Here is a 72,089-nt window from a genome sequence, read left to right as displayed (position 1 = left end):
TCTACGTGTAGTGGCAATCACGTTTCTACCTGCATCTACTATCATTTAGGGGGGGTTAGTATTATAATAATAATTTTTAAACAATGCCTTCCACATACTGTAGTTTCAGTTAAACATCAGTTAGTGATATTATTCTACACTAAACATAACTAGAGTTGTTTTTGTTTACGTGTTGGTTTTATTCATTGTTTATTAGTTACCGCTTTGTAATGCTTTAACCGAGAGACGCATCCCTGGTAATCACGTGATCGTGCTGTCGACGGCCGCGATTGGCCGATCGCTTGGTTACACCGCCACGCCTTAGTTTGTTTTTTTGCCTTTTTGATATAGAGTTTGTAACCTTAGTAACGGAGACAGTGCAGCGAAGGGTTACCTCAGCGAACCGTTTTGAGAAAAGTGAGTCGATTGGTAGCCTTTCCCTTGTTTTTGATTTATAGCCGTTGATATTTGTGACTTTATAACCAGTGTTTTTAGACTTTATAATCATTGTACTTAATCAGTGTGTTTTCTCTTTTGATTTATACCTCTTTTTATTCCTCAGCTCCTGAGAGCGAGGTTATTTGTAGATATGTTGGCGATCGCCGCTGTGTCTGCGGAAGTACTATGGGAGATTGCATGATGGGAGTGAAAAGCCTTTTGATCAGTAAGATAATTTTAGAAAAGTGAAAACTAGAGTGACTGTGAAATAAAGGTTGGTTTTAAATATAAAATATCATGGAATCTGGATGAAATAATGAAAGGAAATTAAACGGGTATGAAAGGGCAGTAAATGTGGTAAGAATGCAAGGTCATAATCCGAGGGTCAAAATACGTCACAATACATCCATCATCATCCATCGGCTGTCAACAACTATGGATGCGGTAAAAGTCTTGATTTGCAGTTTGCGTGAATGGCCGGGGTAAAAAAATTCATGCCAATTCTGTGCTCCAGTAACAGTATTTGCTGCTTTTTTTGTGCAATGGAAATTAATTCAAGAAATGCTATCAAAGGGCATTTCCTTCTAGTAAAGAAAACAACCCTTGGACGTTTATCTTGAGAAATTGAGAAGACGAAAATCTCTTGAGACAGTCGTTGTTGTGAAACAGTGGACATACTTCCCCAGGGGATCATTGGTAGTTTTGATTATTAAAAGAGGAAACTGCTGCTTTATGGAAGAGCAAATTTCAATGTCATTCGCCACAGTAATTCTAAATGATGTTGGTTTTAATTGGTGTTACCTGGTGTAGAAGTAATAACATTACGATGTCTTCGAGTTTAATAGTAAATTATTATTATTAAGAAATTAATCGTGAATGGTAGACTCCCCTTTGAATAACGTCAACCAGTCTAACCTGGTTGACAACAATGACATTCTAACAGCAAGGCAATTAGGGCAAATTAATAAAAATATACAAACATCATTTATATCAACTTGGAAAAGTGAATTACAAAACGACAATCAATCAAAACAAAATGAAATATAAATATATTAAGAACATACAGAGAATTTAAAAAAAAACAATTTTGCTTTTGAAACCTACCTTGTTACCCTGCAATATATTGAGATGCGCAAAAATTTAAATAATTCCGCCACAGTGACCATAACTTAAAAACTGAGACTGACAGACACAACGGAATACCCCTTGCTAATGGATTATGTAACCTTTGTGATCAGAATCAAGTAGAAGATGAGTATCACCTCATGATGTCATGCAAAAGTTATACCCCCGATAGAAATGTCTTATTTGAAATGGCAAAAACCGAAACTTTGTTACCAAAAATTTGTTACCAAAGACACAATTCATAGTCTTGCTAAACAACAGTGGTCTAACACTCCATGTAGCAAGGTACCTAAAGAAGTGTTTTAAAATAAGACAGCAACCCCAGTGACAATTTTCTTCCCCAGTTAAGTTTTGCATTTTTTCTATCTTTTTATTGTATAATAATTTAGTCTTAATATTTTCTTTCTCTGTTACAGTAATGTATTAGCTTAGTTTTTTGTATGTTTTTATTTTATTTTATTTATTTAATTATGTTAACCTTTTATTCTTTCTTAAACATTTGTAGCCATTGCCAACCCATCCGGGGAATGTGCAAGTGTTAATAAAATTAATATTATTTAATTAGTGCCCCTGCACATTAGTGATTGGCCTTGGATAGTTGAAGAGATTTTTAAATGGGCTACTCGATAGAAGTATTCGCCGTGACTCAAGACTTTTCATTTGGGTTTATACAACACTTACATGTTACTATCAAGAAGGTTTAGTGTCTTGTTTGTATTTGCACAATGTAAAAGAGGGGTTTATTGTCAAAATGTACTAGTATATGGGTGGTTTTATGCATATTGAACTATACAAAATTTGAATTATGTCACCAAACTGTACGTTTTGACGACTCATATGCAATTGTAAGATTATATTTCTGATATGCTCGAAGTGAATCTCAGCACTGTGCTTTTTATAAATGTTATTGTTCGGTTAATAATTTCATGGAAACAGTACAGAAAATCACAGACTTTCATTATGTTTTGTTCATAATTTTTCTAAATTTCAGTTTTTATTGTTCATAATTATTTACAGCAATAACACTTTTTTTTCTGTTGTGAAACCATTTCCAGTTATTATGATTGTGTACATGACAGCTTTGCCCCACACAATAAGACATGTATGGATATGTGCGAGTATGTTTCATGGGTTAATAGGTCACTTCTTTATATCCCACAATGTCTGGTAATTCTAACTAACTACTATTTCGCAAAATTTGCGTAGCCTTGCTTTTACTCCCAGGTATATTGTAAATTACACAGAGGTAACACTACAATACATTTCCCTTTACATTCCCTGGTATTACACAACGGCATTTGTGCTGAGGCAGTTATGGTTCACAACCATCACCAGTTCTCTTGTTAGTATTGTATTTAACCCCTATAACGCATGATGAGTAGATGATGGTATCTTTGATTTATGAACGTGCAATGCCGGGAGGCATGACTCAGTTTGAGTGAAGGGATGTGTCATGAATTTGTTTTGCGTATCTGTTGTCCGACTTATTTAGTTGATTATTAGCGAATTGCTGTGTTATGTCTGTCATCGTTTCAGCCCATTTGAGGTTCTGGACGGAACTTGGCTCAGTGATTTGGAACTAATTACGAGATAACCGTCGCTATTCGGACTGCTTTTCTGACAGTTTGGTATTTGCAGTTATTAATGTAGTGAACGATTAATCAAAAGAAATAACGTGTTCAGTACTTAGTATGATTGGCTTTATGATCGAAGGCCACGCCTTAGAGTCTTAATAGAGGGGGGGCAAGGGTTATTTTCGTTCAACGTAATTGCAATATTTTTTTGTTCGTACAACGTAAATAGAAAAAATAAATTCCGTAATTCTGTAATCACGGGCTGGACTTACAACGTAATCAATCAAATATTTTTTTCGTACACTGTAAAAATGTGTCATTTTTCTCGTACGTACAAAAATTCACATCCAAATAAAAAAAATCGTAAAGAATAATCCAGGGAAATTAAATTTTAGAAACTGTAAAACGACTAGATGACACAATTCACTACAAAATTGAATGTCAAGACGTAAAAGGCCCTCTAACCGAATGAAGAGCATTAGGAGGGTAATATGCGCATGCGTCTCTTCACGCGGCGCAGCAATGGCGGAGAACTTGAGTCGGAGAGCTCTTCGGACCATTCAATGTTCCATTTGTTAACACTGTAAACTGTAAAAACGTGTTTTTTTTCTTCGTAAATTGTGAAAAGCCCTTTTTATTTCCCGTAAAACTGTACCAGCTACCCCCCCTTGCCTCCCCTCTTAATACTGTTTTGTAATTGGTTGATGTTTTGAAAATGAATAAGGAGAGTTTGAGTTTGTCTTGGCGAGTACACCACGACAGACGTAGTCCAGTCCTGGAGAGCTTTGGGGCGAGCCTTGACGCAGTCTAGTCTTTGGCCAGCCTTGCGATAGTCTTGGGGACTTTTCCCCAGGACGCTGTGTCTTATAGAGTACTCGACTGACCGACTAAAGACTAGCTATTGAACCGTATTTCATTGTGTGCGTCTATTTGACTGTAAAGCTTAAGTGACTCTCCCGGTCCGGTACCTCAAGGGGACGCGATATAGAGACGAGACGAGTTTCCCCCCTGGCACGTGTGGAGACCCCAGAGAGAAGAGATTTTACCCCTGATACTACTATGAATGGTTTTCACCATAGTCATGCGATAATGTATCATATACGGTATGTTCATCTTCATGTTGGTAATAAGAGCATATGTTTCGAGTTTGCAGCTGAACTATGAACTTTGATTGTCAGTAATTACTGAGATTTGACATTAATCATATGTCTAAATCAGAACTGAGATTCAGTGTGATGCAACAGACTGTTGTTTTGGGGTTTCTTGTATTGTAATTTGTATTTTTGAATAAATCTTAAGTATATTGTCTTTGTATTTATTCTTAGTCAATACACCAATGATAGTCATTACTAACTAATTACGTACTGTAATTTTTAATAGATTTCAACTTCAATTTATTAGAAAAAACAACTCCTGCAAAGGAATTAAAACATAACAAATAAAACATAGAGCACAAGGTAATAATAACACTGTAATTTGGAATGAGACGTCGCCGTCTTTGAAGGAAACTGTTTTTAATAATTGTTATGAATATATGGATCATAGTGTTTTCCATACCAGTTAGATTTTTAAATTCATTTTTTAAACATCTTTGTTGGTTTTGAGACGTCACCTATAATTTTGTAATCTTTTTAAATGACACCACATGTATTCAAGTCACTCAACTAAACTATTTGTGTATGTTACATGGGTTTTGCCTTTAAATCCAGAGTCAAATCCACCCAACTGTGAGTAAAACCGGGGGGGGGGGATTCGGCATATATATGGCAGTGATCTGATTTCGAAATGGCAGAAATTCTTTAATGATGTTGCTGTTTCTTGCACACAAAAAATGCTACCATTCGATCATTTTGACTGAATTTGATTAAAATCTGGTGTATATATATATATATATATTTATTTATTTTACTTTTACTATTTTTTTCATTTATTTTTTATAGTTTTTGTTTTGTTTTTTGTTACGTACTTGTGATTCGGTAGTTAAAAAAATATCGCGTTGTGGGCTTTTGCGATTACCAAAACTCTTAAAAAACAGCCAGCAAATAAACAATAAACTATATGAAAATAAAGTTAAAAAAAAAGTATAATAAAAATAAATAATCAACCAACCACGAAAATAATGCAATCAACCACGTCTTACAAGATTTCTCTACAGGACGCTAACAATAGGTTGGTTCGAGGTTCTAGTAAACGTCCTCGGCCCTACTAGAACCATGATTTGGGCGGGCGTAATATGGTCGTCAGCTTCCAAGTTGCTATACTTGTGTAACTCCTTCTGTGTAGAAGGACAATAGGCCAAATGAATGACCTGTAGAAATCGTACACGATTCATGTACATTCACAGTATACAAGTATATAACTACATGTTGCATACAACTACCTGACTATGTCCTATTTTAAAATAGTGAGAAAGGATTGTATTCTCCACCTAGATTATGTGAAAACAGCCTTGCTTTTCGGTTTACACCCTCACAACACGCCGCTGTCCTTGTGGTTTTACCTCTCCTTATTTGGTCGTGAACATAATAAGAAATGTCAACAATGTCATCAAAGGACGACTTTTCCATTCCATACTATTTTACTTGTGACACCTGTAACAAAAACATGTAATACATGCCAATGGCATAGCTGGCGTCTTGGGGATGCATACAAAAGAGAATATTTTAAAGATATCAAATATGTAACAGGCCTAAAGCATATTGTATAGTAGCATTTGTATAGACAAAAGACTATTGACAGTTGGACAGATTTATTGAAACACAGTCATGGTAATTATTGACTTATATACATTCTGATTTCGGGTGAGAAGAGTATCAACGACATCGTTATCATTGGTCAATTAAGATGCGCTATCACTGGCTACTTATTACATTCGGTCATATGGGATTGGTTGCATAATTGAGATGTATCATTGGGTGAGAGGTTGAAGGTCATTGTCTGTAATTGGTCGTATCCGAAATTGTCACCATGCTCTGTGATTTTGATTTTCAACATTACTATAAACAAATATTTAAGATATCAAATAAGTTACATGCTTAAATCATCCTAAATAGTACTATTACACAACTAAAAATGTATGGTCGCACCATCTAATCCAAGTTAAGACATCAAAAAAAAACGTGTAAAAAAATATGTTTGAAAAATAAGATTTATCGCATAGTTTCAGTGCTGAAGCAACACTGTGGGATAATTTTTTGGCTGCAAAAAGCTCTTCAACAAATACAACTTGTGATGATAAATCTTCGTCATTTTTTTAAAGATGTTTCCAACCCTTAGCTGTACATTATATCCAATAACACAGGCTACACGTACTAATACAATAAGTTAACTACATTTGGCTGATACACTTAGAACAAAACAGTATACATGTATATGCCATCATTAACTTGAAGAATACAAAACTAATGAACCAATATGAAAGTATAGTGTCGTGTTGTCGTTTCAATACCGTTCGAATCCCACACTTTACTAACTGAGCGAACACTAGCACAAGACAAACGGACCTATTCAGGACCACCACATCCTTCAGAGAGTGACTACCATTACATTATTGTTTCAATGTTGCTTTAATATTTAACATCAGCTGCTTGAACGCGATCTTCATTACACCATCGCGGAATCACCGAATAAAAGCTTGCCCATTTATAACAACCTGGTTTGATTGGCTGCTGTTGAACTGAGACGGCGTAACTTGACGATTGACATTTAAAGCACGTTGCCATCTAAATGCTCATTACTATGCTATTTCGACCGATTCTGATAGTTACCTCACTGAGTCAAGTGATTTAAACGATGATAATTATTTCAATTAATACTGTTTGTTTTATTATGTTCTAATCTACGATCATAAATCTATTCACTTCCAAAATTTTGGGGGTTCGACCGAACCCCCCGAACCCCTCCCCCCCCCCCAAACTACGGGCCTGGGCGTTATTACAACTGTGATCCAAGTTGCTGAGCAAATCTACCTTTAGATTGTTAAAGAAGTGAAGATGAATAAGAAGCAATGTGAACGATTGAGTATGCGCATACAGGGTCTGGTTGAGCCTATTAAAAAGATATCATCCGGCGATAACACCTATAAAGTAGCCCTCCAGTCGCTCCAAAAGTGCTTGGAAGATACTCAAGAATTTATTGTACAGTTCAAGGATACACACGCTTTCAGGAAGGTTGTGAAATACAAGAGTATTCGCGATGGTTTTGATAATTGCAATTCACGATTGGACGAATTAATACCCGCCCTCACTATGGGACTGGCATGGGACTGGTATTAAAAAGATGTTTGGAAAGTATAAAAAACGAGAAGAAGACTTAGATGACATTAAGACTGATTCAGAGGAACTGAAAAGAGGTAACTTGTAAATATTTAATCACGTTTACAACAATAGGCAAGTAGCTATCACAATACATTATCACAATATATTAGTTGTGTATGCAATAATACATGATGGTCTATAACACTTGTTGTCATTATAAACAAACACTATTCTCACCGAACACATTTCATTCTGGTGCGTACCTCAAAACAACAAACCTGTTATTATTGTTATACTAACTAAAATGCTGTGTTCAAAATTTCAATTATTGCGTCTTTAAATAATATATACTATAATTCATATCTTATTATAGTGAGGTTCTTTCAACACTTATTTTACATGCGTACTACAGGTATATAGTGTTGCAGCTGAGTATATTAAACAGTTTGTAACAATATTTACATAATAAATACATTTCTGTGTTTTAACAAAAACAGGCCAAGAACTTACTAGGGAGCAGATCGATGATATTGATGCTGCACTGGCTGAATTATGCAAAGAATTGGGCGAAACTAAACAATTGTTGCAGCAGGTATGTACTAAAACCACAAAATGCTGAATTTTCCGCAACACATATTATACCATATTTGGGTAAATATTCGATCATTTGAATCATTAAGATATTTCACTAACCCCTCCAACCCCTCTACAAATAAAAACGGAAGAAAAATACAATAACTGTCACATGAAAAGGCATTGAATATGACTTTTTGTAAACATCAACAAATATTTTTTGTTGGCATTAAACCCAATATACGATGGTGTGTAACACAATTATTGATTGGACATTTGTGTAACTATGGAATCCATGTTAACTACTCACATAAAAATAAATAAGGACTATCAAAATGTTCTAATAATAATAATAATAATAATAATAATAATAACTTTATTCGTATTTAGACCTCTGACCCTTGTACGCAAATAATAAATCATTACATTTCTGTCATAGGTTTGAAAATAAAGTATAAAAGACTTAAATTACAATTTCTCTTTAATTTTAAATACATGAAAACAAAATAAAGCAACACTTTCAATATCAGTCGGGTTGTCTGATGTCATTATCTTGTGAAAATCATGCAAGGTGTTTGCTGCATGGTTCTGGAGAGACTGGGGGAGACATGTTTGCCTGAATGTGTTGAGTTTTGGGCATTTTAGAAGAAAATGGAACTCGTCTTCAATTTCAGACAAACATAGATCGCAAATTCTATACTCTGGCGATTCCTCTGTGTCTTGTCATGAATTTGTTTTCGCGTATCTGTTGACCGACTTAATTAGTTGATTACGAGCGAATTGCTGTGTTATGTCTGTCATCGTTTAGGTCTATTTGAAGTTTTGGACGGAACTTGGCTCAGTGATTTGGAACTAATTACCAGATAACCGCCGCTTTTTAGACTACTCATTTTGACAGTTTATATCCATAGTTATTAATGTAGTGAACGATTAATCAAAAGATATGACGTATTCAGTACTTAGTGTGATTGGCTTTATGATTGAAGGTTACGCCCTAGAGTCTTTTTACTGCTTTGTAATTGGTTAGAGTTGTGAAAATGAATAAAGAGAGTTTGAGTTGGTCTTGGGGAGCACAGACGATAGACGCAGTAGAGAGAGTGCAGTCCTGGGCAGTTGAGTCGAGTCGAGAGTCCAGTCCAGGGGCGAGCCTTGAGGCAGTCCAGTCTTTGGCGAGTCTTGGTTCAGCCTTGTGAGAGTCTTGGGGACTTTTCCCCAGGACGCTGTGTCTTATAGAGTGCTCCAAAAGATCGACTAAGACGAGAGCTGAAAGGTATTTCGTTGTGTGTGCCTTATTTGACTGTAAAGTATAAGTGACTTTCCCGATCCCGTACCTCAAGGGGACAAGATAGAGAGACGAGACGAGTTTCCCCCCTGGCAAGTTTGGAGACCCCGAGAGAAGAGATTTTCCCCCTGATAGTCTACTGACTTCTATAGCTAGGGGGTGATCTGATATGCTCTACGAAGTTTTGTGTTGACTGAAAGCTTTAAGTACATTTCTCTGGCAAAGTTAAATTTAAATTGTCAATAATGATCTGTTTTCTCCGCCGTACATATATCCGAGTACCAAATTCTTTTACCTTCATTTTTCGCACGGCTTTTGAACTCAAGTAGAAAATTTTCACTGTTTTCAACACCTTGATTTTCCCAGACTGTGCCAACACCTAAATTGTCTAATAGGAGCATTATTTCAGTAGCCCAAGTGCGTTTGCCTTGATAGTGCATATTTAAAAGCATTTTATAAGCTTTATTTGGCAGACGCTCGTCCCCTAATCTGGTAACCCTAAGCCAGTATTTAATGCAGCGTGTTGAGTAATAGCAAAATAATGGAAGTCGTCCGCAGTCTCCAAAAACCATACTTGAAGATGTGGTCCTTGCTAATCCTAAATATCTTTTACAATATTCTGTGTGGATACTTTCTAGGTGATCATATGTCTTGAAACCCCAAATTTCACTGCCATATGTAATTAACGGAAAGATCATAACATCAAATAATTTGAAATAAATATCAACTGGCAGAGCTTCGACATGATTGAAACATTTTCGAACGCAGATAATTTTTTTCTTGGCTTTTAGCGCCAATTGTTTTGTTGTGACTTCCCAAGAGCACTTGCAGGACATAATTAATTCAAAATATTCATATGAGCCCACGGTCTAAATAAGTTGGTTTCCAAAATACCACATTTCATTTTTGCTTGAATGCCCACCATTTCGGTGAACCACTATTTTTGTCTTCGACAGGTTCACCGCCATTTTCCACTTAATGGTAAATTCATGCAGAACATTGATAATACGTTTTAAATTTATAACAGTATTTGCCATAAAAACAATATCGTCAGCGTACAAAAGATTAAACTGTTCAAACATGACATTTGGCAACAACTGTATACCCCTGAGCCCCGAATCACATAAGCTTGATCCTATTTCATTTATAAAAAACGAAAATAAAATGGGACTAATTAGACACCCTTGTCGGACACCCCTCTCAAGTTGAAAGTAATCCGATGTAGACCCTCCAATCCTAACACAAGATTTAACATCGCTATATATACTTTGCAAAATATTGTACATTTTCCCATTGATACCGTCTAAACTCAGCCTATACATAAGGCAATTTCTTTCAACGGAGTCAAAGGCTTTTTGAAAGTCGACATATAAGCAATACAACCTCCCACCTCTTCGTGATAGGTACCTTTGAATAATTGCTGATAGAGTGGACACGTGATCAATAGTGCTGTAACCCTCCCTGAAACCCGCCTGTACCTCGGGAATTTTGTTATATTCATTTGCCCAAGCTTTTAGACGTTGATTTAGAATACCAGTGAATATTTTACTAAATACACTTAGGAGGCTGATTGCTCTGTAATTGTTTGGGTCACGAGTGTTAGAATCATGTAGAAACTGGCAGTACATTAAATAAGACTTGGAAGGTCTTTTTTTGCACTGAGGTTCAACCCTGCCCATGGGGACAAACGAACCACCAGCAATCAAAATTAGTGCACAGGCGATAGGAACAATTTGCACTCAGGAACCAAACTTCAGCTGTTGCCTTTGCCTTTCTTTAATTTGAACATTTTATAAAACTTTGTGTGTATATGATTATAAAGTTCTTTACCCATACCACAGTCCCTCTATCACGAACTGTGCCCATACCATTAGTTGTAGTACAGAAGGCGCATGAAAAACCAGAATCAAACAATAGACAAGCCAAGGTGAAAATAATTAATATAGAGATTTTTTTTCATGCAAGAATAGCCAGTTATTGTCATCCATTGTCTAATGTAGTATGTTTACACTATTCAATTGTGCTGTGTTGTGTTGCATTGATTAGTGACCATTTTGTTTTCTAGCTCAATTACATTTATTGAGTAATTGTATGTGAAATATAATTACAATTTATGGGTTATCAATTATAAGAACAATTTGCCATTTCAACTGAAATGAGTCGGCCATTTTGAATAGGAACATTAACAGACAAACAAATTACTGGACAGTCGCAATGTATCATGTTTTGTTTGGCCTGTATTATTGAAAGTTTCACCAATGATGTTAGTTCAATGTGGCTTTATCTTGACCATGTATCAAACACTAAAGGAGAATAATTTATATTCAAGTGTGTAATCAATTCAAAGTGTGTTATTAACTTTCATTCAGACAACATTCCACAGTATTCAAGAGTGTGGAGACTCCATTGACAGTGCCACCGCCCAAATGGCTAATGTTCAACTTGATGAACAATCTAGTAGTGAAGATTTCACCCCAAAATGTATGTACATCTATATCCTTTGTCTTTTACTAATATTAGGATTCCACTGCGTTTTGTGGGGCTCCTAGCCCAGGTATAAACATTTGGTCAGTACTGTTATTTCAATTTTACGACATACTGGTAATTGATAAAGCCTTAGGAAGGAAACATTCATGGTACAAGTATTTGTTTAGTCATAATTTTGGGCATGATTGTTTCAGTTTCGCAATAGGCATATTTCAGCTAAAGCATTATCATTATTAGAGTTGTTTTCAATTATTATTTTGAATTTATAACATGTTTAAAACATCTAGAGCTATCTGAAAATGAAATGTACCTCATGTTCAACAAATAAAGTGTTTTGATTTGATCCTACGGCAATTGTGGAAGAGGGATTACTGTTTGAGTTTTCGGGGAAAATACAAGGAGACTGGAAAACAGTATCGGGATATCTAGGAATACCAAAACATGAGATTAACGGGATTGAAATCAATAATGCTAGTTACGGCGTCCAGGAACAGGCATATAAGATGTTGAACAAATGGCGTCAGCGTAAAGGTAAAGGAGCCACACATAATGCTCTTGCCAAAGCCTTGAATAAAGCCGGAAGAAATGACATTGTTAAAATGCTGTAAATATACAGTAATGGTGTAATTATAAGAAGATTCTTCTCATTGTGTTGTCTGTTGTCATTTATTGCTTGTGAAACAGATTCAGATGATTCAGCAGACTGCTTTTTTTTACTTATTTGTATTCCTTGATTTAATCACAGAATTTATTCTAAGTCAATGCATCATGGAAAATTATTATTCATTAACAAAGAAAATTATTATTTGAATCAGTTTCTATGAATGAAACAAACCTAACTCATATGACCCCAAATCAATGATCAATAATGAAATGTGCAACATAGTTGCAAAAATCCTCAAAATTAGCCTAAATGTAAGACAAAAACCCTTCCAGACAACCTAACATTCTCTATTTACTTAAATTTGAAAGTAAATTTTTTTTTTGTGTTTTTTAAGCATGCTTTTTAGCCAAAAAACAATTTTTTTTTCACCTTTTCTCAAGAACAATTTTGATTTTCAAATTTTGTCAGCATTTTAGTGATTTCATCTTAGTTTATTATTTTGTTATTCTTTGTTACCATTTTAGTGATTTTATCTTAGTCAATAAAGTTGATATTGATAATATACTGTATCGTATACTAGAAGTACATGTATATGTGCTATCAACACGGTCTTGACTGAAAAAGCTTTGAATGTCATAACTATACCTTCCTAACATCTTCTTAATTGTTTTTTTTGTGTACATAGTATAGTTGAGCTTAGCTTACACAAAGCTGTAGTTGGAAATATTATGCGATGTACTGTTTAATAGGTTAATTTCAGTCATTCCTGGGCTTGAGACGTTACATACATAGATATGTATATAAGTTTTCTAAATGATTTGAATACATTAATGTGGTGTCATTCAACTCAAACATCTTGACAAATAAAAAAAACTATAACTATGAATATGTAAATCTGATATTTATTATTAGCTCATTTCTGCTGTATCTTTCTTTGTTTTCCATGGTGTTCCCTTGGGTCGTAGCCGACTCTTCTTCACATTTTCTTCTGTGATTTGAATTTCTTCTTGTTTTGCCGCATGTTCTTTTTTAGCTTGAACAAGTTCCCTTGCAAAGACATCAATTCGTTCCTGGATTGAAACACACAAGTAGTAACCACATCAAACCTTGTTAATTTTATAAACCAAGAATAATGTAATCTTGAGCAATAACTTGTCCTTGTAGAATTGAAGGTTTACAATGAATGCTAGTCAACACAATTCTAGTTGATCTCAAATATGATGTACATTTATGAATTCTTGCTGATAGATGTAAGGTGGGAGATGACACCTTGGAATTCTGCTCATCTGTGATACAAATGTTAACCCTGAATGTGTTATTTATGCTTGCTAACATCTCATGTACACTATTGTCCTCCTATAACATTTTCACCAGTTCCCTCTTTTCATCACAAATTCACAAAATAGTCCCAGTTATAGTCTGCAAATAGCCAAATATTTTGACTGATAACTGAAAATTGACTCAAATTTTGTCTATTGGTTGCAAAATTAAGGTTCATTACCAAGAATATTGAAAAAATATGAGAAAGAAAGTGCAGAAAAATTTGGAAAAATGTATTGTAACAAACACTTTGATATGAATAAACCTACGATTGAGTTAATTTGCATAAAACTATAATGATCATGATTGTATATGATAGGAAAATCAAGTACTTATTCATATTTGGATTTTTAACAATTGTTGATTTTGTGGAACACTCCAAGAACATGCAGCATTGCAGTGGAAGGCAATTAGCATCCTTAAATCTGGTCACCATTTTCTCATCTATCATTCAGATTAAATGAACAGAGATAATACAGAGCACATACCGCTATTTTCCTTCTTCTCTCTAGATTATAACGTTGACGTTCAGTCTGTGGTGCGGGTCTTCCATCTGTAAACAAGAATGTTTGAAAAAGTTTGAATGTGATCGGTCAAAGCATGTCTGAGAAATGACTCTGGAGGCAAACATGTGTAAATGGACAGACAGAGGGAAACCAAATTAATAGTCTCTGATTTCGGAATATGTTTGAAACATGTAAAAAGATAAACCTCCATAAACCATACAACTTTCTGAGTCACTTAACTTCACTCCAGATAGGTTTCAATGAACAGAAAACATCAACTGTTTCATGTGTCAAAACCCAACCTTTGACTTTTAGATTGGTATTATTTCACGTAACCGAACTGACAACTTATCACAACTTGTCAAAACCATCCACAACCTACCAAAACTAAGTAAGGGCAAGTTTTTCGACATACATAAAAGCTTCTTCTAAAATACATGTATGTATTAGCCCGCAATTGTGGCGAATCACCATCCGGCCTCGCATAAATAGCAACATGACATGTATGTTACCTTCATACGTCCAATCAGGAAGATCTACTAGTGGACCATAATCATGGGTTGGATTCCTTGCTAAACCATGCCTGCAAGGTCAAAACAACAACAAAGTTTAACTACAGTAGCTACATGTATAAATTGTCACAAAATAAGTTAATGACATTTGAAGCTATTTGACTGTGTGTGACATGCAAACAAGCATCTTTAACCCAACATGTATGAATATCTTATGTTTGAAAGAAACCCAGTCATCTCCGAGAAACAGTTGAAGACACTTCAAGATCAAACAAATTTGAACTGGAGCTGATAACCAGTCAGAATATAAATCACGTACTAAAACTGTTGCTATTATTTCACATTTGTATGTTTAAATTTTCCTGGACACTACCAAGACTAACAGAAGTTGTTGTTTTGTTTTGTTTGGGGGAATTCAGATAATTTCATAAAAAATAGATCAATATCATGTTTCGTAATGGTTTATAGCAAAAGTGAATTTTAATATTTATTGAATTATTCACAGTAAAATTGATAAACATAGTGTAACTATTAAAACCTTGTCCATTGAGAATCGAGATTAAACAAATGGATGTATATATATACAAACAATGCAATAACTTTTCTTTGCATGGGAAAAAGGGACTTACCCCAGGCTAGAGGTTGTAATGTTCCGCCCGTCCGGTAGGATAATGATACACAAACAACACTCCAGAGTGTGCCGTTCATAAAATAGATGTAGCGCTAATTGGGTGATGCGAGTGTCAATCAAAAGCCCATTCTCTTTTTAGCAAATCACTTGACTGGCGCCATTTTTAGTTCTCGTTGTCAGCGTGTGTCTCGGTTTAGACTGTTGTGTGTAACTGTTCATAACGTGAAAATTTGGCCATGATTGCTAAGGAAAAGCTAAAATTTTAGAAGACATTCCTGGTGTGCCATCTCTCAAAGATGAACAGTTTATGGCAATTGAAGGGATTGTAAACCACTGTGACACTGTTGCGTTTTTGACAAAATCGCCGACAATCCGCCGAAACCATGATTTTGTGTTTCTTCAAGATTATCACAAGAGCAAATTAATAATGATAAAAGCAAAATAATATCCAATGCACATGATTAATTATGCTGGTTCATAAAATAACTCCAGTCTGACACAAGAAACTTTGAACAAGTTTGTCGATGAACTAAATCCAGATCGTGGTAGAGAACTGAATGACACAAACTCCGACAAAAATAACTCTCAAATGAACTCAACCACTTAAGATCAACGACAGCACTGGAGAAATTGGGATAAAAACACCAACATGATCAACGTTGATTTTACCCGCCATCTCCCATATATGGTTAGTTAATATATTCAGTTGGTTATTAACAGCTACATCAAGAGTCGTGTGTGATTGGCTATCGTTCAAACTGCAAAGGTAGCATGCATTTAATTAGTGAGTGGGCGGAACTCAGTTCCAATAGCAGTCAGACTGGATTGTTGTTTGCGTAGCATTATCCTACCGGGCAGGTGGAACATTACAACCTTCAGCGCCTGGGGTAAAAGGGACTAGACAAATCCTGAAATATATTTGAACATTTTATGGGAAAAAGACTGTTCATCTTCACCAGCCTAGGTTAATTTATTCGGGGTCACCTCACCATTATTCCTTGGTAGTATTCCCACTATAAACCTGCATTCACTCTTGACAAAATCACAATGATGCATACTCTGGTGTGTTTACATGGGGAAATCAATGACATAATATAAGACGGCAAAATCTATTGGTTCAAATTTAAAATTGATGGGAGTTGTCATTGGCCAATCAAATCCTTTAATTTAGGTGAGGTCAAATACAGCTTTTTCTAACATGATCACGTAGGGGTTATGAAGTCATCATAATCACATCAAAAATTAATTAATATTCATGTTCCTCAAATAATACCTCAAGCACTGTTTTAACCTCTTACACCTTCTTGACAAGGTAATACAAGTGACCCGGTGGACAGAGTGGTTAATCAGTGTATTGAGTAGAAGCCATTCAGGATGGATGACCAGACAGCTGATAGACAATTGCACTATGTTAATAGCTTATCAAGTGTTCCATCGGGCTAAAAACAAAACTATATAATCTGATTAATATACTTTAATAGTAGATATAGCCATTGGAAGTAAATACTAAAACCTACCTTTCTCTCCACTTGCCTCCAGCAAATAGTGAGCAGTTAACACTTAAATATCTACGCTGTAAGAAACACCTTGTACAAACTGAAAGCAATGTTGTCCCTAAAAAATAAAAATTCATTCATAATATTTCTTATCTTATTTCATCTTGTTGATTTGATTAAGATTTGACACAATAACTCAAACCCAATAAAATCATATTTGTAGATATTTTTTTTATCAAGTTACAAATTTGGTGAATTTTTACCAACTACTGTGGAATGCTTTATTTTCGCTGGAATTAATTTTCGCTGAAAAGGTATTTTTGGCGTTTTGCTTGGAATTTATTTTCACTGATTTTTGATGAGATTAATGTAAAATATAGGAAAAAATGTATATTCGGTGGATTTTATTTTCACAGAAAATAGCGAAAATAAATTCCAAGCGAAAATAAAGTATTCTACAGTAGTCATTTTCACACCCAAATTTAGGGCTTAAAATTATAGAAGCCATCAATTATCAGAGGCAAGTTTTGAGTGGTTGAATCATAATAGTAAACGGGAAAAAAACAATGATTTCAAGAAGTGAATCGAAATAACAATGACCACTACATATTGTGATTTGTAAACAATGTCTCAGTTCATTTACACTCCGTGCACTGAAAAAAAAACATTTGTAATTTGCAAACCAAACTGAAACGTGGCTCTTTAAAATACTGTAGAATACTTTATTTTCGCTTGGAATTTATTTTCGCTGAGGGGATGATTCCGTGAAAATAAAATCCAGCGAATATACTTTTTTCCTATATTTTACAATAAACTCATCAGAAATCAGTAAAAATAAATTCCATACAAAAGGCCCAAAAAGCCTTTTCAGCGAAAATTAATTCCAGCGAAAATAAAGTATTCCACAGTAGTATGATTCAACTAAATAATTTGATAATTTAAATGACAGATGTTTTACTTTTTTCAAAAACTGATGACAAATATGATGTTCGAAGGCAAGCCTGGTCAACCATTTCTGGTCGCAGGTGATGTCTAGACAGTTTGACAATTTTGGAAAAAAAATTGTTTTCCCAAACTAAAAAGCACTAATGTTCTTGAAAATAGTATGATACAAGTGAAAATTACGATAATTTGAATGGCCCTGATTTGAACGTTCCGGCCAAAAACAGGTTGATCATTTCGGCCCTGGTATTATATATATTCGATATGTGTTCATATCTATCTATGTTAAGGATGTAGTAGAGGTTTTTTTCTTTGAAAATATCAAATTTACTTTTTTTCCATATTCTCTTATACAAATATAAGAAGCATGCGTTTAACTAGAAAAATCAATTGTAGAGATGGTTTAGGAGGGTAATATATTTTGAATAAATCTGAGATACAGTGTGTTTTATAATTTTTGTGATTTTTCACGCTTAAGTAAACATCGGTATTTGGGGTTAGTCTATAGTTAGACGAGGGTTCTCCGAAACCGCCTATTCACATAGTTCATACCCACCATAGACTCCGGTGAGTCAAAATGACTATTTTGAACTGTAGGCATTAATCAGCGATTCTGCCGGTGACAGAGAGATAGAATCCAGGTCAGGGGAATCCCCATGACCTCAAGATTCTTTTACGCCTTACGTCACAAACCCACGTGACCGAGGTCACCTGGCAGCGGCACAGGTAGCCGTCCATCACTCTGGTTCCTTTCTCTCCGCCTCGATGACTTAGACCAACGCGACGGAAAGAGTGGGGAGGTTGGGGGGGACCCGGAGTCTATGGTGGGTATGAACTATGTGAATAGGCGGGTTCGCCTAAATTCACTACGTTTAATTACCCACCATAGACTCCGGTCAGTCAAAATGACTATTTTGAACTGTAGGCAGAGTCAGACACCGATAGGTGGCGGGTTTTCCCGAGCAAAAAAAAAAAAAAAAAAAAAAAAAAAAAAGAATGAGAAAAGACTTTTCCCCAGTCCGGGAAGAAAACAAACCCAAAAACCCAAGTTAAAACCCAAGAAGGGTGGTGTCTTACCTTGCCTGTGCTGTCCCCGATAGGTCCCCGGGTGATAAGCTTGAAGTAGGACCGAAACAGTTCGCATGAGGGCGTAGGTCGACAGAAGCGAAACCTGGGAGCTTCCAGGAAGTGCTAGTGGAACAGACAATCTGCCTGCAAAAATGCCGAGACTGACTTATCGCCTATGCGCAGAGGCCCCTGCGGTCGTTCGGGCTGGGTCAGCAAACAAGGCCTGACTCGCTACGACGGGGCCTAACCTGAAGAGACCCTGCTCAATAGATTGGGTGTCTCTTAGGTAGTAGTTGATGAAGACGTTCTGCATTCTCCAGAAGCCTGCCCTCAGAATGTGTTTAAGGGGGGCACCTGACGCTAGCGCTAGTGAGTTAGCAATCGCACGGACCTCATGTTCTCATACTTGGTGTCTCTGCAAGGTCTGTGTTGAGGAGGATAGTGCATTATAGACCTCCAGTACACTCGCAGTAATCCACCTGGAGATGGAAGTCGGGGAAGCCGGCTTATCCTGTTTGCCAGGGCCGTAACACAAAAACATGTGTTTGGTTCCCAGTCTAGAAAACCTGGTACGGTTCTCGTAGCAACTCAGTGCTCGGACCGGGCAGAGAAGCAATTCCTCCTGATCCTCCGGACTGACAATATTTGCCAGCCGGGAGATGACGATCAGTTGAGGATCGTGTCCTGGGATTTGGTTCTTGGCGAGAAACCATATTCGTGTCTTTAGTACAACTTGATCGTCCATAAAAGCGGCACAACCGTCCGCGAAGGACAGTGCGCGCCTAGCTCTGACCGGTGCCTACCTGAGGCGAGGGCCAGTAGGAAGCCTATTTTCCACATCAAAAATTTGAGTGGTACTGATTGGAGAGGCTCAAAGGGCAGTCTGCTTAGAGCAGACAACACAGCCGACAAGTCCCAGTTGGGCGGCTCCCTTGTATGGGGTCTTGGCGTCTGGATAGCAGTAAATAGTCTCCTAATAATAGGACAATCAGCTAGTCTTGTTCCCGTACGTTCTGAGTGGTGGGGGACAAGACCGACCTGTAGCCAACGCTTGCTGTGTAGGACAAACCCACTTCATCAAACAGGTGGACGAAGGAGCCTGCTACCTGGCCAATAGAGGGATGGTCTGGATCAATCTCCCTTCCGCTACACCAATCAGTGTATGCTTGCAGCCTAGAAATGTAGGCCGCGTAAGTGGAATCCCTGTTCGCCCTGGCCAGGACGTTGGCAGCTCGCTCAGATAAGGCTTTCGTATGTGCGGGTTTACTGAGAGCCTCTATGCGTGTAAGTGATACCCGCTGGGCTCGTTGGTAGTGCGCCGTCTGGTTGGGATGGCAGGTCTGGTAAGTCCGGAAGCACTGCTGGCGCTTCGACTAGCATTTCCAACAGAAGTGGAAACTAGGCCTTGCTTGGGCAATTGGGTGCAACCCATGATAATATGCGGGTGTGCACCTGTCGAAGTTTTCTCCGGTGCCCAGTGAACTAGCGGGAAGGGAGGAAAGGCATACACACGGGGCTAGCAAAGCGACCCTGGCCCAGGCTCTTGGAGTCAGCAGGAGTGTTACGTACGGCGGGAGCTTGGCGTTCCGGGGTGCGGCAAAACGGTCCAACCTTGGACCGTCCCACGGCCGAAATAGCCTAGAGGCTACCCACTGGGGTATCAGCTACTCCGTGTTCTGGAGACTGAGCCGCCCTGAAACTGTTCCCTGTTAGACTGTTCCTCACCCCTGGAAGGTGGTGTGCGGTTAGCTCCACATTGTATTCCAGGCACCAAAGGAGAATTTTGCTTCGCTACGATGGGAAATGCGTCCCCCCTGCTTCTTGAAGGAGACCACCGCTGTGTTGCCTGTGCGGAGCAGGACTCTGTGGTCTCGAACTACGGGTAGAAAGCGTGGTAGTGCTACATGTAAGTACACTGCTCTCAGTTCGAGCCGGTTGAAATGGTAGTCCCGAAACTAATGCGGGGGCCATATTCTTGGACTTGTTGGCCCAATAGATGCGCTCCCCAACCCTAGGGGGAGGTATCTGTTACCAGAGTCATACCTGCGGCGAGCGGGCCCAAGGGGCTCCCCTGTCCGAGGTTGGCCAGTGACGACAACCAGGGCAGGGCTTCCTTCACTTGGTTCGAGATCGAAACCCGCCTATCTAGTTCCCATAGGAGAGCTCAGCGTTATAGCAAGCGTTATATCGGGCAGCTGCGTAGTGCGGCCTGGGGAACGACCCTTCGAACCGAGGTCATCATTTCGATGATCCGTATTAGTTCACAGAGGGACACCGAGGGAACGCTGACTAGGCATTCGGCTAGGCTGCTTAGCGCTAAGCAATACGCTTGAAATAGCTAAGCCAAGCTTACCTCTGTGTCAAAACTTCATGCCCAGGGATACCAACTGCACGTTGGGTCGAGGTGGGACTTGTCGATTTACTAATGAGCCCAACTGGTGAAGTAAATCCTGTGTTAGCCTGACACGTTTGGCTATTACCCCTTACCCGGGTTGTTGGTAACCGGAAGTCTGGGTACGGATTTAGATGTACCGACATCTGGTGAAGCAGCAGCACTACCTGTTTCATCACTCTGGTGAACACGAAGGGTGCTGTGCCTAACCCGAACGGGGGGCACCCGAAATTCGAATACTTGGCCCAGCTGGGCGATTCGAAGGAGATGGCAACTCGCTGGGTGCATCGGTACATGCAGGTAGGCCTCGCTTAAGTCTAGCAGGGCTAGCCATTCAAAACGGTGGATGGAGAGAAGAACCCTGAATGGTGTCTCCATGTGGAACTGATCGAAGAGCACGTACTGATTCAGTCTGCCTAGGTCCAAAACTGGACGCCTGCCACTTGTAGATTTGGTACTATGAACACATTTGGGTAGAAGCCTGGCCTTAGTTCCGGCTGATGTACCCTGTGTATGGCGTCTTTCCCCAGCAAACTGCTACTTCCTGTCTGATTGAGTCCCCTGGCAGTGCCCAACAGGGGAGACACTGACGGGGGGAAATGGAGATTTCAGCGGTATCCCGTAACAGGATGTTACCACCTGGAAAGGTCCCGGGATCAGTCACCTGCTCGCAATCACTACACCGGCGCAATCTGTGTACGACAGGGATATGTGGCCATGTGTTCGGCAGTTGCGAGGGGGGGGGGTGCTCCCTTCCCCCCATGAGGTGAGTTCCCCAAGACCTGAAGTAGTCACTAAGTTGTGACCTGGCCACTCACCGAACACGTGACTGGGAATGGGGGTTCCCCGGAAGAGACGTGTTTGAATGCAAACATGTTTTCGTGTCTCTTCCTGCTTGCCCACCGAGGGGACACAGTGGAGTCAGCTCGCTCCGACTGCGTCTGATCTACCCGGCCTGCCAGGGACACAATTGCCTTAACAGTCCTTCGACCAAAGCCCTCAACTCGGAGGCAAACCCGGCATCGTACGAGGAGGGGTCCACAAAGGGACTAGCAACGGGCCCCATAGGAGGAAAACCTTCAGGGTCACAGCCTCGCTGCAGCCGGTAAAATCAGGATAAACACCGCCTGAAAAAACACACTGTGAGGATGTCCTCCGATCAGTGGGGGAGACCGAGAAGTATATCGGTACCTCTACCGTCGGGCCTCTTACTCGACGTCCTGATACACGAAGTACCGGTAGCCGAGCGTGAGGACTTTCCACTCATGCAAAACACACAACTCACTTTAACCGATTTGTTTACTGGACGCACGACTTTGTTGTGACGGTGTCAGTGTCAGCGATTTTGATGGCTCTGAAAGAAAATCTCAGGCCTCAGAACTCCAGTGAAAAAAACACGCTTTCACGCAAAAAACCCAAAACCCGCACGAAGCCACGACAAAGTATCTCGGATGCAGGTTCTATGCTGGTAAATTCTGAATATAATAACCACTGCACGATCGGTTCGAAACACTCGAGGAGACCAGAAAGAAAAAGGTAGCGAGCCTTGGAGCTGTCATTACATCGATATATTGATAAATACATTGAAAATAAAAGGCGACATGCATGAGGGAAAACGAATTACAGTTGTAAAAGGTGTCGCCATGAAAACCAACTGGTTACGTAGTGGCGCCGGATTTTAATTTCTTTGTCGTGAAAAATACTACACACAAAGGGGAAAACGACATGAGGATAAAAATGACAAGGAAAACTTATCCTACCAGCTACAATGTCGGATGCCGTGCAGCGGCAACAACCCAAGCTATAAATCCGGACAGGAAAAAGCAGGCGATCCAGCAGAGCTCGCTAGATTTCATCTCCACTCGAGGCGGAGAGTAAATCAGAGTGATGGACGGCTACCTGTGGCGCTGCCAGGTGGCCTCGGTCACGTGGGTTCGTGACGTAAGGGGTAAAAGAATCTTGAGGTCATGGGACTTCCTCTGACCTGGATTCTATCTCTCCGTCACCGGCAGAATCGCTGATTAATGCCTACAGTTCAAAATAGTCATTTTGACTGACCGGAGTCTATGGTGGGTAATTGAACGTAGTGAATAGTTGATCTAGAGTCCCAGCTGCTCCACGATGGTGATTTTTAGCATAGGTATTCTCTGACTTCAGCATTTGAAAGTTTATAGTACACCCCATCAAATAATTGTTGTTTGTGTGCGTTCCAAAAAAAAAATAATATAAAATACTAGTATAGTCAACTGTGTAAAAATAAAATATCATACAATAGTGGGTTTGCTGAAGGCCGTCTCAAAATCATTCACGTATATTTGCTTGTTCTAACAGTGGCACTGAATTTTCACCGTGTGGACGGAGTGTATAATTGGTACATTGTATATCTATCAGTAATACAGTAGTTTTCTGTATCGTGTGCGATACAGTGACTCGGCTGAAGCTAGCAGACAGTCCCAGCAGACAGTGGAAGCTAGCAGACACACTAGCAGCCACAGTCTATAAGGCATAATAATGCTTTGAATCAAAGTTTATCACATCTTTTTGCATCACGTAATCATAGTTTGACATCAATATATTAATATAAATGGCTAATATTCATTTAAACAGAGAAATTCTAACAAATGTACTCACTCCCCCTGAAAGTGTATCTCTATGTGAGTGTATATAAACACTATTCCCAATATTTTTTGGGAAATATTGAGTGTGCACCTTATCCACATATATGGTATGAAACATACATGTATTGACTACAATTTGTGATAGGTGACATTTAATAATTAGCAGACAATTTTAAAATATGGAAATCATAATTATGGTAGAACTGCTCTTTTTGCTAGCAGACACTAATTAAATCACAAATTACAGTTAAAATATTGAGTGTGCACCTTAACCACCTATGTGGTATGAAACATACATGTATGGACTACAATTTGTAATAGGTGACATTTAATAATTAGCAGACAATTTTAAAATATGGAAATCATAATTGTGGTATAACTGCCCTATCTATATGCTAGCAGACACTAATTAAGTCACTAATTACAGTAAAAATATTGAGTGTGCACCTTAACCACCTATGTGGTGTGAAACATACATGTATGGACTACAATTTGTGATAGGTGACATTTAATAATTAGCAGACAATTTTAAAATATGGAAATCATAATTGTGGTAGAACTGCCCTATCTATTTGCTAGCAGACACTAATTAAGTCACTAATTACAGTAAAAATATTGAGTGTGCACCTTAACCACCTATGTGGTGTGAAACATACATGTATGGACTACAATTTGTGATAGGTGACATTTAATAATTAGCAGACAATTTTAAAATATGGAAATCATAATTGTGGTAGAACTGCCCTATCTATTTGCTAGCAGACACTAATTAAGTCACTAATTACAGTAAAAATATTGAGTGTGCACCTTAACCACCTATGTGGTGTGAAACATACATGTATGGACTACAATTTGTGATAGGTGACATTTAATAATTAGCAGACAATTTTAAAATATGGAAATCATAATTATGGTAGAACTGCTCTTTTTGCTAGCAGACACTAATTAAATCACAAATTACAGTTAAAATATTGAGTGTGCACCTTAACCACCTATGTGGTATGGAACATACATGTATTGACAACAATTTGTGATAGGTGACATTTAATAATTAGCAGACAATTTTAAAATATGGAAATCATAATTGTGGTGGAACTGCTCTTTTTGCTAGCAGACACTAATTAAGTCACTAATTACAGTAAAAATATTGAGTGTGCACCTTAACCACTTATGTTATATGAAACATACATGTATTGACTACCATTTGTGATAGGTGACATTTAATAATTAGCAGAAAATCTTAAAATATGGAAATCATAATTATGGTAGAACTGCCCTATCTATTTGCTAGCAGACACTAATTAAGTCACAAATTACAGTAAAAATATTGAGTGTGCACCTTAACCACTTATCTGGTATGAAACATACATGTATGGACTACAATTTGTAATAGGTGACATTTAATAATTAGCAGACAATTTTAAAATATGCAAATCATAATTGTGGTGGAACTGCCCTTTTTGCTAGCAGACACTAATTAAGTCACAAATTACAGTAAAAATATTGAGTGTGCACCTTAACCACTTATCTGGTTTGAAACATACATGTATTGACTACAATTTGTGATAGGTGACATTTAATAATTAGCAGACAATTTTAAAATATGGAAATCATAATTGTGGTATAACTGCCCTATCTATATGCTAGCAGACACTAATTAAGTCACTAATTACAGTAAAAATATTGAGTGTGCACCTTAACCACCTATGTGGTATGAAACATACATGTATGGACTACAATTTGTGATAGGTGACATTTAATAATTAGCAGACAATTTTAAAATATGGAAATCATAATTGTGGTAGAACTGCCCTATCTATTTGCTAGCAGACACTAATTAAGTCACTAATTACAGTAAAAATATTGAGTAGCTAAAACTGCTGCATGGCCTACAAACAAAAAAACAGTGAAATATTTACAGGAGATATGGAGAGCAAACAGAGGGAATATCCAACATCTTCTATCATCCTTAGTCAATACAGTGGATAACAAGGAAACAGGCCTAAATAACAAACATAAAAAGATTAATCTTAACAATAAATCTTCATTTGATAAATCACCCAAGCTTTCGAATGAGAAAAAAGAAAAACAGGCCAGACCAAAACGAAATGCTAAGCTACCAGAAAAGTTTCGCCGTCAATCATGGTTAAGTACTGAAAAAAATTCAAACAAAAGTGAAAAGTTATATTGTGTCTGTAAAACAAAATATGATAAAAAAAAACAATACATCAAATGTCAAATGTGTAATGAATGGTATCATTATGATTGTTTGCAATTGAATTCTGGTTTTAAATCTGGAAAAGGGTTTACATTTGTGTGTGGTTTAGAAAAATGTAACGATAGTAGTACAGTATTTGAGATTAATGGAACAAAAATGCCAACTAGTGAAATAAAAGAAAATATTAGGAAAACAATAGAAGATAAATCACCAATACTAAATGCAATAAACTCAACAGATTCAACCAGGGATTTAGTTCTATTTGTAAATAATGACCAGTCTCAATTATGTAATAGCCAGGAAAATATAATTATAGATACACAAGTACAAAAACAAATGTCAAGCAAGGTTGGTCACTTTATAAATAGTAACAATAACAATAATACAAAATATGAAATTGAAAATAACATCAGTGATGACCAAGAAAAGGAAAGTGGTAGTTATAATGCAAAGCTTGGAGAAATACCAAATGCAGAATTAAATGACAGTAGTGTCAAGTATGACACAGAATCTAGTGATAGTGAAAATGAAATTAACCAACATGAGCAGGAGAAGAAAATTTATTCTCCTTCACATGAACCAGCCAATAAATTACTAATTAGAGAATTTATATCTCCTAATACAATGAGACATGTGTTTGGCTGTGACATGCCTTCTGGATTTGTAGAGAATGATATACCAAAATCATCCTCTTTCATTTTCCCCCCAAATACATGGGAACATCTTCGAAAACATCAAACTGGGAGACTATTTCCAAAAGGTGAATGGCAGTCAACAATTGAAAAGGGTATTGCACAGTCAAATCCATACTGTGCTATAATGTTTAATTATCACAAAGTCACAACAACAAATTCCCCAAATCCAAAGGGCTGCTTTTTCCAAGCACGAGGTCATTGTCAGTCGCAACACTGTTGTGTGACAGTGACAATAAAAATGAAAAAATTATACAAATGTGAAATATATTATGAAGGAAAAATGAAGCATGATCCAACAGAAAATATAGCTCGACCCATTCGTGGCGAGAGAAGACGTGAGTTAGAAAACAAATTTGCAGCTGGTACAAAGCCATTTAAACACTACATAACAGAAATGGAAAATTTAGATGGAAAACAGATTCTTTCAGGCAACAGAAATACAACTGGTAAAACTCAAAGTGTATTTCAGAAAATTTCAAGTGAAGCCAGAACCAGTAAAAGACTACATAATGATGAAATACAAAGTATTCTGACAATGAAAGATGAAATGGCATCTAACCAACAAAATTGTAAAGTTAAAGGGTTTATACAACATTTTAGTGTCTCACCACTTTTTGTTGTTTGTTTTACTGAAGCAGGTGTCCGGTTTTGGCATGATTTGAGTAAAAAGTTGTGGCTTTCTGGGATGCTACTGGTGGATGTCTTAAATCAACATTATCATCTGGGCGTTTGTTTTACTATGAACTAACAGTTGCAAATCCAGTTGGTCAAGGGCCAGATCTCCCACTTTCCTTTATGATCACTGAAGCACACAGCTTACCATACATATCATTCTGGATGCAGTGTTTTCGTCATGCAGAAAAAACAATATTTGGATTTCATGAAATATCACAACCATTACAAATTAACAGTGATGAAAGCTGGGTTTTTCTTTTGGCAACTTTAGAAGTTTTTAATCAGGAAACATTAGAAGCTTTTCTACAAAGAGCCTGGCGTATAGTCAATGGCCAATCAAGAAAGGATGACTTGCAAAAAACAATTCCTCATGCATGTGCAAGTCATTTCATGAAAAAGGTTAAACGTTCACTCAAAACATTCATTAGTGAAAAATCAGCAAATCTGAGCATCATGTATTGCATGAGTCTTCTTTTAAATTCTCCAAACTTAGATGATTTTGATGAAACTTTGTATAAAATAATGGTGCTTTTGCACAGTAAACAACAATCACCAACATTAGAACAGGCATGCAAACATTTGGAGTCAAAAGTCAGGAACATTGATAATTTAGGTGGGGTCACCATTAAATATTGCATTGAAAAACCAGATAATCTTTCAAAAGAAGAGACAAAAACTGTTTTAGCCCAACAAACTGAAGAGGATTTTCTTACAACATTCAATTCAAATTTCAAACAACATTTCAATGAGATCAAAGAAAAGGCAAAAATTGAAATCATTTGTCACCTTCAACACCAGATCCAAATCATTCAATTCAAACGATTTCGGCAAATAGTAATGTAGTTGTTGGATTAGAAAACTTTTCTAATAATTGTTGGTTTAATGCTGTTATTCAAAGTATTCTACACTGTGAATCAGTAAAGAATTCCCTGATGAAAAATCAATCAACACTCAGGGATTTCATAGAAGTATCACAAAATGAACGATTTTCGTTTGACAACTTGCATCAGTTACTAAACAAGATGTTAACAACTTCCAAAATGTCTCTAACAAAAACAGATATGGCCAATACACTTAGGTCTAGCAGTCAAATAGCGAGATTACAATTAAGGAAGCAACATGATGCACATGAATTTTATATTAACTTCATTGATAAATTCCTCAAGTACAGGGGCTTACAGACAGAAATGATAATAACACGAGAAAGAACTTGCAACACATGTGGGCATAAAACAAGAACAGATGAAATATTAAGTTACATACAACTAAACTTCCCAACTAACCGAAAACAAGATAGTTTTACACTACAAGATATTTTACAGCGTTTATTTGAAAGAGAGGAAATTCACGTAGACTGTGAGAGTTTGCAATGTAAAAATGAAAATCGAATAATTACGTCACAAGCCTTCATTAAATCAACATCTAATATTCTTGTCATATTATTGACCAGGCACAGCTGGAATAAAAGAACAAAACGGTTATCTAAAATCAAAAATGAAATTGAACTGGAGGACAAAATTGATCTTTCTCCTTTAATGAAAAACCCTATTAGTGAAAATAACTACATAATAAAGTCAAGTGTATCTCATGCTGGCCCTACAGCCAGTTGTGGTCACTATGTCTCAACATTATATTCTGAAGATAATCTTCCAATCATGTGTGATGATACTGACACTTATCACATTACACAAATTCCTCCAAATTATCATGAGTACATAATATTTTTTGAAAAAGATATAAAAGAAAAAATTTCACCCATACCTCACTGGCAAAACACTTTATTATCAGCAATGCAAAATTGTTTGGCAGTTAAAAATATAGCAGCAGAAATAAGCCAAAAAACACACAAAGATGATACCATGAAAAAAATAATTCATGGAGATTTTAATATACTGAAAACAGTTTCAATGAACCTAGGTGAACCACTTGCAGATGTATCTACAATAAAGTTTATAAATCATGTTTTAGGAGACATGCTAACATCACAAAGTAAAAAGAAATTTGTTATTAAACTATTACAACATTTTAATTGTCTGCACTGTCAAACTGTGTCAACAAGTGGTATTAAAGAAATTACATCCCTGCCTGTCAACAATTTCACAAAAGACTCTGTTAAAAATGCAATAAATGAAATAAGATTAAAGCCTATGAATCCAAAATGTAATTCTAACACATGTACAAAGCCAGATAAATTTAGAAGTTTTAAGCCTAGTGCAGAACCTTACATTTTTCAAGTAGGACAAACAATAATACTTTATACAAAAAAAACATCAACTGACTTCCAACTAACAGCAAATCTTGATCTTTCCGCGGTTGTTGATGAATTCCCAACTTTTATAAGTAAAAGGACTGTATTTTCAATGAAGACCATTGTTGTTTGTAAATCTGTTAGTTCTGGAAACGTACAATACAATACTTATATTAAAAATGTTGGGAAGTGGGAACTCACATCTATGTCCAGCCCACAGAATAAATCATTTTGTACATTTAGTAAACTTCACACTGACTGTTTTGAGGCAGAGGAATGCATAGCATTTTATGACAGAATAACTCAGAGTAAATATTCATCATCCGATATTAAATTCAAACATAGCTCTGATAATGATATGAATAGTTGTGGTAAAAATAAAATTGTAATATCAATTGGAAAGAAAACGTATGGGAAAATGTTGGAGGATATGCGAGATATTGATGATATTTTAGTGGTAGGGATAAATATACAAAAACAATGTATCTTTGATTTAATAAATGGACATTGGCTAGATGACTGTTTGATTACATCATACATAAGACTTCTTGTTGAAGGCAATAATAAACAGAATACAATTTTAGTCCAAGATGCTTGTTGGGCACTCCAAAAACTGTCAAGTTCATTAAATGCTGGGTTACCAATGCCCTATAGACAAACAAATTGGTTCAATTATGAATATATCTATATACCTTCAAATTTAAGGGGATCACACTGGATTATATTTATAGTCAAAATTAAACTACAGGAAATTTATGTAATTGATCCTTATGGCCCACTTGATAGTAATGGCGAACACCTTTTAGAACAGCTATTTAAATACATACAATTTATACATCTATTAAGATATGAAATAAAAATCATTTAACCCAATGGACTGTAAAAGTCTTGTCTCAAAATAAATTATTCATAAAGCAGAATGATACACAAAACTGTGGGTTGTTAATTTGTGCATATGCCAAGTGCATATTGCTTGATGCACCATTGTCAGTAGACACAAGTTTAGAGATGCTAAACAGCATGAGAGTTACCATGGCATATGAACTAATTACACAGAATATCCTAGTTAGAAAGCAAATTACAAGTGAAACCAATATTAAAACCATTCAAACAACAGGTAAAATAGAGCAAACAAAATTGCAAGATAGAAGATTTTCACTTGATAAACAAAAAGTTAATATACCTAAACTATATAAACGGTCAGTCGAATGGGTAGAAACATCTGTAATTTGGAGATATCGGGAGGTAGATAGAAGAGTAATTAAAAATCCAAGCAAGAGAAGTGACTTCCTTGATGGATTTATAAAACCAAAAATTATCCGTGAAAATTTCAAAATTTCAGAACCACTTACACTCTCAGTTAAACTTGACACTGGACATGCATACTTATATGATGGCAATCATCGAATACGTATTGCGAAAGAATTAAATATAAAATGGATACCAATAGTGATTTCAACAGTATTTCTTAATGACTTAACAGATATTCATGGAAATGAATGGCAGAAAGTTCCATCATGGAAAGGGTGTCTGATCCAGATACAGCAATTGCCAATTACACCTTCCGATCTTGGATTTGATGCTTGTGCCACTTGTCCATTAGACAAATAAATAAATAAATAGCTTAGTTTTACAATGTTCAGTCATGCCTACCTATAACGTGATCGGCTTGATTAAAACTTGATCGGCTTTACTATCCAAAAGCTCCAAGTTTGAAATACAAGCATCTGAGAGCGCTGGAAAAACCAGCAGCCTAGGGATGCAAGCATCCCTAAGTAACCAGTACTAAAATTTGTAGCTGTTGAAAAACAGCCACAAACTTTAGGCCGTCCATAAATCCCAGAATTACCTTTGGTAGAAGTCTGATTTCAAAGATTTCTTATTTCAGAATTCTTTCTTTTCAGAATTTAAAACCATGGTAATCATGTCATCACCCCATCCATCCTTTCCTGGGCTGCAGGTATCACACAATGTACAGCTTTGTGGGTATCTGCTATGGCATCAGACACTGTTAAGACAAATAGGACATGACAGTAGTCCATAAGCATAAATGTTTCGGGTGAGATCACATCATCTGAAACTTACCCACAGTAAATTGGACCTGCTTTTAAATTTTGTTTTTTTTAACATTACAATTTTATATCTTGCAGATATTTTGTGCCTTACTGCATTCATCATATATTCTTGATCTAATTATCAGGGAAAATGTATGCACTCCCAGTACAGGAAATATCATAGCATAGGATTTTTTGTGATAAGTCATCAGTAAAAATTACTTATTTTAGGGAATTAACAAACTATTTTGAAAAGACAACCTGAAAAGCTCATTAAAATTTTGGCACAATTATCACTGAGCTTTGAATTTTTTTGACCTGTCAATAATTATCACACACAAATAATCACAGTTTATATTTGGTTAGTGAATATGTTTGTTTTTTTTAAATTCAATTAGGAAAATCTATTGTCATTGTTTACCACAATGAAATTTGTTTCGACAAATCATTTTTGGAAATGAATTTTTTTTAATGTTTTTACAGAAAACTTTTAAATAAACTCGTTTGAACTTCAATGAAATGTGTTGCATTCCATTATTATAACTGTTACCAGTGTCATTGTCACAGTCGTCATAACATGTTGTGTCATAGATGAGTCCCATGCGTACAACTTACGTAAAATACATTTTTTATTTAAAATTTGAATGTGAACCGTATGACGATTGTGACATTATGAGTGAAAGCAATGATTCATATATACGCACTTTCACCCCCACATATAATACCACAAGTACACCTCAAACAACAGCACCTTTATTATATTTCTGAGACCGAATACAATTCACCAATCTTTGAAATGTCACATACAGATGTGTTCAAAAATGTTATTGATGCATTTGTATGTCTTCCTTATTTAGAAAATTATGTGTCACTTTAACGTCACATTCTTTTGTTCACTTCAGACACAAGAACACTATTAAATATTGCATAATGCTAAAGATTCTTTATTGCGATTTTGTGTTATAGTTTCATTAATTATTATTAAAAGCAGGGAAAAAATGTATAATAATATTATGAGGTTATTATGAGGTTGATGCAACGGCATACCGTCTGAGTGCATATTTTGAGATATCCTCAGAATAACCTTACTATTATACATCTTTTCCTTCCAAAGGTACATAATGGGAAAGCTGAGGTCCAAAATGTTTAGAACAGAATCAGCGAACTTCTTTGTGTGGAGTCAATTCAAAGTCTAGCGGCAGCCATGTTTGTTTTTATCATTAGAGGACGCTTATGCATGTAATCATTCCATATTTGGAATTTGCATTTCCTTATATGGTAGGATGAAAATACCCCATAAAATACCGCACAATTACGGCATGCTGTAACTTCTGGCATTACGGTGACAGATGTATAATAATATTATGAGGTTATTACAAGAATAACACGAAGTATACACAACAGCAGTATGGTGATCATATCGACAGAAGTGTAGCAGAGGTTGATAAGTTACCGTAATGCTAGAGTGCATATAGATTGCGATAATCTCATTAATATAGTGATAATTAATGAGTGGAAGCTAAATGACAGTGCACACCCGATATTTTTAATTAAATTGGTGATTTAAATTGCATAGATGGGCAGTTCTACCACAATTATGATTTCCATATTTTAAAATTGTCTGCTAATTATTAAATGTCACCTATCACAAATTGTAGTCAATACATGTATGTTTCATACCACATAGGTGGTTAAGGTGCACACTCAATATTTTAACTGTAATTAGTGACTTAATTAGTGTCTGCTAGCAAATAGATAGGGCAGTTCCACCACAATTATGATTTCCATATTTTAAAATTGTCTGCTAATTATTAAATGTCACCTATCACAAATTGTAGTCAATACATGTATGTTTCATACCACATAGGTGGTTAAGGTGCACACTCAATATTTTAACTGTAATTAGTGACTTAATTAGTGTCTGCTAGCAAATAGATAGGGCAGTTCCACCACAATTATGATTTCCATATTTTAAAATTGTCTGCTAATTATTAAATGTCACCTATCACAAATTGTAGTCCATACATGTATGTTTCATACCACATAGGTGGTTAAGGTGCACACTCAATATTTTTACTGTAATTAGTGACTTAATTAGTGTCTGCTAGCAAATAGATAGGGCAGTTCTACCACAATTATGATTTCCATATTTTAAAATTGTCTGCTAATTATTAAATGTCACCTATCACAAATTGTAGTCAATACATGTATGTTTCATACCACATAAGTGGTTAAAGTGCACACTCAATATTTTTACTGTAATTTGTGACTTAATTAGTGTCTGCTAGCAAAAAGGGCAGTTCCACCACAATTATGATTTCCATATTTTAAAATTGTCTGCTAATTATTAAATGTCACCTATCACAAATTGTAGTCAATACATGTATGTTTCATACCACATAGGTGGTTAAGGTGCACACTCAATATTTTTACTGTAATTAGTGACTTAATTAGTGTCTGCTAGCAAAAAGAGCAGTTCCACCACAATTATGATTTCCATATTTTAAAATTGTCTGCTAATTATTAAATGTCACCTATCACAAATTGTTGTCAATACATGTATGTTCCATACCACATAGGTGGTTAAGGTGCACACTCAATATTTTAACTGTAATTTGTGATTTAATTAGTGTCTGCTAGCAAAAAGAGCAGTTCTACCATAATTATGATTTCCATATTTTAAAATTGTCTGCTGATTATTAAATGTCACCTATCACAAATTGTAGTCCATACATGTATGTTTCATACCACATAGGTGGTTAAGGTGCACACTCAATATTTTTACTGTAATTAGTGACTTAATTAGTGTCTGCTAGCATATAGATAGGGCAGTTATACCACAATTATGATTTCCATATTTTAAAATTGTCTGCTAATTATTAAATGTCACCTATCACAAATTGTAGTCCATACATGTATGTTTCATACCACATAGGTGGTTAAGGTGCACACTCAATATTTTTACTGTAATTAGTGACTTAATTAGTGTCTGCTAGCATATAGATAGGGCAGTTATACCACAATTATGATTTCCATATTTTAAAATTGTCTGCTAATTATTAAATGTCACCTATCACAAATTGTAGTCAATACATGTATGTTTCAAACCACATAGGTGGTTAAGGTGCACACTCAATATTTTTACTGTAATTAGTGACTTAATTAGTGTCTGCTAGCATATAGATAGGGCAGTTATACCACAATTATGATTTGCATATTTTAAAATTGTCTGCTAATTATTAAATGTCACCTATTACAAATTGTTGTCAATACATGTATGTTTCAAACCAGATAAGTGGTTAAGGTGCACACTCAATATTTTAACTGTAATTGGTGACTTAATTGGTGTCTGCTAGCAAATAGATAGGGCAGTTCTACCACAATTATGATTTCCATATTTTAAAATTGTCTGCTAATTATTAAATGTCACCTATCACAAATTGTAGTCAATACATGTATGTTTCATACCACATAAGTGGTTAAAGTGCACACTCAATATTTTTACTGTAATTTGTGACTTAATTAGTGTCTGCTAGCAAATAGATAGGGCAGTTCTACCATAATTATGATTTCGATATTTTAAAATTGTCTGCTAATTATTAAATGTCACCTATTACAAATTGTAGTCCATACATGTATGTTTCATACCACATAGGTGGTTAAGGTGCACACTCAATATTTTTACTGTAATTTGTGACTTAATTAGTGTCTGCTAGCAAATAGATAGGGCAGTTCTACCATAATTATGATTTCCATATTTTAAAATTGTCTGCTAATTATTAAATGTCACCTATTACAAATTGTAGTCCATACATGTATGTTTCATACCACATAGGTGGTTAAGGTGCACACTCAATATTTTTACTGTAATTTGTGACTTAATTAGTGTCTGCTAGCAAATAGATAGGGCAGTTCTACCATAATTATGATTTCCATATTTTAAAATTGTCTGCTAATTATTAAATGTCACCTATCACAAATGGTAGTCAATACATGTATGTTTCATACCACATAGGTGGTTAAGGTGCACACTCAATATTTTTACTGTAATTTGTGACTTAATTAGTGTCTGCTAGCAAATAGATAGGGCAGTTCTACCATAATTATGATTTCCATATTTTAAAATTTTCTGCTAATTATTAAATGTCACCTATCACAAATGGTAGTCAATACATGTATGTTTCATATAACATAAGTGGTTAAGGTGCACACTCAATATTTTTACTGTAATTAGTGACTTAATTAGTGTCTGCTAGCAAAAAGAGCAGTTCCACCACAATTATGATTTCCATATTTTAAAATTGTCTGCTAATTATTAAATGTCACCTATCACAAATTGTTGTCAATACATGTATGTTCCATACCACATAGGTGGTTAAGGTGCACACTCAATATTTTAACTGTAATTTGTGATTTAATTAGTGTCTGCTAGCAAAAAGAGCAGTTCTACCATAATTATGATTTCCATATTTTAAAATTGTCTGCTAATTATTAAATGTCACCTATCACAAATTGTAGTCCATACATGTATGTTTCATACCACATAGGTGGTTAAGGTGCACACTCAATATTTTTACTGTAATTAGTGACTTAATTAGTGTCTGCTAGCAAATAGATAGGGCAGTTCTACCACAATTATGATTTCCATATTTTAAAATTGTCTGCTAATTATTAAATGTCACCTATTACAAATTGTTGTCAATACATGTATGTTTCAAACCAGATAAGTGGTTAAGGTGCACACTCAATATTTTAACTGTAATTGGTGACTTAATTGGTGTCTGCTAGCAAATAGATAGGGCAGTTCTACCACAATTATGATTTCCATATTTTAAAATTGTCTGCTAATTATTAAATGTCACCTATCACAAATTGTAGTCAATACATGTATGTTTCATACCACATAAGTGGTTAAAGTGCACACTCAATATTTTTACTGTAATTTGTGACTTAATTAGTGTCTGCTAGCAAAAAGGGCAGTTCCACCACAATTATGATTTGCATATTTTAAAATTGTCTGCTAATTATTAAATGTCACCTATTACAAATTGTAGTCAATACATGTATATTTCATACCAGATAAGTGGTTAAGGTGCACACTCAATATTTTTACTGTAATTTGTGACTTAATTAGTGTCTGCTAGCAAATAGATAGGGCAGTTCTACCATAATTATGATTTCCATATTTTAAAATTTTCTGCTAATTATTAAATGTCACCTATCACAAATGGTAGTCAATACATGTATGTTTCATATAACATAAGTGGTTAAGGTGCACACTCAATATTTTTACTGTAATTAGTGACTTAATTAGTGTCTGCTAGCAAAAAGAGCAGTTCCACCACAATTATGATTTCCATATTTTAAAATTGTCTGCTAATTATTAAATGTCACCTATCACAAATTGTAGTCCATACATGTATGTTTCATACCACATAGGTGGTTAAGGTGCACACTCAATATTTTAACTGTAATTTGTGATTTAATTAGTGTCTGCTAGCAAAAAGAGCAGTTCTACCATAATTATGATTTCCATATTTTAAAATTTTCTGCTAATTATTAAATGTCACCTATCACAAATGGTAGTCAATACATGTATGTTTCATATAACATAAGTGGTTAAGGTGCACACTCAATATTTTTACTGTAATTAGTGACTTAATTAGTGTCTGCTAGCAAAAAGAGCAGTTCCACCACAATTATGATTTCCATATTTTAAAATTGTCTGCTAATTATTAAATGTCACCTATCACAAATTGTAGTCCATACATGTATGTTTCATACCACATAGGTGGTTAAGGTGCACACTCAATATTTTAACTGTAATTTGTGATTTAATTAGTGTCTGCTAGCAAAAAGAGCAGTTCTACCATAATTATGATTTCCATATTTTAAAATTGTCTGCTAATTATTAAATGTCACCTATCACAAATTGTAGTCAATACATGTATGTTTCATACCATATAAGTCGATAAGGTGCACACTCAATATTTCCCAAAAAATATTGGGAATCGTGTTTATATACACTCACATAGAGATACACTTTCAGGGGGAGTGAGTACATTTGTTAGAATTTCTCTGTTTAAATGAATATTAGCCATTTACATTAATATATTGATGTCAAACTGTGATTACGTGATGCAAAAAGATGTGATAAACCTTGATTCAAAGCATTAGTATGCCTGATAGACTGTGGCTGCTAGTGTGTCTGCTAGCTTCCACTGTCTGCTGGGAGTGTCTGCTAGCTTCAGCCGAGTGATACAGTGTTACAAGCCCTGAAAGTTCATAGTTTTACAACTAACTCCAGTGGCACAGTTCTTTGTAAGATAGAAAAACTGTCGTGAAGGTAAAATCCCTTCGAACATAACTAATAGACGATCGATGTATTGTATTACTGTGAAATATGTGTAAGTATCTCCTTTATTACCCATTAGAAAAGCACTCACCTCTCGTGGACGCCGCCATTTTGTAGCAGGGTGAAGTTGACATCAGAATCGGATTGGCATCTTATTGGCATCGGGTTAACATCCTATGTGGAAATAAAGGGTAATAATACTATTATATTGTGACAAACAATTTATTTATTACAATCATAAATAATGTAATCAATTCCAGATTACCTCTGAATGTGCGAAAAATTCTGAAACGCTATGTTTTTAATACGATGCTAATCTGATGCCAATCCGATTCTAACTTCATTTTTGTTCGCTCATTATTCAACAATTTACTTCCGCGTTAGTTTCCAGGAAATCTTCGATTAAACAGAAGACGGAAGCGGAATGGATGCTTCGAAACTGTGCCACCTTTAAAACAAACTAGATTAGTTTAAGTTGTGCGAACTGTGTGTGGAGGGTTAGTAACAACATCCAGAAACAGTACAGCGATACAGAAAAATGGCAACATCGGGTGAATTCCAACAAATCTATTCCGATAAGTTGGAAGTGATAGGTCTGATTGGCCAAGGTGGGTTTGGTTCCGTATATAAAGCGCATCACTTGGATTGGGATATCAACGTTGCTCTCAAAGTATGCAATGCAGGCAATGGTAGCGAAGCTGAACGAAGGTGAGATGCAGTTATAGTTGGATGTAATCTTAGTAGTAGTTGTTATTCTCATGGAACTCAGGCTGACGATATGGCTGATACTGATTTTCACCACAGTCAGTTGCTTCATGTACACAGTTGATTGTGTTGCCCGCTACTAACTTTGACCTTTGCACATGCACAAAACAACGTTCTACCATTCTTCATTTAGTTTTAGTTGCAATCTTTATGCATTACATTTGGACAATCTAAAAGAAACTGAATCCCACTTTCATTAATAATGATTTTTCATTATTAGTTTTAATTTCCTCTGTACCGTGCAATGAGTTCTGATTAATTTCAGTCAACATGCCTTTTATTGTTGGCATCCAAATATTACTATTATGTTGATTTTTTTGTTCATTGTATGTCCATTTTGTAATATTGTTTTCTGAAGTTCCATGCTTATCCAATATTTAAACCATGAAGTATGTACTTGAGTCAGTAATGGATAACTACCAACCTTCATTTGATACTGTATATCTAAAGATGCAATAAATATTGTTATTATTTAATTTCTACACAATTATCACTCACCAGAACAACTTATAAACATATACATATATTAAATAATTGACCGTAGTGTAATTTAAAGTTCATGGGTTAGTTTTAACTTTGACAATCATAAATCATTATAAAAAATATTAATATATAGTGAAAGGCTGATTACACAAATGCAGCCACAGCCAGATTTGCTCATCTATTTTGGGGGAGTGAATTATTTTATTACGTGATCATTAGTAATGCAGTAGATATTTTTAAAGCTCATAGCGAACAAAAAAAGTAGAAATTGACAAAATAGCAAAATTGGCCAGTAAATTGTCAATTAATTGCTAGACAAACATTGTTACCGCATATGCACTACTGTATTCATCTATATCTAAGTTATCAGATGATATATACCGATAGGTTATTATAGTGGTTTGGAGTCATTTTGTCCTAGCAGTGTTTTTTTAGCCCCGACTTATGGATTGACCTCTGTGCATCCGTGCGTCCTATATCTTAGACATGCTTGGACCAATTACATTCAAACTCCACACATGCATCATACATAATATTATACATGTGCACATCAATTTGTTTCACATTCTGATTCAAAATGGCGAAATGGCGGCCATTTTTGTGCTAACAAATCATCAAATATCAAGCATTTCTGGCATTTATGGATGGATTTTGGTACATACATTAGACATTATGGGTTCCTGATGCACGTCATTTTATTTTTCAGATCGAATTTAAAATGGCCGACTGGTGTCCATTTTGTTTTAATGAATGCAGTTCTAATGCCATATCTCTGCCATGTTTTGACTGATTATATTCAAATTTTACATAGACATTATACATCATGACATAGATATACAGTATATTGGTTTGACTATCTGATTCAAAATGGTCAAATGGCGGCCATTTTTGTGCTAAAAAATCATCAAAAATCAAGCATTTGTGGCATTTATAGATTTGTGTTTGTTCAAACTTGTATATACTGTAAAATGACTAATTTTTACTGGGTTTAAATTTCCCGGATTTGCCATTTCAGGCATATTCTTTGGGTTTTAAATTCACGGTTTTATCATTTAGATAATGTGTTCTATGCTACATTTTACATATTTACTGGGTTTTAATTTAGCGCATTTTCCAGTCAGCGAAATAAGCCAAATTAAAACCCAGTGAATAATTAACCCCTTTACAGTACATTATACATAATGGGTTTCTGATGCATGTCATTTTATTTTTGAGGTCAGATTCAAAATGACTGTCATTTTGTTTTATTAATGTATGCTCTTCTAGAGCCATATCTCTGACATGCTCTGACTGATTATGTCAAATTTTATATATTCATTATACATTATGTTATAGATGTATTCAAAATGACCGATTTTGTTTTTAACTAATTAATGCTGTTCCAGAGCAATATCTCACAATATGGACAAGTACTCGTTTGACGATCAGATACAAGATGTCAATCATATTAATGTTAAAAAATCATAATCATATTTCTGACATGTTTATATTCCAACTATATTACTATAAACTATATATCTTAAATTTGATAACTAATGAGGACTGTGCCATGCATGGCTTGTTTTCACCTGTTTCACACCCCAATGCTGTTTTGTCCCAACAATGTAATGCTGTATCTCGTCCCAGTGCTGATTCGTTCCAATGTTCAATTGTTTCTATTAAAAACTGTTTCACCCCAAAGCTGTTGCATCCTAAATTACTGTTTTGTTTCAGTGCAGTTTCATCCCTGTGCAAAATTACCATGTAAAATTGTATGGCATCCAAATTGTAACATTCATTTTAATTCAGTGCAGCAGATAGTGATTTTTAGCTCCGCTCTCGACTTTGTCAAGCAGAGCTTATGATATGAGTGATTTTCTGTCCTAGACAACATAGATTCTTGGGGCAGTCCTCTCTCAGATTTGTTCATTTCGTGATAATATCTTCAATTGTCTAATTTTGATGAATATTTTTGTCGTTTTTGGTAAAAAGTGATATTTTCGACTTCTTGCTAAAAACCGCTAGTCTGATTGCTTTGATATTATATATATAGGTACTACAGGTAGGCCTCTCTCCGATTTGTTCATTTCATGATGATATCTTCAATTCTGTAATTTTTATGATTATTTTTGTCATTTTTGGTAAAAAGTGATATTTTTGACTTCTTGTTAAAAACCGCAAGTCCAATTGCTTTGATATTATACATATAGGTACTACAGGTAGACCTCTCTCAGATTTATTCATTTCGTGATGATATCTTCAATTCTCTAATTTTGATGAACAGTTTTGTCGTTTTTGGTAAAAAGTGATATTTTCGACTTCTTGCTAAAAAACGCTAGTCTAATTGCTTTGATATTATACATATAGGTACTACAGGTAGACAGACCTCTCTCCGATTTGTTCATTTTGTGATAATATCTTCAATTGTCTAATTTTGATGAATATTTTTGTCGTTTTTGGTAAAAAGTGATATTTTCGACTTCTTGCTAAAAAACGCTAGTTTAATTGCTTTGATATTATACATATAGGTACTACAGGTAGACCTCTCTCCGATTTGTTCATTTCATGATGATATCTTCAATTCTGTAATTTTTATGATTATTTTTGTCATTTTTGGTAAAAAGTGATATTTTTGACTTCTTGTTAAAAACCGCAAGTCCAATTGCTTTGATATTATACATATAGGTACTACAGGTAGACCTCTCTCAGATTTATTCATTTCGTGATGATATCTTCAATTCTCTAATTTTGATGAATATTTTTGTCGTTTTTGGTAAAAAGTGATATTTTCGACTTCTTGCTAAAAACCGCTAGTCTGATTGCTTTGATATTATACATACAGGTACTACAGGTAGACCTCTCTCCGATTTGTTCATTTCATGATGATATCTTCAATTCTGTAATTTTTATGATTATTTTTGTCATTTTTGGTAAAAAGTGATATTTTTGACTTCTTGTTAAAAACCGCAAGTCCAATTGCTTTGATATTATACATATAGGTACTACAGGTAGACCTCTCTCAGATTTATTCATTTCGTGATGATATCTTCAATTCTCTAATTTTGATGAATATTTTTGTCGTTTTTGGTAAAAAGTGATATTTTCGACTTCTTGCTAAAAAACGCTAGTCTGATTGCTTTGATATTATACATATAGGTACTACAGGTAGACAGACCTCTCTCCGATTTGTTCATTTCATGATGATATCTTCAATTCTGTAATTTTTATGAATATTTTTGTCATTTTTGGTAAAAAATTATATTTTTGACTTCTTGTTAAAAACCGCAAGTCTAATTGCTTTGATATTATATACATATAGGTACGGGGGACGGTCGATTCGTCCCAAATCACATTCGTCCCAAGTCGATTCGTCTCACAAGTTGATTCGTCCGAAGTCGATTCGTCCCACAAGTTGATTCGTCCCAAAGTCGATTCGTCAGATTTAAGGTTAGCCCACTACTAACTCGCCAAATAAGCACAAACACATCCAAACAACGAACTGTTCACGTACACGTCATGCACTTGTATGCGTAATTGTTCGTTGCGCCATTTTGTTTTTGTCGACGTTATATACAAATACACCTTACGTACAACGCTGAGTTATTAGTTAATAAATACAAATACACCGTACAAGTTATTAGTCAATAAATACAAATACACCTTACGTGCAACGTTGAGTTATTAGTTAATAAATACAAATACACCTTACGTGCAACGTTGAGTTATTAGTTAATAAATACAAATACACCTTACGTGCAACGTAGAGTTATTAGTTAATAAATACAAATACACCTTACGTGCAACGTTGAGTTATTAGTCAATAAATACAAATACATCGTACATTCAACGTACAAGTTATTAGTTAATAAATACAAATACACCTTACGTGCAACGTTGAGTTATTAGTCAATAAATACAAATACATCGTACATTCAACGTACAAGTTATTAGTTAATAAATACAAATACACCGTTCATGCAACGTGGAGTTATTAGTTAGCGTGTCAGTAACAGTTTGCATAGAAATTGACCCTGTTCAAGATCGTAATGCTGACTAAAAATTTAAAAAATGGACGAATGTGAATTGGGACGAATGTGAAATGGGGCGAATGTGAATTGGGACGAATCGACTCGTGGGACGAATGTGAATTGTGACGAATCGACTTGTGGGACGAATGTGTTGGGATGAAAGTGAATTGGGACGAATTGACAGTGAATCATAGGTACTACATGTGGACCTCTCTCAGATTTATTCATTTTGTGATGATATCTTCAATTCTCTAATTTTGATGAATATTTTTGATAAAAAAAGATATTTCTGACTTCTTGTCAAAAATCGCAAGTCTGATTACTTTGAAATATAGGTACAACATGTCTACCTCTCCCAGATTTGTTCATTTCATGGTGATATCTTTAAATCTCTAATTTTGATAAATATTTTTGGTAAAAAGTGCTATTTTCAAATTCTTGTTAAAAACAGCAAGTCTGATTGCTCTGATAGTATACATATTGTTCTTTCTTAGCTCCACTGTCATCGCAGATGACCGAGAGGAGCTGTTGGTATAGGGGTCTCTGTGGCGTCTCACGTCCCATGTCCCACGTGAAGTTTTTCTTTAAACAACTTCTTTTTCAAAAGTACTTGACCAATTACATTCATATTTGTACCAAAGGTACTTGGGGTGGTCCTCTGTCAGATTCATTAAATTCGTGTCAAAATATGCAAATTTGGATTTTTAGTGAATAGTTTTTGTCATTTTTGGTAAAATTTTTATTTTCGACAACTAGTTCGAAACAGTAAGTCCAAATGCTTTCATATTTCCAACAATGATATGTGGGGTGGTCCTCTGTCAGATTTGTTTTAAATTTGTGTCAAAATATGCAAATTTGGATTTTTAGTGAATAGTTTTTGCCATTTTTGGTAAAAATTGTTATTTTCGACAACTAGTTCGAAACCGTATGTCCAAATGCTTTCATATTAGCTGCAATGGTACTTGGGGTGGTCCTCTGTCAGATTTGTTAAATTTGTATCAAAATATGCAAATTTGGATTTTTAGTGAGTATTTTTGTCATTTTTGGTAAAAATTTTTATTTTTGACAACTAGTCCGAAACAGTAAGTCCAAATGCTTTCATATTTCCAGCAATGATATGTGGGGTGGTCGTCTGTCAGATTTGTTTTAAATTTGTGTCAAAATATGCAAATTTGGATTTTTAGTGAATAGTTTTTGCCATTTTTGGTAAAAATTGTTATTTTCGACAACTAGTCCGAAACCGTAAGTTCAAATGCCTTGATATTTGCAGCAATGGTACTTGGAGTGGTCCTCTGTCAGATTTGTTAAATTTTTGTCAAAATAAGCAAATTTGGATTTTTAGTGAATATTTTTGTCATTTTTGGTAAAAAATGTTATTTTCAACAACTAGTCCGAAACCGTCAACCACAATGCCACTTTACTAATTCTTGTTTCATGATAATGAAGACAGCGGAGCTATTTCGACCATCAGGTCGCTTGTCTAATGATATCTTCAGTTCTTTAATTGAAATGTGCATTTCTAACAGCGGAGCTATCTCAGCCAACAAGCTGCTTGCTTCAATTAAAAATTATTATTAAAAATGATTTAAAAGTACAAGGTACCGGTAATTCACAATTCAAAATTTTGTATTACGGTTCTAAAAAATTAATTGTTAATTTTATTCTTCAACTCAAAATCTCAATACTATGGCCATCAGAGAATCTGTTGACATTTGTCAAAAATTAGATTTTAATAACTGAAAGCAAACCACTAAAGAGAAAATTTGGCTTGCAATGTCAATGAAAAAATGTGCATTTAAGTCACTCAGTTTATTGAAAATTAGTCTTGAAATTCATCATCAAGCCCAAAACTAAACTAAAATCAATGATTTTTGTAGAGGACAATCGACTATAAATTTTTTCCAGTCAGAACTGAGAAATTAACATTGAAATTAAAATTCTTATTTCAGAGATGTCTTTGAAGAAGCTAAAAAAATCAGTACAGCAACCTACAAGTATGTTATTAGGGCATACGGTACATGTATAACGCATGATTATTATGGACTCGTCATTGAATTCATGGAAAATGGTTCCTTGGAGTCGCTATTACATGATCGTCTTGATATAGAACTACCATGGCCATTGAGGTGGCGCTTTCTGACACAAACAGCTGAAGGGATGAATGTGTTGCACAATTTATCGTCATGTCAATTATTGCATCTTGATTTGAAGCCAGGCAATCTATTACTGGATGAGAATTTCAATATCAAGGTAGGCAGCTGTCTTGCTCCCACTCACTGTGCATGTATTTCCTCCCAAATTAGGGCCACCCTCACCCATTACATAAATCCTTAGCATGCCCCTCCAGCCCCCCCCCCCCCCCCCAATTTCAATTGTGTGTTCTCTTTGAGTCACTTATAACATGGAGTTTAGCTCCATGCTTATAGTTATTTGGAGGACGTATTGAATTACATTGGGGGTGTGGGGTGGTAGTATTCTCCCTAGAAAAATTGCATACAGTATCGGTCACTTAACATAACAATATAATATGTTAATGAATTCTATTTATGCATTGTTATTCTAAATTGGTTCTATTGTTTATCTAAAATTTAACAAATTCTAGCCTAGAATGTTTTTGGTGAATCATCATTCTAAGCCGACTGAATCATTACATTGGCGCGGATCATTTTATGTGTTCGTCAGTTATTATACTTAGCATCATTTGATCTCAAAAACATGTATCTCCATGTACTGATTCACAACCATCGCTTTATGTTTCAAGGAATAACATACCAGTTCAGTGTCTGTCATTTCATGCTCAATGTAGCACCCCACGTATTCACAAAATGTTGTTGTTTTGTTGCAAAGCGGTTGTATTTGTTTTACCTTCTCAAATTTGACTAAGCTCTGTAAAATGTTATTTGAAACAGAACAATGCAGTCAAAACGTAGCTGTACATTAGCCCCTTTCGACCTTGAAATGTGATGTATACAACAACAAAAAATGCTGTAATACCTAAATCCTAACTTAAAAATATTTTACACAGTGAAGAATCAAATTACAGCAAATTAAACATGGAAACAAAATAGCACAAAACAAGAAACAACGTATTTTGCCAAGTTTTTCTGCCATCAACCCTTAGACTTTCTAATGGTTCATCACTAAATGTATAACTTATTTTTTTGAATAATCTTACTGTGCAAGAAAGAATGGAGCGGCAGTATGAGGCACAAAGTGTTGCTACAGGAAGCATCGGCTACATTGTGAGCAATATAGCTCTATCTTAAGCAAAACAGTGTATCATACTGCGATATTGCCTTTCCATTACTGTAGAATACTTTATTTTCGCTTGGAATTTATTTTCACTATTTTCGCTGAAGGGATGATTCAGTGAAAATAAAATCCAGCGAATATACTTTTTTTCCTATACTTCACATTAAACTCATCAAAAATCAGTGAAAATAAATTCCAAGCAAAACGCCCCAAAAGCCTTTTCAGCGAAAATTAATTCCAGCGAAAATAAAGTATTCCACAGTATTTTGTATGTTCACAGTAAATAACAGGGGCTATATAATATCATTTATGTCTTGTTAGATTGCAGATTTCGGTTTGTCAAAGATTAGACGTCACTACAGCACTGGAAGTACGATAGGTATGGCGGGAACAGTGACACACATGCCACCAGAGTGCTACGAGAATGTCAATTATAAACCCACAACTGCTTTTGATGTCTACAGGTAATAAGGGTATGCGTGGAGAGTGTATTTAGTTGTTTATTAGATGAGTGGATGTTAATGTAAAACACTTTATTTCTGCTTGGAATTAATTTTTGCTATTTTTGCTGAAGGAATGATTCAGTGTAAATAAAATCCAGCGAATATACCTTTTCCCTATATATACCTTTTACATTCAAATCGTCAAAAATCAGTGTAAATAAAGTTCCATACAAAACACCCAAAAAGTCTTTTCAGCAAAAATTAATTCCAGCTAAAATAAAGTATTTTACAGTAATCTGAAAGAATTGTGAATGTATTGCATCTGGTAGCTGAAAAATTGATAGATTATTAAGCTTTAATTTGGGCATGCAGAATTTTACAGTGAATACATTTGATGTTTTTTCCAAAAATTTAAATTAATAAAAATATAACCACCGACAATAATATTCCGAACAGAGATATTTCAGCTATTTCAGTATTGTATTTGTTTGCTTTGTTTATGACAAAAGTATTAATTTTAACCAAAAAAAAAATTAAAATAATAAACTTAAGTCATATTCAGCCTTCAAACTTGGACCCGACAAAGCTGCTCTAGATCTACAACTAATTATAGTTCATTGAAATGATACTCATTGTGGAAAATGACATTATTCCATTATTGTAAATCAGTGTAAATAAAGTTCCATTTTTTCTAATCATCGCATGCAAGTGTCTGTGCGTCTTCACCTGTATCTCAGACATGCCTGGACCAATCACATTCAAACTTGACACATACTTCATGCATCTTGGGATACATATGTACAGACATCAATTGATCCAAATCAAGAATGGCATTTATTTATGTGATGATATATGTACATTACAATACAACTAAAAACTAATTTGTAAAAAAAACATTAGTGCAATTCCGAATCTGGATATCCGAGTCGTGCATAAAATTCAAACTTGGTACATGTATGTACATTGGACATTATGGGAACTTGATGCACATCAAATTCAAAATGGTGGAATCATAGATATTTTGTTTTAATGAATGCAGTTCTGTAAATCTGATATGTTATGAGTGTTCATACTCGTATATAATTCTTAAATTTGATAACTCACAATAATGCAATAACTTGTTTGATTAGTTTTTTTGAATAATCAGTATTTATTTACATATTGTCTGTACTTGCATGTACAGTCACTGGAAGCTTATCACATTTCTTCACCAATCACCTGCTTAGTACAACCGTGCATCCGTGGCGTGTCATATGGACTTAGAGGGCGCACTAGTTCACATGTCTTCTGCCATATATCGGTATCCTCGGGGGCGGAGCTACGTCACAAGACGTTCCATGTTGCTAAGACGCGCACCACTGTACCATGCATTTCTATGGGCTCTGTGCGCGCTGCTGTGGAGCGCCGGTCTAGCCGGTGAAAACTCGAGAAAACAACACAAACTCAACTTTGAAGTAATCCTGAACAATCAAATTCATATATGTTACACACGGAGGGCTAATCTTGTTGCACTGGTCAGAGGAGTCTCAACAATCACCCCCAAAGTACCGTTTTCTGCGAGTTTTGGGCCTTTGTTTTCACCGCCGTGGGTTGCCAGGCGGTGAAAATGCCCGGATGTTCGCCCCCGAGGATATACAAAAGTATGGGTCATAGTTCAGTTTTGATGACTCAAAGAGAAATTATTATAATTTGCATTGTAAAAACAATTTTTGTGCCAGTATTCATTATTTCATAGTCGTTATGTGTCTGACTGAGGAAAACGCCTTTTTACCTTGCCCGTACCATCAAAGATGGAAGGGAAAGGTATATTAAAGGAAAAATTTCTGTCCGGCATTATTGTCGTCATCAGCGGTATCATTGTCGTCGTTAATAATTGTTATTGTGTGCACAATAACTTTACTAATTCTATTCCAAACTTTATCAAACTTGGTCACCTTATTCATCAGTATAAAGTCTTCCCTGAGTAAGAATGACAGATGTCCTGTATGAAAATATCATTCACAAATTTAGAAAATCTGATAAAATATTTTGACTGTTGACTGTTTCTACTGGTGATACACATTCAAAGGTCACTGATCTCAGTGGAAATATGCATCGTTGTATCTGTTCAATGAAGCAAATCATTTATCTTCTAATAATATCGTTGGTAATGTATCTCCCAAATCCCATAGAATTACTAGACTGGGTTTCAAAACCAACTCATGGAGAGATTTTTTGCACAGTCTGATACACATTTGCCAAACCTACCAATAAAATCTTTACAGAAAACAAGATGTCAGAAAATCAATATAAGCACTCCTATAAACTGGGTGCCAAACTTTGATCAAGATCTGAAGCTAATAGAAAATTTGTTTAGTCCAAAGTTATCAAATCAAAAACAATATATAAAAAGCAAAACGTTGCATCAACATTTTGTAAAGAAAATTGTACTCAAAAATAGGTATTACGTATTTGACAGCAGTTCATTCGACAGATGAAAATTCGCAGGAATTTGTTTCAGCTATAAGAACAGAATGATAGAGCTTTTATAATAATAATAATTTAAAAATGCACTTCAAAAACAAAGATTGCAGTGTTTGAAGATGTAGATTCTCAGGAGGCAACGATACTTTTGACTTCTCTCTCCACTGGACACCAACTAACTATTTAAGTTGATTTGCATACAAAGCAGAGTTTGCAACATGATAGCTATTCATAGAGGGCGTTTTTTTATCTTTTCAAATAATACAGTAGTCACACAATTAATTTTTGACAGACACCTGTACAAATACTTGGACGAAAGCCAGCTAAGATTTTCTGTTATCTTGCATGTTTTATGAATCTATTCACGTCTGAATGCAGCACTTTTTTTTTTGAGATGAAGCATTTGTTTTTATACTAAAATATCTGAATTACTTTGAATAAAGCTTGAAATTATGTCCCTTAAAATAATTAAACAAATTAGGTACCAATGTTTTTGTAAGATATTTACATCAATCAAGGAAATTCGGTAGACTGATTCCCCACTGTTGTTTCAACCCTAAAACTTGTTTGTATTCAAAATTATTTATGACAATGCATATTCATATTGAAACAAACTATGATGAAGGGAATAATATTATATAACAAAGGGCAAGGTCACCAGAGTTCAACTATGTTTAGTAAAGTCTGCCATAGATTCTATGAATATACATGTACTTAACTCTATTGTTTATTGTCTTTTACTTATGTAGTTTTGCCATTGTTATATGGGAAGTTATTACAAGAAAAAAGCCATATGAAGGTATTTAATATACTCTCCAGACAAGTTTCATAAAATAGCACCTTGTTCCTACTTGTATCTTTAGCTCCGCTGTCGACTTTGTCGAGCGGAGCTTATCATATGAGTGATTGTCGTCGTCCGTGTCAATGTTTTATTTTTTCGACTACTTGAAAGCTAAAAGCCTGAATGCTTTGATACTTGGTGTATATGTACCTTGGGTAGACCTCTTTTAGATTTGTTCATTCCATGATGATAACTTCAATTCTCTAATTTTGGTGAATATTTTTGTCATTTTTGGTAAAAAGTAATGTTGTTAAAAACTGCAAGTCCAATTGCTTTGATATTACATATATAGGTACTACATGTGGACCTCTCTCAGATTTGTTTATTTTGTAATAATGTCTTTAATTCTTTAATTTTGGTGAATATTTTTGTCATTTTTGGTAAAAAGTGATATTTTTGACTTCTTGTTAAAAACCGTAAGTCCAATTGCTTTGATATTACATGTATAGGTACTATATATGGACCTCTCTCTGATTTGTTCGTTTCATGATGATATCTTCAATTGTCTAATTTTGATGAATATTTTTGTCATTTTTGGTAAAAAGTGATATTTTGGAATTCTTGTTGAAAACAGCAACATATTGTTCATTTTCTAATGATATCTTTTGTTCTTTAATTGAAATGTGCATTGATAACAGCGGAGCTATTTCAGTCGACAGGCTGCTTGATCATGAAATACAATTTAATGTAAGATCTAGATGAATATTGCTGTTATACACTTTACAGTTCATACATGCTACCATAAATATTCTAATTTAGGCCTCATTTTTGGAACATTTTGATATTTCCTGAGCACAATTTAGTTTTTTCGTAGTCGCTGACGCCTATTCAAGCATACAAAGGTGTAAACGCTTTTACGTCAATGAGTTGTTATCATTATATTAAAGCTGTGTTAAATACTTTTAAAAATAAAAAAAATTCATTACCGGTATTATTAGCTCTGATCTCATTGTAAATGACAGAGCAGAGCTGTATAGGTGATTGTCTGTTGTCGTCTATCCAACGTCTGTCAACAATTCTTCAATTCTCTATTGTTGTCATTTTTGGTAAAAGATGCTATTTTCGACTTCTTCTTGAAAACTACTAGCTCAATTACTTTGATATTTGGTATGTAGGTACCTTGGACGGACCTCTGTCAGATTTGTTTATTTCATGACAATAACTTCAATTCCCTTTTTTTTTTTGGCGAATATTTTGTCATTTTTGGTAACAAATGCTATATTTGACTTCTTTTCAGGAAGTACCAGCTCGATTGCTTTGATATGTTATATATAAGTACCTTAGGTGGACCTATATCAGATTTGTTCATTTCTTGGCAATTTCATCAAACCAAATCTTTTTGTAATTTTTGTTTAAAAATAATATATTTTTGAATTCTTCTTGCACACTACCAATCCAATTGCATTGATATTCGAGATGTACATTATTTCTGTGAAAAATTTGTTCTCGACTTGGGTACCACAATGTTCTTGTTGAACATATAATTATATATATATATATACACACATGTATTTCAAAAACCAATTATTGCATTTCAATAAAACTTGGTATATGAGTGTCCAAGGACCATGCTTGTTTGGGATTGAAATTCAAGCATACTAATTGCCTAATTTGCATAATTTTCGCATTTCATTGAACTTTGTCACTTTGGGGTAATCCACAGACATGATTAGTTTAATGTTGAAAATCTTGCATACCGGTATTGATTATCTAATTATTATTAGCCAATTTCTGATATCTCAGAAAATCAGATTTAAATTGTACTTGTGGTAGAGGTGGCATAAATTAGACTGAAAACCACAATTTTATTTTCTGTGTGTATTGTTTTCATCTCAAATAGCAGAAAATTATTAGTTGCCAAGCTTCTTGTTTGGCTAATTTTCAAATTTGAATTAGTTTTTAATACGTCTCCATTACCCTCAGCACATTGGAGTTCTTTCTAAGCTTTGATTGATTTTCAATTTTCAACTTTGGGTACTATCAAAGTTATCCCTACTAGTCATAAGAGTTGAGACACTTAAGTAGAATGTAAACAAAGCCAAGATTATTTTTCTCCTCTATGATTTATATATCAGTATGCATGCACTCGTTATTGCAAGACTGTACTCTGCTGAAACAATGAATCAAACTATTAAAACCCTAGGGTCGCTTGTTTTTTGAGTAGAGCTATTTCAACCATCAGGCTGCTTATGCAAATGAACAATGCCTTTGACCTTCATGCATACATATATTAATTGCTATGCATAGTATGGGTACTAAAAACACTTTCCCATGGTGGTGATCATTGTTAACTGTAAATTGGTTTTATTTTCTAGAGGCCTTCTTAAGTGGTCTTATATTGAATTGTGTATCAAGATATCAACGACCAGATTTAGATCAGATACCAGAAAGTAATCCAGAAGCAGTAAAATCTCAACTTATTCCATTGATGAAGGAATGCTGGAATCAAGAACCTGAGAGTAGACCATCATTTAAAAGTATTTTTTTTTTTTTCTTCTTTCAAGAAATATTGATGTATTAGTAGTACCATATTTGTCTGAAAGGGCGTCCTGAGTAATGTTTTTAATGGATAATTGGTCATATTTTGAAAAATCACCAAAACAAAACATTCATGCTACTCATTTGGATATTTATCACCTTGAAAATGCATTGACAACTATAGAGGGCTTGGCAGAATAGAAATTTCATTTCAACGCAAAAGATTCTACAAACTTGTTTTTTAAGGAATTATCATATAAAACATTAAAATTGCCACGACTGAGCCTGTCTATTATGAATTAAATATATTCCTCCATATTATAGTAATGATTTATTAATTGGTTTTAGGTATTAAACAGAAGCTGGAAGCTCAATTAAAAATTTACAATACTGATGCTAAGAGAGAAGCTATTGAAATACAGAGTAAACTGGTAAAAATAATTATAGTCTAACTTTTGCCTCAGCTAAGATTATATCATTTGACCTCATACATCATAATATTAGTTCCATGTGACACAAGCATATGTTAATTTTAACATTCTCCTAATGTGATACATGTATATATTGAGGTGTGTAAGTGGTGTAAAAAAACATGGAGGGCAGATACAAAGAGTTCATAGACGGTATGTGTTTTGGCCGGTTATTGTTGCAAGGCAGTCAGCTCTCGATTTTTATTCTGTCAGTGGTTTGCAGTCTGTGTTTTTGACCGACTATTTTCCAGGTCATGGAGGTTGGTCATGGCAATCGTCCATACTCCATGGTTATTACTAACATACTCTTTTGTTTCTCGTCTACCCTCTCTGTCTTTTTCTTAAAGTGCACTCCACACTTTGCATTCGCCTTTCATGTTTTTCACATCTCTCTTACACACCTCAGATATCTCAATGAATTTATTGGTTTATGCTCAGTTTGATTGTTTGATGTCTGACAATCTAACATCAAAATACATGACTCAGTTAATGATTCACAATAATATATTTTTGAGAATAAAAGTACATGTACATAAAGTATAATGTAAAAGTTTTTGTTGCTTACTACCTTAAGTAACGAATTCTCACTTCCGGTCTGGTTAAACTTAACATACACCGTGAATATTCACTTTTGAGATATTTTAGATATTAAAAAATAATATTCACTCATTCAGCTCACTATCTATCGATTTGTTAAAAATAATATGTGACTACTCATCCAACTACTGGGGTATAACCCAGAATATTAAAAATCATCTGCATCATCACATTGTAAGATGAACACATGGGCAAACAAAGATATATTAGATACATATATATATTACTGATAAAAAAAAATGTTCTTTTACATTTGGGGAGCTCCTTCAACTTTTAGCACATGTATTTGTTTCATGATTCAATTCTAGATGACAAAAATTACAGCAATTTCAGTGCTAAAAATTCATCAAAATCAAGCATTTCTGCTGTCCGAACCAATTCTCAATTATGCAGGGACATATTTTTCATTCAAACTTGTCCTTTGAACATAATAAATCCTTGATGCATATCATTACTTTAGCAGATCGTATTGAAAATGGCCGATTGGTGGTTATTTCTTTGCTCTGCCTTGACCGATCCATCACAGTCACTCTACTAGTAGAGTGACTGTGGATCCATTCAAGACAAAAACACGAACATGTATAAATATACTGGCTTGTGAATGTCTTGTATCGGCCATCATACAACCAGCAAGAACAACAACAGCACTGTGCTGATGTAATCTACCTTCATTTAACACATTTGAAAAATCATTACCGTTACTTTCTCCTGCAATTGCAGGGTATTGTACCTTTCATAATCAACTTTGGAATGTCTGGTCACAAAAGATCACTTTAAAAAAAATTATTAAATTATTTTAGCTGGAATTTATTTTCGCTGAAAAGACTTTTTGGGTGATTTGTATGGAATTTGTTTTCCCTGATTTTTGATAAGCTGAAAGTCAAACATAGAAAAAAAGGTATATTCACTGGTTTTTATTTTCTCTAAATCATTTCTTCAGCAAAAATAGCAAAAAATAATTCCAAGCGAAAATATTTTAAAAGTGTTTCACAGTATGTCATTTTCATTGACTCATTAGTACGTCATCCATTCTTTTCTGTATTTACATACTGTGATCTTTACTACTGAAGGATCTGTGTTAAAGTGCTGTAGTCGTCACGCTGTGCATATGTGAGATATATGGGTCTCATATAAACAAAGATGGTGACTTTCCAAGCTTTAATTAAGTAATTTTCATGTTATTGGAAGGTATCAGCAAATCGCGCCCAGGTCAAACCTTATACTTGTGATTTCCATTTGTCAAGCGCATTGGATTGTGTGAAAATCAATGTTTATCGACACAATGACTACCGCACTTTAAATTTAAATGTATATTTTTTGTGTATTTCCGTGTCCTTGGATATTTATTTTGTTTTTATTTATTTTAGGGAATGAGCAAAACAGAAGAAACCGAATTTTGTTTAAAGTTTAATAATTTGAAATTGAGTGATGCAGTGAAAGAAACAAAAAAACGATTTGGTAGCCTTGTCAGTCAAGTGCAAGCGGATGCGTTTGAAAAAACAGAATCCCAAGCTGGTGGCTCATCTGCCATTGTACATCAAGAAACAGCTCAACAATTAGATTATCAAAACAGAAGTGGGCAACTGGAAACAGATGCTACTAAGAGTAAGTTGATTTTTACTAAAATTCATTTTATATTAAATCAACTTGCATAACAGTTTATGCTATTTTGACTTCACCGATTCATATATCTATGTACAAATAAAATAAACAGAACATTTTTTTTAATAGAGATACTTCAAATTGTCTAAGGTCATCAAAAAATTGTCAAATTTCGTCAATAAATGTCAGTGTCGTTGCCTTCTGGTTGGCTACTATGAACATTTTTAAGAAGTGCATTTAAAATAACGCTTTATTAGTCCCTGTTCGAATGCAGACCAAAAACGAGGACTTATGTATTGACCCCCATGTGTCCGTGCGTCCAGACCTGTATCTTAGACATGCCTGGACCAATTACATTCAAACTTCACACATACATCATACATACGGTAATATTATACATCACATGCACATCAATTTGTTTCATGATCTGATTCAAGATGGCAGAATGGCGGCCATTTTTTTACTTTAGATGTACAGATGTATTGATTTGATCATCCAATTCAAAATGGCCAAATGGTGGCCATTTTTGTGCTAAAAATTCACCAAAAATCAAGCATATCTAGCATTCTGGAACCGGATATCAGGCATTTATGGTTGGATTTCGTTCAAACTTGGTACATACATTAGACATTATTGGTCCTTGCTGCACGTCATTTTGTTTTTTCAGACTTTAATAATTCAAAATGACTGTCTGGCGGCCATTTTGTTTTAACGAATGTGTTTCTAGAGCCATGTGTCTAACATGCTTTTACTGTTTATGTTCAAATTTTATATATTTATTTTATATTATGATATCTATGATACATTATGTCATAGATATAAAATGTATTCAAAATGGCCGACTGGTGGCCAATTTACTACGTTCAATTACCCACCATAGACTCCGATCAGTCAAAATGACTATTTTGAACTGTAGGCATTAATCAGCGATTCTGCCGGTGACGTAGAGATAGAATCTAGGTCAGGGGAAGCCCCATGACCCCTAGATTCTCTTTCCCTTACGTCACTGACCACGTGACCGGGATCCATATGGCAACGCCATTAACGGCTGTACAATCACTCTTCTTTCATCTCCGCCTCGTCAGGAATGATTCTGAGCGGATCTGCCTGGCTCTTTTGCTTTTTCCTGTACGGCTTTCTAGCTTGGGTTGTTGCCGCTGGGCGGCATTCGACATTCTTACTGGTAGGATAAGTTTTTCTTGTCTTCTTTACCCTCGTGTCGTTTTCCCCTTTGTGTGTAATTTTTTTTTTCCACAACAAAGAAATTAAAACCCGGCGCCACTACGTAACCACTCGTGTACCAGGACGTCGAGTAGGAGGCGCGATGGTGGACGTACCGATATTTTTTCTTGGTCTTCCCCCACTGAACGGAGGGCATCCTCACAGTCTGTTTTTTCAGGCGGTAGTTTACCTGATTTTACCGGCTACAGTGAGGCTGTGCCGCTGGAGGCTTTCCTTCTATGGGGCCTGTTGCGGGTCCCTTTGTGGACCCTTTCTCGCACGGTGCCGGGTTTGCCTCTGAGTTGAGGGCTTTGGTCGAAGGACTGTCGAGGCAATTGTGTCCCTGGCAGGCCGGGTAGATCAGACACAGTCTCCACTGCGGCCCCTTGGTGGGCAAGCAGGAAGAAACACAAAAGCATGTTTGCATTCAAACATGTCTCTTCCGGGGAACCCCTGTTTCCAGCCGCGGCTCTCCCACTAATTTTGGTGAGGCCGAGGCTCAGGCTAATTGCACCGGGTCTCCTCTGGAGCCTCGGGCACTGAATGCCAATGGGATGCTGGCTTGGGATGCGGGTTTTCAGAATAGGGCACACGTTGACCCCCCCTACTTTCAGCCAGCCAGGGTTTGTTGCACAGTAACGGTACAACAGTAACAAATTTATCCTTGTGTCCGGTCTCCGCAGTGGGTTTTGACTCCCTTCTCACCGACCCACGGATGTTTCCAGAGGAAACCGACCCTATCATGAGACGCACAGTCGAACACGCTCCCTCTTACATATTTAAAGTGAAAGGAGACGCAGTTCGCTCATGTCTGATACAGCCGATACTCCGAGCGGTCCCTCAGAGTCTTCCATGTGTAATGACTCACTGAGCCACGCTTTTGGGGTGATGCGGAGTATCATCGATCCCAGTGATGTAAATACCCCCAGCGGGGGAAGCATGTGGTGACATCCGGTTACGGGTTACCGCTGTAATCTCCATCTCCCCCGTCAGTGTCTACCCTGTTGGGCACTGCCGCACTACGCAGTCGCCCGGTATGACTCTGGTAACTGATGCCTCCTTCCAAGGTTGGGGAGCGCATCTACTGGACAAACAAGTCCAAGGATATGGCCCCTGCATTAGTTTCGGGACTACCATATCAACTGGCTTGAACTGAAAGCAGTATACTTAGCACAACCATGCTATCTACCCGTAGTTCTAGACCACAGAGTCCTGCTCCGCAAAGGCAACGAAGTGGTGGTCTCTTTCAAGAAGGAGGGGGGGACGTGTTCCTCATCGTTGTCAGTCCAAGCAAAGCCAATCCTCCTTTGGTGCCTGCAATACAATGTGGAGCTAACCGCACACCACCTTCCAGGGGTGAGGAATAGTCTGGCAGGCGACCTTTCAGGGCGGCTCCGTCTATAGAACATGGGGTGGCTGATACAAGCCTCCAGGCTGTTTGGACTGTGGGACGGTCCAAGGTTAGACCGGTTTGCCACACTCCGGAACGCCAAGCTCCCGACGTACGTAACACTCCTGCCAACTAAAGGAGCCTGGGCCAGGGTCGCTTTGCTAACCCAAGGACCCATTTTGTTGTGTACGCCTTTCCCCCCTTCCCGCTAGTTCACCGGGCACCGAAGAAAACTTTGACAGGTGCACACCTGCATATTATTATTGGTCGCACCTAATTGGCCAAACAAGGCCTAGTTTCCACTTCTGTCGGAAACACCAGTAGTGCTTCTGGACTTACCGGATCTGCCATCCCAACCAGACGGCACACTACCAACAAGCCCAGCAGGTATCACTTACACGCTCTCATTAGACCCGCACATACGAAAGCTTTATCTGAGCGGGCTGCCAACGTCCTGGCCAGGGCGAACAGGGATTCCACCAATGCAGCCTACACTTCTAGGCTGCGAGCATACACTGATTGGTGTAGCCGAAGGGAGATTGATCCATGCCATCCCTCTATTGGCCAGGTAGCAGGCTCCTTCGTCCACCTGTTTGACGAAGTGGGTTTGTCCTACGTAGCGATCGTTGGCTACAAGTCGGCCTTGTCCCCACCATTGAGAACGTACGGGAACAAGACTAGCCTTTTGTCCTATTATTAGGAAACTATTTACTGCTTTCTAGACGCCAAGACCCCATACAAGGGAACCGCCCAACTCGGACTTGTTGGCTGTGTTGTCTGCTCTAAGCAGACTGCCCTTTGAGCCTCTCTGATCAGCACCACTCAAATTTTTCGACGTGGAAAATAGTCTTCCTACTGGCCCTCGCCTCAGGTAGGCGTCGACCAGAGCTGGGGGCATTGTCCTTCTCGGATGATGTTGCGCCGTTATGGACAATCAAGTTGTGCGAAAGACACGAATCGGGTTTCTCGCCTAGAACAAAATTCCCTGACACGATCCTCACTTGATCGTCATCCTTCGGCTGTCAAATTTTGTCTGCCCGGAGGGTCAGAAGGAATTGCTTCTCTGCCCGGTTCAAGCACGGAGTTCCTACCAAACCGTACTAAGGATTCAGAACGGGGTGCAAGGCACATGTCTTTGTGTTACGGCCCAGGCAGGCAGGATAAGCCGGCCTCCCCCAACTTCCATAACCAGGTGGTTTACTGTGACTGTATTAGAGATCTATAATACTTTAACTTCCTCGACACAGAGCTTGCAGAGACACCAAGTACGAGCGCATGAGGTCTGTGCGATTGCCAACTCACTAGTGCTAGCGTCAGGTGCCCCCCTCGAGCATACACAGAGGGCAGGCTTCTGAAGAACGCACAACGTCTTTATCAACTACCACCTAACAGACACTGAATCCATTGAGGAAGGTTACTTTAGGTTGGGTCCCGTCGTAGAGGGTCAGTCTTGGTTTGCTGACCCAGCCCGAACGACCACAAAGGTCCCTGCGCATAGGCAATAAGTCAATCTCGGCATTTTATGCGGACAGATTTCTCTACGTCATCACTCCCCTGAAAGCTCTCAGGTCCCGCTTTGCGGCCTATGCCCTCATGCAAAACTGTTTCGGTCTTTACTTCGAAAGCTTACTACCCCCAGAATTGAGTTGGGGTCTACCTTTCTCGGGCACACCGAACCCTGTCACCGTAGCAGCATTTTGGCTTCTGGCTCTTGGGACAGCACAGGCAAGGTAAGACACCACCCTTTTTTGGGCCTTAACCAGGGTGTTGAGTGGTTATTTTATTTCATCCCGGACTTTCATCATTTTTCTGTTTGCTTGGAAAACCCGCCACCCGCCATCGGCGTCTGACTCTGCCTACAGTTCAAAATAGTCATTTTGCCTGACCGGAGTCTATGGTGGGTAATTGAACGTAGTGAATTTAGGCAGAGGGTTTTCCCGAACCCACCTATTCACATAGTTCATACCCACTATAGACTCCGGGTCACCCCCAATCACCCCACTCTTTCTGTTGCGTTGGTCTAAGTCCTTGAGGCGGAGAGAATGGAACCAGAGTGTACAGCGTTAATGGTGCTGCCATATGGCCTCGTTCACGTGGTTCGTGACGTAGGGGAAAGAGAATCTTGGGGTCATGGGCTTCCCCTAACTTAGATTCTATCTCTCCGTCACCGGCAGAATCGCTGATTAATGCCTACAGTTCGAAATAGTCATTTTGACTGACCGGAGTCTATGGTGGATATGAACTATGTGAATAGGCGAGTTCGGAGAACCCTCTGCCTAATTTAGTTTTAATTAATGTTTTTTTCAGAGCAATATCTCCCAATATGAACAAGCACTCATTTGATGATCAGACTGAATGTCAATCATTTTAATGTTAAAAAAATTATCATAATTAAGCATCAGTTTCTGGATCCATATGACCGACATGTTTATTTTCCAACTATTTTACTATAAACAAAACTATATATCTTAAATTTGATAACTAGCAGGGACTGTGCCATGTATGGCTTGTTTTATTTGAATTTATTTTTTATTTATTGGCAGTTTATAAGCCCACAATACAAAATAAGATAAACATGATAATAATTAAATAATTAATAATTAAATAATAATAAAAAACTATATAGTAAAAATAAAATGAAATATATAAAATAAAATTAAAGTCACTCTGTTCAATACATCAGATTTTAAACATATTAGTGTTCTTTAATAGTTGGTCACAATTTGGACTCTTCAATTTATTATTCCTGCCTGTGGTGCTCACTCATTCATTTTTTGTATGAATGGAAATGTATTTTAGTCCAAACTTTTTCATTCAATTGATGTATATGATTTTATTACAGTGAGTGGAAATCAAGCGACTCAGCCAATGTCCACATATGTATATCCACATCAAGAAGCACAGGTATTTAATACAAATTTCTATCCAACTTTTTTCTCCATAAAACCATCTATACAACCGGTACTTAGCAATCATGAATTGCTAGATTGCATTTTATCATTAGATATTGAAAAAAAAATATCCCTGAAATCAACGTCAATTTTATATCAGGAAACCAAATATATATTAAGAGTACTGGTAGCTTTGTTGGGTCCAAGTTTAAAGACTGACAGTAGAATGTGTCTTAGTTTGTTCCCATTGATGTGAATTGTAAATCTGAAAGAACTTGGAAGGTGACCAATCCAAAATATTTCTTTTTTTCACTTTTGACACTACATGCAATAAGAGATGCTATGTTCATACTTGCTACATGGAAAATATCATGTTGATCAGTTAAAGCATTCATTAAACTGATTCGAAGAAATTCTCAAATCAAAAATGGTGGCCAAACCATGTGACTGATCAAGATAATTTATATTTTTCTCATAAGAAGCTTTGTCGATAATCAAAGATGGCGGCAAAGTCATGTCAGCTGTCTGGATGACTTCATTTGGGAAATTCAACTTAGCAAATTAGATAACTGGCATCAGTAAAAAAAAAATCCAAAATAATGACCAAACCTCATGACCAATCCTCCCATACAATTTAAAACTTGAATGTAGTGCTTTATATGTGGATGCTAAAAACTTAATTTCAGATCAATGTGTTCAGTGGTTCTGAAAAAGATTTTCAAGCAATTTTTTGCTGTTAAAAAAATGGTGGAAAAATTCACATTACTGATAAAAAAAATGTTCTCTCTCAGATATATTGCACATGAACTGTAGTGAATGCAACAAAAACTTCAGATCCCCTTGACCCTCAGAATGTTTCCAAATCATCACTATCTGTTCAATTTCAATCCAATATGGTTGCCAAACCAGTGGACCATTCAAAATCGTCAGGTGTACCAGTTCACATTAGTCCCTAATAGCATGGGAATTTTGAAAAAAGTGAGTACTGTACAGATACAGTTTTAGATTTAATACATCACAGATCTTTTGGATCAGCATATATTGTTTGACTAGTCATTCCTTCTGAGAAGTTGGGATAAGGTAGATTATTTTCGTCAATAGTCTCCATTTGCATAAGTGTATTCTTAAAAGTTTGAGCATGAGAAAACTACCTTATGTTAAAAGATGACTGGGGAGAACAATATTACTTTGAACATTCAGTCTCATATTTGTTCTTAAATTAAATTCAGAATATGGAGCATTTTGAGATTTTAACAAAAATTTTAATTAATATTTTATAACATAGTTCAGAATTCCAGCTGTGTTATGTTTTGGTGCTTGTATTGTTCTACTTGTTATATATGAGTCTCAAATCTCTGAGTTATAATAAGTTTTAAAATTTTCTTCAAAGGGTCCAGCTCAACCACACCAAGGTGCATCTTCACTGGCTGGACAGCGTCAACTTTCAGGTATGCAAATTCAATATTCATTACTATTTTACAAAATAGAAATACAATTAATGTCATATATACCTCTATATTTGTATATCAAGATGTTGAAAAAGTCGCTGAGATTGGTCAGTTCCCCTCCAATGCTAACTAAATAGCTATCGCATATATATATATATGATATACCATGGTTAAGTGACTAGCAAATATTCATACTTAAAGCAGTAACATTAAAACAGTGCCTTACATACAATTGATAAATTAATTTGTGCACCAATTAATTTTATAAAAACTATTCATTAATTCACGGTGTTCAAAGAACATTTAAATTTGTATTTTTTTTTAATTCTCGGAAACTGAAATCATAATTATCAAGCAAAAAAAAACTTGTTACATTTCTTGATGTGTTATGTTACATCTCTGGTGATCCCAACCAGAGATCACAAATCATAAATGGAATTATAAAGACATGTGCCAAGAAAATAAGTGCATTAAAGCAATGTATATAAATCATAATATTTACTCAGTTAATACAAATAGAATTAGAAAGCATCGCCCTCAGCTTGATGCCATGTTCATAAAAAAAAATGATTTTTTTTTTTCCATGATTTGACCAGCAACAAACTTCTCCTCTTGACCTCTCTATGCCATAGAGGGCAGCATACATGTCCAGTTTACCTAATTATTAAAGTTAAAATACCTTGGTAGGATATTTATTTGGTAATACACTCATTTTATACATATACTATATTTGTAGTTTTGTCAAACATTTAATTGAAATATTTCAGGTGTTACCACTCATCCTACACAAGTTCAAGAACAACAACAACAACAGCATCAGCAGGTAACCCTTTATTTTCCCCAAATGTATGCATTTTTCCATCTGTCCATCTGGCCATGCATTCAGTCCCCATCTCTGACATGCTTGGACCAATCCACAACAAAATCGTTTGCTTAATCACATTTCACAAGTCAACACAACAGAGCTGTTCATATTACTAATTTCCGTCGTCGTCAACTTTACAATTTCAACTTCTTCTTTGAAACTGCAAGTCAGAATGTTTTAAAATTTGATATGCAAGTACCTTGGATGGTTCTTTCTCAGATTTGTTCATTTTATGTCAAAATCTCCAATTCTCTATTTTTAGTGAATATTTTTGTAATTTTTGGTAAAAAGTGATATTTTCGACTTTTTGTTCAAAACCACAAGTGCAATTGCTTTGATATTACATATATCAATCAATCAATCAAATATTTTATTTTACCTAATAATGTACACTTGTAGTTTACAAAACAAGAATCAATTATAAATAGAATAATAATAATAATAATAATAATAATAATTATTATTATTCAATTAATTTTTCTTTCATTTTTAACTTAAATGATTTCCTTGAGGTAATGTCATATATATTCTGTGGTAGCTGGTTCCATAGCTTGGGGCCAGTATTTTTAATAGAACGTTGACCTACATTAATACTGTACTTTGGAATTATTAAATTTCCTTTGGTTTGAACCTCGGAAGGTTGGTTTTGGGTTCATGCTGAAAGGGATGGGATATAGGTACTACCTGTTGACCTCTTACAGATTTGTTCATTTTTTTTGATGATATTTTTAATTCTCTAATTTTGGTGAATATTTTTGTAATTGTTGGTAAAAAGTGATATTTTCCACTTCTTTTAACAAATTATATTATACAACACGTATACTTCTGATAATTACTATATGCTCAGAGTAAAGCTTACATTAAATAAACAAAGCCTACAATATGCCAGCAACAAAACGATGGAATTCATTGAGGAATTTCATGTCACTTCTTACTTGAATCATTATCGCATATCGCACAAGTTGCATATCCTTATTATGTAAATGATTAGTATGTCCTATGAACCCTGTACCCAGTATGATTTAGGTAGCTTGTAATCGATTTACTGTTAAAGTAATTTTTTTTCCCAGATTCCACAGGCTGTATATGCTGTACCTAACCAACAAGGAGTACCGGTACTGATGTACCCACCTGAATATGGAGGTAAGATATCAAAAGTTGCTATCTATGGTTGTCAAGTACCGTAGTATGCACAGTGTCCTCCCCGGGATTTGCATAAAAATTTGCATAATTTATTTATAATATTTGTACATTTTTTTTCACTTCCATAAACTTTGTATACACTGTACTTGTTCAAAAGTCTATTTGTTAATTTGTGTCTTGAATTATTGTTATGTATTTGTAAATTTATACTTCTCAAGGAGGCTACCTCATACATGGGCTGTTGTGCTGCAGTCGTTGTCTACACCCTTTTAGTCCTTGTCTTTGGGTGTCTTAATTCAGCAAGCTCTCTACGAGCTGCACTATGCATCACTTTTCAGTTGTCAAGGTAGACACTGTTGCTAATCACAGTGTCTTCAGGCCACGTGCATGTGCTCTGATATTGCCGGAAGCACACACTGGTGTTAGCGGTACTCCGACTCAATTCACCTGCCTTACAGAGGGCAATAATCAGGGTAATGGAAGTCGCATAAAACTTAATATTACTCATAAGACCCCTCTTCTGACAGCACCACTTATCGCAGACTTGTACAAACAGTGATGCTTTCTACTGGGCTTTCTGTTTCCAGTTGGGCTTAGGTATTTACCAGGACAATCGCAGGTAGCTTGCCTGTTTCCTGGGCTTCCTCATCTTTAATAGTTGAGTTTTCTGTTATTGTAAACATTGGAGTTCTGTTTACTGCCTTCATTTTCATTTGGACATCGTTGTTCAATTTATGTCTGTTCACCTAAAGAATAATAATCTCATGCCTACCCAGTTGTATGTAGAGCTATAGAGTGTTTGTATTGAACTCACACTTTCTTTCTATTGGGGTACGTGGTCAACTACGGTGTCTGCAGCTTCACTTCTTAAATTAAGACTCTACCAACTCTACTTTGTCTAACTTAGAAAAATATCTAACTTAATAAAAAGCGATAGTAATTGGTTTGATGACATAAACTAGGTGAGCTGCTCCAGCTTGCCCACTTGTTTAAATTCACTTCAATTACTTACTAATACCTCTGGTATGTACACTTACCACCCAACTTCCCAGGCACGGGTACAACACCTGTGGGGAGCTGCTGTGCTTCAGCATGGAAAATTGGAGCAAACTGAATATTTTACCGGTATAATTCTGCACTTGGTGGATGATACCATTATTTTTAATCCTGAGGGTCATCTGGCTGGTAGTAGTAATCCCCACATTGAGCTGAAATTAAATATCACCTACATAATCACCAATGTAACAGTAATATTCTTTTATGCAGGTCCACAACATTTCTATCAAATCCAAAATTGTCAGGGTTTTCAAGTTAATCTTGGTCAAGGTGGGAGGCCACCACATATAGTATCTCAGCCACAACAGCAGCAAATAACATTACAAGGTATGTACAACATTTACACAAATAGATAAAATGGATCACACTTATATATGAACAAAATATTTGGCAGAATTAATATTGAGTAAATTTTATATACTTGTTTTCGTGTGATTGCTTGTCTGCCTAGCAAGAGAGAATTTGTATGATCAACACTCATGAGAGGCTGTCCATTATACTGTAAAACATGTCTTTTTAGCTAGCACGTTATTTTAGCTAATTTAGCTAATCCTCAATTATCGCTAAATTGAGATGTCGCTAATTAGAATAGAGTATAATCTCAGAGTAAGATTATTGGCACTAAATTAAGATTCAGTTAATTTTTGCATTTAATCAAATTCGCTAAAATGGCATGTAGCTATTTCAAAGTGTTTTACAGTATGTCCACCTATAACCTATACCTTATATTGTAAGCTACATAAATTGTAACATTGCTTTTGTAAATCAGACCTTGCATCTTGACTGTGTAGTTTTACTCAAAGCACAACATCTGAAGTCAGTGTTAAAATAGAGTTCGTTCTCAACTATTAAAAAAGTCAGCAAAGGGAAGGGTTCAAACCCAATTCTTCAATCACAGCAAGTATAAGTCTCTAGATTTCCGATTGGGGCCTTGGGAAAAAATACAGGCATTAGAAGGGTAATTTCAATGTCAAGTGCATGCAAATAAGCAAATGACAAAGCCTACAATACATCTTTTGTATTTATGCAACTAGCAATTTGAATTTTTCTATTTCATCATGTTATATTTGCAGTATTCATACTTAAGGTAGCGAGACTATTATTTGTGTTGAAAATTACGATTTTCACATTTATTTATCAATTGATGAAATGCACTATAAACTTTCATATGATAAAGTCAACATGACATAGAATGTCATGTAAGTTGGTTAAAATGTAGATTTTCTGAAGGAAAGCAAGGCAGCCTCAGTAGTGTTTTCCAAAATCAACAACACAGGTTTAATCTGTGTGCCTATAAGTTTCAAAGATAAACTCAAGACAAAGCAATGTTAGGATGTGTTATCAGTAGCTATCTGACACACAATGAGTGTTTCCAAACATTTGAGTGCTTTGTCTCCGCCCCTGTTTGTTTCACAAATTAGTCATTTGCATATGAATGTGTCAGACACAAGGTCACACAGCCACTGAAAAAAATCATTGATTTTGGTGTTTTCATATGCCGAATTTATCCAAATATAGCTATCCCATTCCTTTATTTTTTTGGTTTCCAATAGCCTTACACATTTGGATGTCCCTACACATGTTAAAACAGATCTTGATGGGAAAACAAATTGATTGTGCCGATAAACAAGCTTGAAAATCTTTGCTGTTACTTGATGGACGTTTTCTAGGAGTTTATGTTTTTCAAAATACAAGGTCTTTAACAAAAAATAACGTATACTTATTGTCGTCGGATTAACACCAAATTTTCACAGCTTTAAGGTGACAATGAAAGGAACTTGAATGTGTCCAGACAAACTATTTCATCGATTATTAACCAACGAGTTGTGGTTTGAGTTGTGGTTTGACTAAAACAGTAATTGAAATTCAGCACACTATTTTTTAAAACGCGTTGCTTGAATAAAACTGACCAGACACATTCAATTTACCAGACTATTGAACAACTAGGAAAAGTGAAAAAAATACTTCTTACCGCCAGCATAAATGCGTAATTATTTTTTTTACAGAAAAAGTAATTTTTCACCTTTGATTGAGTAACGCGTCGTAGAATGCAGATACGGGCATGCAAAATACACTTGTGAAGAGCTTGAAGTCTGGCGATTCTAAAAATATATACTTTCCCGGGTCTATTTGTAGTCATTTAGTCACAATTAGAAGATGAAAACAAGTATGCAAATAATAGTCCCGCTACCTTAAGAGAATGGCATGGGATGTCCTGTTAGTCCTATATGCTATTTCTTTCAATTTCTATTACATAGCCATTCATTCCAGGTTTGTTTTAATGGCAATTATGTTGCCAAGTTCATTTTGATCATTTTCACCTCCATTCTTTATATATGAACCTTGGTGGACCTCTCTGAGATTCCTTCAATTTTGTGCAGATTTCTTCAATTCTCTATTTTTAATGAATTTTTCTGTAATTTTTGGTAAAAAGTTATATTTTTGACAACAAGTGCAATTGCTTTGATATTTAATATACAGTTTACTCAGGTGGTCCATTCTCAGATTTGTTCGTATCATGATATCTTCAAACCTTCATTTTATTTTTGGTCATTTGTGCTATTTTCATGTTTATGAAAGCTTCTACTAAAAATAGCTGCTAAATTTGAATATTGCTTTGATAACAAATTATTTGGGCGTTCCTCAGCCCATGCTAACCACTGTTTGCTCTTGTGCGAGAACACATTTGTGACTATCCGATATGCAAACATATAACTAGTGCATGCACTAGTGTTTCCACTCCTGTGTTTTAGATTCTATCACTGATAAGAATATAAAGTTTAGGTTCTAGTGGATCCATTAAAAGGGAACCTTCCAAGCCCAGGGATTGCACCAAAGAATCATGGGACACTATTGTTTATGTTGATTACAATGTTAATCTATCTTTTGTTATGCATTGTAATTTTAATCCAGAAAGTAAATTTATTGTGAGATTATGCTTAACTTAATATTCCCCTTCAATTGCAGTTATAGGATATGTCTGAGAATGTTTTCCTTATGTCACGAAATGATCTAATCTAATATGAATTACATATAGTATCAAATCAATTGAACCAGCAGTTATCAGGAAAAAGTCAAATAACATTTTTGACCAAAAATTACCAAAATATTTATTTCTGTTTGATTACTCATTTTCAGTCAAAATTGCCAGCTTCAATATGATAAGTATATCAACTATACAGTTGTCAGCCAATGAAAAACATTGAAACACTCTATGATTGTTGAGTCATTCTGTCTATAATACATGTACGAGCCATTGAATAGAGAATCAGATTCCATGTATGATGAAGTAAAATATTTGGAAACCTTAAATGTAGCAGCCTTGAGTATGAATAACATGAGAGAAGTATTGTTTGTTGATTTTAGCAAATAAAATATAATATTAATTTAGTAATAATCTTATTTTTTTTTATTCAGATCCAGACAAGGTGCTGACTTCGGCAGTGATGCTTGCTTTATCACAAGAGCTGAGTGGCGATTGGAAGAACCTTGCCAGATGTCTTGGTTTCAAACCACCTCAAATAGACACCATCGAAATGGATAATTTCCATTATGGAGTACAAGAACAGGCCTACCAGATGCTGTATAAATGGTACCAAAAACTGGGTAGTGGTGCAAAGCACAGTATATTGGCTGAGTCACTTGCAGCTATTGGCAGAAATGACCTCATCCGTCATTTGTAGACTTGTTTGGGGTTTCCAAAGTTCCCTGGTTGCTAAGCTACCATGTGGATGAATGTGAGTCGAATTGATGTGGATTCACATTTGGTCAGCAGAAATTCACAGTTTAAATAGGCAGGTATTTTATTATACCATCTTCAGTTTTGTATCACACATATTGATTCCGGTATGGTAGAAATCGTTACCTTGAAAGCTCAAAAACCTCTCATAAAATATAGAAAATGATTATCTCAAAATGAATATGAACAAAATATCATTTATATTCCTATAGTATCCGTACGTACTTTTGTAAAATATTTCTAGGGGGCGGTATACAAGCGTGTAGATTCAACTTAGGAAAACTACAATGCCTTCTGTCATTCAGTAATGTGGCAACTATGGAACAGCGCCCTCAAACTTAAAACTCGTCTATTCAGTTGAACCTTTTCGTGACAAATTATTTGCTGTGTACTGATGTTTCATCTTATATTTCTGGTGTTTAAACCATGATTTGTCATCAGATACTAATTGTTGAAATCAGTTATCTTTTTGTTCCATAATTTTTGTTTAAATAAAAATATGAATAAAAATTATTTGAAAAAAAAATGGCAAAAAAGTTTCATAAAATCAGAATCTGATATGTGAGAATCGTGTGACTAATTAGCAGTTGTAATATCATCATGGAAAAAATAACATGTATACCAATTTGAATAAAAATTTACATTTTTTGAGTTCATTGAATTTAAACTGAAAATTTAAATTATTACTCTTCAGTTGTAATGTGATTTGTCAACAACTATTAACATTTGAGAATGATGTAAATAGGTTCCATTCATATACTGTAGAATACTTTATTTTCGCTTGAAATTTATTTTCGCTATTTTCGCTGAAGGGATGATTCCGTGTAAATAAAATCCAGCGAATATACTTTTTTTCCTATATTTCACATTAAACTCATCAAAAATCAGTGAAAATAAATTCCATGCAAAACGCCCAAAAAGCTATTTCAGCGAAAATAAAGTATTCCACAGTATGCAAAATGTAGCTTGTGTTGATAAAAACATAACTGTAAATTGATTATACATTTTAAATCAACCAATCTGATCAATTCTTATTCTTATTACTAAAATTTGTACATCAAACTAATTGGATCATGAACTGCATCAATAAATGAATGTAATACACTTCTAAGATATGCAGATCAGTATTAATTCAATTATTTTATGCCGTCCTTGTATATTCCTTATATCTGTTTTGTCTTGCAGTGTGACACTATGAATTTGTATGCTCTACTGAAACTATTTATAAAATTTATAGTATCCAAATAATTATTTTACTTTTTGGGGTAAAGGTTCAACTAATAATGAATAAATTACTATAAATAGACTGCTGTGTATGCAAACTGCAGATCCTGATGTAAATGTCCAAGAAAGATATTTGTTTTTTTCCTTAATATACCTGAGTATGTTATCTTGAAATGCACTAGCGCAAGTATTATATATTGTTAATTTCAATTAAAAATAAGTCCGTTTATTAATACAACTTTACCTTAGTGTGTACCTAGGATGTGCATTGTCAAACCTCAATTGACATTATGTTAATGATTCAAAACTATATTGATAGTAAGAACTTATTTTCTTTGCAAGAGGTTTTTATCACCAGAAGATATTTAAAATCAGCTGAAAAGTTTTTAGAGTGGAAGTGGTTAAAGTGTGACAGTTGAATTAAAGTAAATCTTGATCATATTGTGTTTGACTCTCTAGCGCTATTGTAAAAAGTACAAATATTTTGACTTTATTTTAATTCAAGATCATGCGCATACAAGACGAAAGACTGATCCACTTTGGTTTAAGAAGCAGTTAATTTTCAATAAGAATGGAAATATTGAACTTGTTGTTGCATGACAATAAGATGATTTTGATAAAAAGCAGGAACCAAATTTTTCTAGAATCTGTGGTGTTAAATACAAATATTGCAGATTTGAAAAAAAAAAATCATTTCAAATCAGGAATGAATATGTATATTGCAAAAAATTATCATAATCAATAACATAGCCAATGATACTGAGTGCTATAAACACTTTTTATTGAAAAGGCTTACAGCTGAACAAACAAAGTACATAATATTTTGAGATGTAACTGTTTTAGTATTTTACTTGTATTTAATAACTACTTAAGCTCGAGAATTACAATTCTCGAAATTTAATTTTTAATTAAATGATTCGTTCTAACAAGACAGTTGTGTTACTTTTATTCTAAAACAAAAGAGTTGGCCATTTCTTTAGCTCCACTGTCATTAAAAATGATTTTCCATCGTCGTCTGTCAACAATTCTATTTACCAGCTCAATTGCGTATGTAGGTATCTGGGGTGGGCCTGTCAGATTTGCTCATATCATGAAGACAACGTATATATTTGGTAAAAAATGTTATTTGATAGTTTTGATAAGCTTACAGTATACGTAAGTAGTAAGTCAACCTTGGATGGGCTCCTATAAAAAAGATCATTTTGTGACATCATTAATTCTCTATTTTGGGTGAATTATTTTTGGTAAAAATTATATTGAAAGGGATATTCAGTAATAAATCAAAATTGTTAAAACTCAATTTAAATGTGACTTGTATCAATCTGCCCCTATAAATGTTCTGCCTTCATTTCTGTCTTCCTCGGGGACCATTTTGAAATCCTAGTCTCAACCTCCACAAACCACAAGTGGCACAAATAGTGCCATGGTAGTCGGTGGGATAAATTGTTAATTAGAGAAGTCTGAAAAATGACTGGCGTAATGATGAACATTGCGGTACTCACTTTGATCACCATTCAAAACATTGTACAATGTTTTATTGTACACGCAATGTGAAAATAGCAGATTCAATGAACATGAATGATGAGACTTATGAACCAAGAAATGATAGTGATACAGAAATTGAATTTAATCATGGCGAGAATGTGAAGTATACAACATAAAA

At 35.4% G+C, this 72,089-nt stretch overlaps 2 protein-coding genes across 2 annotated transcripts; one reads left to right on the top strand and one right to left on the bottom strand.

The window, feature by feature from the left end:
- Window positions 1-13,198: 13,198 nt before the first annotated feature.
- On the bottom strand, window positions 13,199-38,217 carry LOC100374300 (large ribosomal subunit protein mL52-like). The gene is made up of 5 exons (XM_002730902.3): window positions 38,140-38,217; window positions 16,805-16,901; window positions 14,657-14,727; window positions 14,127-14,191; window positions 13,199-13,388 (listed from the first exon to the last, which is right to left on the bottom strand). Exons 1-5 carry the CDS (start codon window positions 38,180-38,182, stop codon window positions 13,227-13,229), a joined length of 438 nt encoding a protein of 145 aa, XP_002730948.3. The 5' UTR covers window positions 38,183-38,217; the 3' UTR covers window positions 13,199-13,226.
- A 235-nt stretch (window positions 38,218-38,452) lies between these two features.
- Window positions 38,453-71,726, top strand: LOC102805628 (receptor-interacting serine/threonine-protein kinase 1-like). The gene is made up of 13 exons (XM_006811705.3): window positions 38,453-38,756; window positions 45,253-45,553; window positions 46,877-47,019; window positions 50,211-50,260; window positions 52,618-52,779; window positions 53,129-53,211; window positions 55,215-55,452; window positions 60,903-60,964; window positions 62,342-62,399; window positions 63,167-63,222; window positions 64,335-64,407; window positions 65,674-65,790; window positions 68,881-71,726. Exons 1-13 carry the CDS (start codon window positions 38,587-38,589, stop codon window positions 69,144-69,146), a joined length of 1,779 nt encoding a protein of 592 aa, XP_006811768.3. The 5' UTR covers window positions 38,453-38,586; the 3' UTR covers window positions 69,147-71,726.
- Window positions 71,727-72,089: the final 363 nt, after the last annotated feature.

Source organism: Saccoglossus kowalevskii, chromosome 6 (assembly GCF_978046115.1).
Source record: "Saccoglossus kowalevskii chromosome 6, keSacKowa6.1, whole genome shotgun sequence".
In the NCBI taxonomy this organism is placed as follows: Eukaryota; Metazoa; Hemichordata; class Enteropneusta; family Harrimaniidae; genus Saccoglossus; species Saccoglossus kowalevskii.
This window is presented reverse-complemented; position numbering and strand designations above follow the sequence as displayed.

What these genes read in the sequence shown, in the direction of transcription:
- LOC100374300 (XM_002730902.3), bottom strand. Translation starts at nt 38,182, where the DNA reads ATGTCAACTTCACCCTGCTACAAAATGGCGGCGTCCACGAGAG. An exon ending in GGAGGCAAGTGGAGAGAAAG is followed by an intron (nt 14,728 to 16,804) that starts GTAGGTTTTAGT and finishes TTGACCTTGCAG; the next exon opens with GCATGGTTTAGCAAGGAATC. An exon ending in AGAGAAGAAGGAAAATAGCG is followed by an intron (nt 13,389 to 14,126) that starts GTATGTGCTCTG and finishes GTTTCAATCCAG; the next exon opens with GAACGAATTGATGTCTTTGC.
- LOC102805628 (XM_006811705.3), top strand. Translation starts at nt 38,587, where the DNA reads ATGGCAACATCGGGTGAATTCCAACAAATCTATTCCGATAAGTTGGAA. An exon ending in GAGTAGACCATCATTTAAAA is followed by an intron (nt 52,780 to 53,128) that starts GTATTTTTTTTT and finishes AATTGGTTTTAG; the next exon opens with GTATTAAACAGAAGCTGGAA. An exon ending in AACAACAACAGCATCAGCAG is followed by an intron (nt 63,223 to 64,334) that starts GTAACCCTTTAT and finishes TTTTTTTCCCAG; the next exon opens with ATTCCACAGGCTGTATATGC.